The sequence below is a fragment of the Eucyclogobius newberryi genome, unplaced genomic scaffold (genome assembly GCF_026437365.1).
Source record: "Eucyclogobius newberryi isolate DKJ021-1_F unplaced genomic scaffold, fEucNew1.0.hap1 SCAF_17, whole genome shotgun sequence".
Taxonomy (NCBI): Eukaryota; Metazoa; Chordata; class Actinopteri; order Gobiiformes; family Gobiidae; genus Eucyclogobius; species Eucyclogobius newberryi.
In genome coordinates, this window is record NW_027315801.1 from 15,289,263 (window position 1) to 15,361,091 (window position 71,829).

Here is a 71,829-nt window from a genome sequence, read left to right on the forward strand (position 1 = left end):
TAAATGAACATGCAGAACATAATGACATTATGTACAGTAATGTTATTACTCTCACGGTTCAAGAACAGGATGTAAACAGACTATTTCGTAAATCCAACCCCCAAAAAGCTGCCAGACAGTGTCACTCCTGCCACCTTAAGGCACTGTGCAAGTGAACTGGCCCCCGTCTTCACTGGCCTTTTTAACACCTCCCTGGAGTCATGTCGTGTCCCAGCCTGCTTCAAATCATCCATCCTCGTGTCTGTCCCCAAGAAGCCCTGGATCACTGAACTTAATGACTGCAGACCTGTGTCACTGACGTCTGTAGTCATAAAGTCATTTGAGCACCTGGTCTTGGCCTCAAGTCCTTCACCGCCCCCCTGCTGGACCCCCTGCAGTTCACCTACAGAGCCAGGGGTTGTGGACGACGCCAACAACCTGGCACTCCACTTCATCCTGCAGCATCTGGACTCCCCGGGAACCTTCAGCTCAGTATTCAACATCCTCCCTGCTCTGCTCCAGGACAAGCTGAATGAACATGCAGAACACAACAACATGATGGACAGTAAATCCATCTTGTGGACAAAGTCTGCAATTAGATGATTGCTTACCAAAACTGCCTAGTCTTTTTAGTGTTTCAGCTTTTGTCTTTGGAAAGAAAATGGCTCTTAGAGATCAAGCAGTCATTCGATGGAAAATGTTTTTTCCAACATTCAAAGTATGAAGTTCCTGCTCCTGCAGACGTCAGTGCGCCAGTGAAGTGCATATGAAGAAGTCACAGGGTTACATGCAATCTCTGCCTCTACTGAAACAAACTCTGCAAAATCCTTAAAGGAGGGGAAAACTTTACCTTCCATGAGTGTGACTGTGACCTGACGATTCCACCAAGTTGCCAGCCATTCCTAAACCTTTTACAATAACTTTTGATTCTCCTCGCAATCGCCTTTTACATGTGCCATTGCTTAGACACAAGCCGTCAGACAATCTGAAAATGTCCTTAAACCTTCAGCATCCTTTGGGTGGCTCTTAGGCCACTTTGACAGTCTCGGAAAACCATTTGGACAAGAAAGGGCTGACCGTAGCATTGGTCAACCCTTTCTGTGCATCTGTGTATGCTTCTTCACTGCAATAAAATGTGCTTACAAGACATTACAGTGCAGGACCAGTGATGTACCTTTTCAACAAATGCAGTTTATCAGCGGGAGCAATTCCTTTGCAGTCCACCAGTGAGATGAAGGACTATGTAGGTAATGGGATCCGCTGAATATGATGGGCATTGGCACTTGGATTCTGTTTATAGCTATGGTATCTTGAATAGCTTGGGCCAACTGAGAAATGTCCATTCGAGGTGATGAAGCAACAACCTGGGGATTTGGTTGGTGCACATTGCTCAATGGGTAAGAATGCATTGGTTTCACTAGCAAGGACCACGCCACAACAATGAAATACGAAAGAATGTTTATTGATAATAGTGATGATGGGTCGATGAGGGGTCGATGAGGGATCGATGAGAGATCGATGAGAGATCGATGAGAGATTGATGAGATGAGAGAGATCTATGAGATGAGAGAGATCGATGAGATGAGAGAGATCAATGAGAGAGATCGATGAGAGATGGCTGGGTAGAGACTCAGGATGGGGGCTCTGTCTCGGGTAATCAGCCCAGCCGATTCAGAACCCCCCCTCCATGGATGGTTATGTGTTAAGGTGAAGATGATAGAGACATGGGGTGGAAGGGTGGGGTCGAGAGAGCAGAGACAACAAGAGATGCTGGGATTGGCCTGTGCATATATAGGCCTTCTGGGTAATAAGAGGCGTGGTTAAAGAGTGGAGGTGTGGTTGCTAGGGAAGTAAGAGGTTGAGGCGTGGTCCTGCTCCCGAACCCAAGTTAGCGATTACATCTCCAACTACACTTCACTAGCAAGGACCAAGCCACAACAATTAAATACGAAAGAATGTTTATTGATAATAGTGATGATGGGTCGATGAGGGGTCGATGAGGGATCGATGAGAGATCGATGAGAGATCGATGAGAGGGATCGATGAGATGAGAGGGATCGATGAGATGAGAGAGATCGATGAGATGAGAGAGATCGATGAGAGAGATCGATGAGAGATGGCTGGGTAGAGACTCAGGATGGGGGCTCTGTTTCGGGTAATCAGCCCAGCCGATTCAGAACCCCCAAAAATGATTTAAAATGAAGGAAGTTGATCTAGATCTTGACGTAAGCCTGGCTGAAAATAATGTTACGAGGCACGGGGGAAGAGGAGCTAGATAGTCAAGCACTCTTGAAGAGTAGCTGGATGGAATCGAAAGCAGTCCGTCCGTTACTGAGACGAGGGTTAATTCTGGTACATTTGAATAGTGTTTTAGCCTTTGTGGGTCGTCGTCGGAAGTAGATGGAGAATAAGGATAGGAGTGATAGGATTGGACGAGCAGTCGATAGAACTGGATTTATGGTGGAGTGGAGAGCGAAATGCTTGCATGGATTTAGGAGTTGACGAGCTGCGGGTAGCAAAGTCAACTGTCCAAAGTCAATATGAGCGATGAATGAGGGAACTTAATTGAGCTGAATGAGATTGAGAATGAGTGGAATGAAAGATATGACCTCTCCTTGAACCGACACCTTAACGTGTTGGAGGGGTTTGAGCGCCCGAATGATCCCGGGAGCTATGTTGTCGGGGGCTTCAAGCCCCTGGTAGGGTCTCCCAAGGCAAACAGGTCCTAGGTGACGGGTCAGACAAAGATCGGTTCAGAAGCCTCTTATGATGACAACAAAAACAAGGCCGTTTACGTCGCCCGGATCGGCGTCACCGGGGCCCCATCCTGGAGCCAGGCCTGGGATGGGTGCTTGATGGCGAGCGCCTGGTGGCCGGGTCTTACCCCACGGGGCCCGGCCGGGCACAGCCCGAAAGAGCGACGTGGGGCCGCCCTCCCATGGGGCCGCCCTCCCGTGGGCCCGCCCTCCCATGGGCCCACCACCCGCAGGAGGTTCCATAAGGGGCCGGTGCAGAGAGATCTGGGCGGCAGTCGACGGCAGGGGCCTCGGCGACCAGATCTCCAGACACAGAGACTAACTCTGGGGACATGGAATGTCACCTCGCTGGGGGGGAAAGAGCCTGAGCTTGTGCGGGAGGTTGAGCGATACCGACTAGATATAGTCGGCCTCACCTCCACGCACAGTTTGGGCTCTGGAACCCATCTCCTAGAGAGGGGCTGGACGCTCCACTTCTCTGGTGTTGCCCGCGGGGAGAGGCGGCGGGCTGGTGTGGGCTTGCTTATAGCCCCTCTACTCAGCCGCCACGTGTTGGAGTTCACCCCAGTGAACGAGAGGGTCGCGTCCCTCCGCCTTCGGGTGGGGGACATGTCTCTCACTGTTGATCATCACCCTTTTCGTCACAAAGGCGCCGGTCCAGCTGCCAGCCCGGTGTAAACGCTCCGCTCTTTTCTCACACTTTTTTCACACTTATTGTGCTTTATCGTTTGTATTTTGTAAAGAAAAATTCTACTTTACTTGTACAATAGGGACACGTGCTGGAATCGCTTTAATTTAACGTGTTTTTGACTTTGTTCGGCTGGATTATTGAGTGTTTTCGTCGTGATGTGCGCTAGCTCTGAGCTAGCCCCCGGCCCCCCCCGCCCTCCGGCCATCCTGACATACAGTATGCCGCCGGTACACGTTTATATAAAAGAGGAACTTCATGAATGATCGGGACACGCACTGGAATCGCTTTAATTCAACTTGTTTTGACTTTGTTCGGCTGGATTGAGTGTTTTCATGTCATCGCGATGTGCCCTGGCTCCGAGCCCCCCCGGCCCCCCTGCGCCCCCCCGGCCGGCGCCGTACCGCGTTTACACAAAGGAGGAACTCATGAAACTGCGGAGACCAGTCGTCTTACCCGGAGATCGTCACGTTATCCCGGCGGACATCCTAAGATTTTTATAAGAGATCTTCTACTGAGAGTGTTTTTCAAACTTCCTATAAGTTATTTGTTCTTTTCTTCTGTATCTATCTCTGTATTTACCTGCGTTGCATCAATGGAATTTCCCCATGTGGGACAATAAAGGATTATCTTATCTTATCTTATCAGTGCACATGGCACCAGGACACCCTAGGCTGGAGGTCAATGATTGACTTTGTTGTCGTGGCATCTGACCTCCGGCCGCGTGTCTTGGACACTCGGGTGAAGAGAGGGGCAGAGTTGTCAACCGATCACCACCTGGTGGTGAGTTGGATCCGCTGGCGGAGGAGGAAGCCGGACAGACTTGTCAGACCCAAGCGCATTGTGAGGGTCTGTTGGGAACGTCTTGTGGAGCCCTCTGTCAGTAGGGTATTCAACTTGCACCTCCGGGAGAGCTTCTCCCATGTCCCGGGGGAGGTTGGGGACATTGAGTCCGAGTGGACCATGTTCTCCGCATCCATTGTTGATGCGGCTGCTCGGAGCTGTGGTCGCAAGGTCTCCGGTGCCTGTCGTGGCGGCAACCCCCGAACCCGGTGGTGGACACCGAAAGTAAGGGATGCCATCAGACTGAAGAAGGAGAAGAAGGCATATCAGGCCACTCTGGCTTGTGGGTCTCCGGAGGTCATCGACAGGTATCGGCAGGCCAAGCGAGCCGCGGCTCGTGCTGTCGCAGAGGCAAAAACCCGGGCCTGGGAAGAGTTCGGGGAGGCCATGGAGGAGGACTATCGGTTGGCACCAAAGAAATTCTGGCAAACCGTCCGGCGCCTCAGGAGGGGGAAGCAGTGCCTCACCAACACTGTTTACGGTGCGGGTGGAGGCCTGCTGACCTCGACTGGGGATGTCGTCGGACAGTGGAAGGAATACTTTGAGGATCTCCTTAATCCCTCAGTCACATCTTCCGAAGAGGAAGTAGAGACCGGGGACTCAGAGGCTGGCTCATCCATCACCCAAGCTGAAGTCACTGAGGTTGTTCGCAAACTCCTCGGTGGCAGGGCTCCGGGGGTGGATGCGATCCGCCCTGAGTACCTAAAGTATATGGATGTTGTAGGACTGTCTTGGTTGACACGTCTCTGCAACATCGCGTGGCAGTCGGGGACCGTGCCTCTGGACTGGCAGACTGGGTGGTGGTCCCTGTTCAAGAAGGGGGACCGGAGGGTGTGTTCCAACTACAGAGGGATCACACTCCTCAGCCTCCCGGGTAAGGTCTATTCCAAGGTACTGGAGAGGAGAATCCGACCGATAGTCGAACCTCGGATTCAGGAGGAGCAGAGTGGTTTTCGTCCCGGTCGTGGAACACTGGACCAGCTCTATACCCTCCATCGGGTGCTCGAGGGTTCATGGGAGTTTGCCCAACCAGTCCACATGTGCTTTGTGGATCTGGAGAAGGCTTTCGACCGTGTCCCTCGGGGTGTCCTTTGGGGGGTGCTCCGGGAGTACGGGGTCCGGGGCCCTTTGCTCAGGGCTGTCCGGTTCCTGTATGACCGGAGCAGGAGCTGTGTTCGCATTGCCGGCAGTAAGTCAGACCTGTTCCCAGTGCATGTTGGACTCCCCCAGGGCTGCCCTTTGTCACCGGTTCTGTTCATAATTTTTATGGACAGAATTTCTAGGCGCAGTCAGGGGTCGGAGGGTGTCCGGTTTGGGGACCACAGGATTCCATCTCTGCTGTTTGCAGACGATGTTGTCCTGATGGCTCCATCAAACCCGGACCTGCAACATGCACTGGGACGGTTTGCAGCCGAGTGTGAAGCGGCTGGGATGAGAATCAGCACCTCCAAATCCGAGGCCATGGTTCTCGACCGGAAAAAGGTGGCTTGCCCTCTTCAGGTGGGTGGGGTGTCCTTGCCCCAAGTGGAGGAGTTCAAGTATCTCGGGGTCTTGTTCACGAGTGAGGGAAGGATGGAGCGTGAGATCGACAGGCGGATCGGTGCAGCGGCTGCAGTGATGCAGTCGCTGCATCGGACCGTTGTGGTAAAGAGGGAGCTGAGCCGAAAGGCAAAGCTCTCTTTTTACCGGTCGGTCTACGTTCCTACCCTCACCTATGGTCATGAGCTTTGGGTAGTGACCGAAAGAACAAGATCACGAATACAAGCGGACGAAATGAGTTTCCTCCGCCGTGTGGCTGGGCGCTCCCTTAGAGATAAGGTGAGGAGCTCGGCCACACGGGGGGAGCTCGGAGTAGAGCCGCTGCTCCTCCATGTCGAGAGGAGCCAGCTGAGGTGGCTCGGGCATCTGTTCCGGATGCCCCCAGGTGGCGCACCGTGAAGAGGCCCCGGGGAAGACCCAGGACACGCTGGAGAGACTGTCCAGAATGTCTCTCGGCTGGCCTGGGAACACCTCGGAATCCCCCTGGAGGAGTTGGAGGAAGTGTCTGTGTCATGAAATTACACATGAATCAATGCTATTACTTAACAGTCAGAGAACATAATTCAACTTAGAATATTAAACGACACAGAAACGTCAGTCTTTTGTGTGGCTTGCAAGGGAGAGGAAGGCTTGGCCGAGTCAAGATGTTGTAGGCAACCTGAACGACTTTCCAAAATCACTCTCAGCGTTCCTCCCTCTTACAAGTCATTTTATTAAAATTACACATAAAAAAGACGGGTCACATTTCTCATTGGTCAGCTTCACATCAAGGCACTTGTCTTTTACGACTCTTTGGTATTATCTTTAGAGATAAAAACCTTGGTGAATGTTCTACCCATCTGGTCCCCAGGATGGGAGGAACATTCCTCACGGCTGCTTCTACAACATCTTCACACATGTTATTAGAAATACATGCCTTTCCCTCTCCTCAGGCTAATGATGCAGATAACTTTTAACAAACAAATATAATCATATATTTACATTTTATCACAGTCTGGGGAGAAAGAAGTCTGGGAGTCCCTGCTCAGACTGCTACCCCCGCGACCCGGCCCCGGATAAAGCGGCAGAAAATGGATGGATGGAAAGATATGAGGGTAGTAGTATTGAGGAGTAGGAATTGAAGCTATCGTAGAGCGTCGGATTTGGGACGGTGAATCGAGAGTAGGAGTTGGTCCATTACGGTGACTTGAGTATAAGCAATGCAGGAGACGGATTGATAGAGGGGAATAGACTGGGTATTATGAAATGTTATGGAATTAGACATACACCGATGCTATTCCTTAACACATAGAGAACACAATTCAACTTAGAATATGAAACGACACAGAAATATCAGACATTTGTATGGCAAGCTTGGAAGAAAACGCCGGGACGAGTTCACGCAGGCTGTTGTAAGCAGCCTCCGTGAACCTCCTGCGTCTCACCCCGTTTTTTCCCATGCTGGTTGGTTTTATTAGATATTCTGGAATAGGCGGGTCACATTTCTCATTGGTCAGCTTCACATCAAGGCATTTGTCTTTTACAACTGTCGGTACTTGTTTTTACAACTGTCTTTCTTCCTTAGAGATAAGCATGGGTAATGTTTACCTAAACCCCTCTGGGCTGTTGCACCCCTTCCTAGGGCAACATTCTTTGCGACACCTTCACAAACAAATGCTGTCACACACCCATTTTTCTCTGAGACTAATGATGCAGATAAAATATCACTATTATGCAGATAAAATACATCACAGAAATATAATTATATACTCACATTTTATCACATTTCCCTCCTGTTTATCAAAGCATTAGTCTACTGTCTCATATGCCAAACATATTATTACTCTTTTCAGTTTTCAACATGTCTTTCATATAGGTGTTAAAATGACACTTTTACACACAAAAGTAATGTACAGTTCCAAACATTGAAAAAACTCCTTTACTCTCGGCTCACAACATTTCTACTGCATTATTGTCCTAAATTTTGAGTCAGATTGGTCAATCTCTGTAATTTGACAAACAGACAATTTATCTTGTCTATAATTTGTGCGGTGTGATGGGAAATATAGAACTACAAGCGGAAAGCGCTTAAACCCGCTGCTCTCTGGTCAGTCACTTTGACTCATCAGGGACCTCTCTGGACACCCCAATAGAATCAAATACGTAGTATCAGGTGCTACTGGAACCAGATTGTCCACCAACCTCTCGACCTTGACCCTGCGGTATGGTTCTGGGTGATGCTGGTCTTTGTTATGACCATGGCTGGCCACAAAAGGGATACATAGGCACAACGTCCCACAAGTGTGCCCACATCACCATACGTCCTTGCTTGGTTCCTTAAGAGACCTTCTTCCGCTGCTCGCTTCGGTCACACCTATGACACATATGAACTGGTACATTTCCCATCTCAATTCATAATTTCATTAACATTGCATGTAGTTATGTTGTAGCAGATAAAAAAAAAACTCTTTTAGTTATGTAAACAACAGTGGCAACAATATGCCATTGTGTTTCTTCAGCTACTGTCATGTCAATTATACATTATACATTACACATTTCATAACCTTTCAAGTTGATCACTTATTTTCTTCCCTCTATTTTCCCTTTACCGGTATACACAGTTGTGTATGTTGATCGATTGTCCCGATTGTCCCGATTGTCCCGATTGTCCGGTGCATAATACAGGTGTTCAGCACCCATATTACCGTCATCACTTGTGATGATGATAACTGTTGATTTCTTTTTTCTTTTTTCTTTCTTTTTCAGAGTATGGTACTCTGCGCACCCTAGCCTCTGTCTCCCGTTTATCGTAGCAGAGTATAATGCTTTTCGCATCGTAGAATCTGTCTCCCATCCATTGTAGCAGAGTATCGTACTCTACCGTAGACTCTGGACAAAACTCATACAAACGAAGTCCTGCGTCCTGTAGATTGCTTATGGATCTGCCGCTGTGTTGTCTGCTGCACCCATGATCTCGTCCTCCCCTGGTGAGAACGACACGATGTGGCTCCGTCCACTTTGCTCGTCTCTGTAAACACCACATCTCCAACACGATCTTGCTGCGGTGATAAACAAAGTATTTTCGACAGTTCAATGTATTTCAAACAGTTCTCTTGTTTACAATTTTATTTTTTTTGTAATTATTGATTCGGAATATTTGTTTACTAGTATATCCCTCCTTTTTGAGAAATGGCCTTGCTCATTTCTCAAACTTCTACATTTAAACAAAATTCAATAATCCAGATAGTTTACAATGTTCACTAATCAAGGAAGGGATGGAATTGCGTCTGTCTTCAACTCCTTAATGTCACCTCTTGACCTCTCACAGTTCAGTGCTCACATCCCTGGCTGAGCCCCCCCTTCCACGGCGCTGGGCCCCCAATCTGTGTCTGTACCTTGTAAATCTGTTTTACCACCATTTGTTTCATACTCCAAATGTTTCAAACTCTAAATGTTTCAAACTCTAAAAGTTTCGTATCCACGTGTGCGCGCGTATGTACGTATGTATGTGTGTGTGTATGTGTGTGTGTGTGTGTGTGTGTGTGTGTGCGCGATACAAATACATCAAACAATAATAATTATCTCAATAATTCCCCCGTTGAGCTGGCCATAAGGGTCAGTTCACAACTTAGAATTCTTCACATAATTAGCATAACATTTCACATCTCCTCTTGTGGTGTGGCCTGCAAAAGGTCACACATCTAATGTAATATGTGCTAATCTTCTATATGTGCTTCAGGTGAGTTTCAAACTCAATCTCTCACACCTGCTCATGTGATGCTTTACAAACATTGTGTATTAGTTTGTTCTAGCAAGTCTATATGTGTATTAAAAAATCAAAATGATTCTAAACCTTCCCCTTGTACATAAGGCACGTCTCTTTTATCAACCTGTTTTTCCTCTTGTTGCCTACTTTCTTTGTCTTTTCTTTGTCTCATCGCATCTTCCTCTCTGTCTTCGTCTCTGTCTTCCTCTCTGTCTTCCTTTTTGTCTCTCTCTCTCTGTCTTCCTGTCGTAACAGAGGAAACACCCATTTCCAAATTTCTAAACCTGCTCTTTCTTTCTCTCTTTCACTTACTCTTTACCCTCACTTGTAACCTGCTTTTACTTTCTCATTGCTGCTGATATAACTATCAGACGCTGCATCCCCTGGGATTCCAGTTAGTTATCTTTAAAATATCCCTGTCATTCTGCTTCTAAACTGATGTATTGATTCACCCATTCCCCTGTTTAGTTTGCACTATCTTCAGGTAATCTGCCGGTCTCATAAAATGTATTCTACTCCCCCCAGGCCCTTCCTGTAGTCTAACCCGTCTTGGCTCCGACCTGAGTCCTACTTCCCCTTTAACTATATCTAATGAAGATGTACTGCATCAGAACCTGTGGTATTTCCTTTAGAATGTCAAATTATTTTATTACTCATCACGTCAACCCCCCCTGAGGTGTACTCTTAATTGTCACTGTGATACGTAAAGATAACGACATCTTGCTCCATCCTGGCCTCTCCCCAAATTCTTTGCCAGTCAATAGCCCGTTATCTCTGACTATCTTTTATAACCCATATCCTCCCATGTCCCCCCACTTGGTGTCGTTTGCCTTTAGTTAATGACACACAGTCATGTCTTTCCAAGGAGGACATCCGCATGTCACTATTTAACTTATTCCCTCACTTACGTCTACATCGCAATAGAGGTTTCCTCATGATAATACAAATTAATAAGTTACTGATATAACTTTTACTATCACTTTACTTACTGCCCGTTCTACTCCTATGTCCAAAAACTTCAGTAGTCACTCATTTACTCATATTATCACTTCCAGGCCTGTGCCTGTATTTGATTCTAAATTTAAAAACACTTCTGTCTTTTCGTCCTGTACTTTCATCTAGTCATGCATTAAGTCCAAAAAGATAATTTTTGTCAAGTCCAAAAATAGAACAAAACAAAACAAACTTAACTTTGTTCTGTGCGCACACAACAAACACAATACCGTAAAAACACAACTTTTGTCTTCTATGTCGGGGACAGGAAGTGTCCTGTCTGTGATCACATTCCCCAAAATATTGGCCATTTATGAAAATCTGAATTCATCTTCATCTCTTATCACGTTTAATAAAATCTTTATAATTGATTGTTGTCAATCAAAACAAAACCCTTAAAATTTGTTCTACGGAGCTCTCAATAACAAAAATTTAAAACCAGCTGAGTTTAGTTCCTAATTCATTCATGTTCAGAGCGCCCTCTGAACTGCTTTCTCTCCATTCTCCTGCCTTGTTGACCCCCCTTATCTCCCCCTCTCTGCCACGTCATCTGAGCCCCTCTGGAAGTCTTTTCCTTTGTCTTTTTACAGTTTGGGGTGATAATTTTGGCATTATGTGGTCTCGGTCGTCTGAGAGAAATGCTACTTGCTTTCCAGACACGTCATATCTCAAGCTTCTAGTAGAATTTCTTATTGATTTTCCACCGGAGATAATGCTAGGTGTTTAAAGATTCACCCGTGACTGCAAATTTTAGATCTCTCAGAATAATGCCTTGTGACCCTTGTATGATTAATTGTGATTCACACTTGTTAGTTAATCACTATTAATCCTCATTCACACATTCACACTTCTCTCTTACTTACTTTGCTCGTGCACAGCGCTTACATTCACACTTCTTTATGTCAGTAGCAACTCGGCATAAGGCATCATTACTTTCTTTCGGTGAGAAACTTAACTCATGGTGAGCAATTTAACTCCTTTATGTGAGAAACTTATCTACACAAAGCCAACCAATATTTTTCCAGCAATATCAAACTCCCTGCTTATGCGAGAAACTTATCTCGTACATAAGCCTACAATATTTCCTCAGTAATATCAAACTGGGCAAAAAAACCTACATTATTTCCTTTAATGAGTAAATATTAAACTCCTGTATTTTTTTAATGAGTAAATATTAAACTCCTGTATTTTTTGTCTGAGAAATATTAAACTCCTGTATTTTTTTGTCTGTGAGAAATATTAAACTCCTCTTTATGCGAGTAACTAAACTCCTGCATAAAGCCTATGCATAAAACGTTTTATGGCTAACTCTTTTTCACACACAAAGTTTTGTCTGACCTTCTTCGTCGCCTGTGTTCTCCTGCTGCTTTGAAATGACGCGCTCCCTCGCGGAGAATGAGGTGCGATGGGCGGACTTCCTTTTGCTGTGCACAGACTTTCACCGATTCACCGCTCAATCTCCACGAAGGCAGCTGGTCGTCCGGCTCGATAGGACCAGAAAATGTCAAGAAATGAGACATACACCGATGCTATTCCTTAACACATATAGAACACAATTCAACTTAGAATATGAAACGACACAGAAATATCAGACATTTGTATGGCAGGCTTGGGAGAAAACGCTGGGACGGGTTCACGCAGGCTGTTGTAAGCAGCCTCCATGAACCTCCTGCGATAAAATATCACTATTATGCAGATAAAATACATCACAGAAATATAATCATATATTCACATTTTATCACAATTATGAGTTGCGGCATAGTAAGATATCCCTTATAGATCTACTAGAGAGGTGTTGAGTAAGTGCCTTCCGACTGATCAAACCCCCAAAATGTCCGGAACAATAGTGGGGTATAATTCTGGGATTATGTGAATGCCTGGTAGAGGAGACTAGAGCGGAATGAGTGATGAAGGAAGGGATGAATGAAGAGTCGAAAGAGATCGAGTGGAGAACGGACTCTGTGCGAGAAGAGGGTTGAAGGAGAGACTGTTGAGAACCAGAGGGGCGTATTCCGGTGGCTCTGTGGTAGACTTCCCTGTGCCCGGTGGCTCAGAGAGGGGCTCTTGGAAATGAATACGTGGATTGGGGCGAGCGTGTGGACGCTGCCATGGGTCGGGGCAAGCGTGTGGGCGCGGCTGCTGGTGAGATTTGTGCTTGGAGTGAACATGTTGCCGGCGGGGCTCTTAGCGAGCGTGGCTGCCGGCGAGCGTGTGGCTACAGGCGGGGCTCTGAGCGAGTGTGTGGCTGCGGGCGGAGCGAGCGTGGCTGCTTTGGGGCGAGCGTGGCTGCTCTGGGGCGAGCGTGGATGCTCTGGGTCGAGCGTGGATGCTCTGGGCAAGCGTGGATGCTCTGGGCGAGCGTGGCTGCCGGCGGGTTCTGAGTGAGCTGTAGTTGTAACTGTGAGCTGTAAGCTGTGACATGTGGGTTGGCTGAGGGCTGTAGCTCAGAGTAGTAGCTCAGAGCTGTAACTGTGAGCTGGGAGCTGTAACTGTGAGTTGGGAGCTGTAGCTGTGAGTTGAGCTGTTGAGCTGTGAGCTTTAGCTGTGAGTTGAGCTGTTGAGCTGTAGCTGTCAATTGAGCTGTAGCTGTGAGATGAGCTATTGTGCTGTGAGCTGTAGCTGTGAGTTGAGCTATTGAGCTGTGAGCTGTGAGTTGAGCTGTAGCTGAGTAACTGAGTAGTGGCTGTGAGTTGAGCTGAGAGCTGTAGCTGTGAGTTGAGAGCTGAGATGTGCGTTGAGCTGAGAGATGTGCGTTGAGCTGAGAGATGCGAGTTGCGCTGAGCTGTGCGTTGAGCTGCAAGGCAAACATAGTAAGATGAGGTAGCCTGAAAAGCAAGAGCTGGGAAAATTAGACTTAAGGTAATATGCGAATGAGAAGATGAGAACCTGCCGGAATGCTAGAAACAGAATCTTTGAAGATACCTGTGGCTAACATGTGGCGGCGAAGCCAGACAGCTGAATGTGACATGAAAGTAATTTAGTGGAAGCATAAAGTGTGAGCCTACGAGGTGTGAAGGTTGCATGAGAAAAGAAAAGGAAGCTTGAGAGTTCACGTGAGAAGAGTAGAAACGATGAACAGCATGAACAGAGGGCGAAAAGAAAGATTAGCTTAAGCCAGAATGATAATGGATAAATATGGTAAAGAGCCTGCACGTAGAAGATGGTACCTTGATGGTACATGCAGTAGAATGTAGGTACAGAGGGATAGAGGAAAGCATGTCGAGGGAAGTGATGAGAAAGAAGCTGAAAGTTCGAGCTGCGGCCCGTGGAGCAATGGTGACGTCATCGGCTGCGCGCCTCGAGACGGACGTGGAACCAGGAAGTGAGGCTAACGAAAACATGAATATTTATTGATGTAGTGTCTGAAAGAAGTGTCCACCGGCTTCGGCCCGGTGCGCCCGCTGCGGTACGGTCTCTGGTGTCGGCACACGGAGCGCGCCGGCCAGCGCGGGAGCCGTGCCCCGCTCCGGAAGCTCGGATAGCGAGGGCAGAGAGCGAGAAGGAGAGCGCGTAGGTCCAGGCCGTTGCTGTGGAGTGGAGGTCAGTGTTCTGTGTGGACGCCCGGAGGTGGGGTCCGTGAGAGACGCAGGTGCGGAGGCGCTGATGGTGTTTGGAGCTGTGGAATCGCGCTGGGTGAGTCCTCTGGAGAACTGATCGACTGAATGTTTCAGACTGAATTGCTTGGATTGGGAACAGATCAGAATCTGAGGAAATGGCTCATGGTTGGTTTGAAGAACGCACTGTACTGAGTGTCTCCCTGTCGAGAGAGCAGAGACAACAAGAGATGCTGGGATTGGCCTGTGCATATATAGGCCTTCTGGGTAATAAGAGGCGTTGTTAAAGAGTGGAGGTGTGGTTGCTGGGGAAGTAAGAGGTTGAGGCGTGGTCCTGCTCCCGAACCCAAGTTAGCGATTACATCTCCAACTACACTTATTGCACAAACGGGTGGTATGAACGTGTAGAAAGCACTGGAACTGGTTGTGAAAACCAGTGGTTAATTGGAGGAGCCATATTGTTTGGTAAACTTTAACTGACTGTCCATATCATCTTTAAGGCTGCCCCAAATAAATTGTATGTTTGCTGTGACCCGACCCAACATTTTTCAAGTGTGTCGGTCGGTCGGTAGGTAAATTCTTTCTTTTTTTTTTTACTTTGAAGGCAAAAAAGAAATTTCGCCATTTTTTGACTCGGACTGACCGCCAGGGGTCAGGCTTCAACAGTCAATGACGGAAAACGTCAATCAACGTCATCGATCAACCCGATATTAAGATATTTCAATCAACCTTTTGTACGCCGTTATCTTTTATTTGGTAGCAAAGGCGGGCAGGGGGAACATGTGCCGAACATTTTTTTTTTTTTTTTTTTTTTATTTCCTCTTGTAATTTTATACTCCTTAGCACCTTAGTAAAACAACCGTGACATTAGCTTAATGATAAATATTAATAATTACATATCAATTGTGTTTAGCACAAAATAAAATAACATGGACCTTATTACACAAACAATTACAATTGTGCTTTATGCAACATAAAACAGACCTTGTGCCTCTTCAGAGGGGCAGCTAATACAAAAACCATGTTGATTTTGCTCCATGTTAAAGGCGTAATGGACGATTTTTCGGCGATTTGAGAACTCCGGTGGAAGTGCGCATGCGCACTCCCCCGTGCGGACTGATACATCACACACGTGCGTTTGTTTATTAGCGCAACGGATCACATCGCATCTCTCGTCTCCCTTAGATTTCCGTCTCTTATGAGTCAGCTCGAACTGTCTTTCTCCGTTTTCATTTTGTCCTGTACACTGAGGGAACTACATTATGATAGATCCAAGCGCTTAGACACGCGGAAACGAGCCGCACGAGGCTGCAGGTGAGCGGTAGGTGTTATGATTGATACGTGGCAGGACTAATCGGCAGTCCACGCCACGAGGAAACGAGACTCAGATTTGGGCAAAAAAAATCATCCATTCAACCTTTAACTTTTTCTGCTCTTTTTTTTTATGTCAAGCTAATTTACGCCAAAGCGGTAAACAGAAAGTGGCTCTTCAAAATAAAAGTGTACTCTCTAAAACAGGAATTTGATTGTCGCTTCGTATAGTTGAGAATTGACAACATGTGAAATGAAATACATTTACAGGTTTTAGCAAAAGAAAATACACAATTGGTTAATACACGCATATTTATAAAAAACATCTGAAAATGTGAAAAGATTAACAATATTCTTCGAAGTCTGGCTGGCAGTGACTGCGCATGATTTATAGGGCAATGATAAGGTCCACAGTGGCAAAAGAAATGGAATAAGGAAACTAAATGGAGGCACTATTTTGGTTGTCAACCCTAAATTCGAAATACCAAACTTTTGTTGTCATCTAGCGGAATGAATCCAGTGAAAATAATACGAATGAGACTGGGCCATTGTGGGCTTGCAGCCAAAAAAATCTTAGGTAAACATCAAACTAGTTTGTGTCAGCATGGGCAGTTGGAAACTGTAATATATTGTATACATGGCTTCACGGTGACATCATCATCCGGATCACTTGACCTAGTAACGTGCGCCGTCATTTTGCGAGGGGGAAACAACACCTTAACTACGGCGTGTCATACGGTTACGCAAAGCATTTGGAGCATCAGAAAAGCATTGTTATGAGCTGAAGATATCACATGCTGGGCTAAAATGTAGTTCTTACAAGATACCCGAAGGTTTGTGGGCAAACGATCCAACAGGCTGCCAAATGTCCAATGGTCAGTCATTTATGAGTACCTGATCGAGACCCCCGGCGTCTACACCAAAGAGGGCATGAGAAATTACAAAAGATGACTACCTATTTTTCGAGGTAGGAATATAGTCCTATAAAAGTTTTCTGAAATTTGAAATGAGGTAGCATCATGAGCTTGTGTCAGCAGAGAAAATACATCTAGTTTGATAATGAACAGTAATTATGCTAACTGGGCCTACATGAACTAACCGTTTATAAAATGACGACTGCAAACGTAACTCCACTTTGATTTTGGGCTCCATGTCTTGCCATCCTCGACTCGTTTGATCGCTTGTAGCCACTGAGTTCATACTTGACCTTTCACTGCTGGTCTCCTGTAGAAGGAAGCCTCTTTGTCTTACCAAGCATGATTTGAACATGCAAAAACTGAGCAACTTTTTGGCATCTTTTAAGAATGTTTTCATCTTGCAGCAATTCGGGGATAATTGACAAAGCAGTGATTAAGTTTGTCCTATCCACCAACCTACATTCTAGAATATGAAGTAAAATGATCTATCCTAATCAGATAGGGCAGCATTGCGCTAAACCAGCGTACAGCCTGCCGGAATTTATTCGAAGAAGAAGAACTCACTTCCTGTTTCCTCCTCGAGCCACGTGAGTCTGATCCAAACACGGCATGAGCTGATCTACTGGTCTACTGCGCGTTAAACAAACCATGCCAACAGAAAACAGAAAGATCCTGCACTGACACCACCACCGTCACCATGTCCCTGTACGTGAAAGCCGCGGAGATCCTGGAGAAAGCAGAGCAGAAGCGCGGCGCCCTGAAGACTCTGGTGTACGACAGCAAGTTCAGCCACATCAAGCAGCTGTTCGCGCTGGTCTTCGAGGCGCACAAGTTCTCCGCGGTGCTGGAGGAGGTCATCCGCTCCACCAGGCTCCTGAAGCTGACCAAACTGCGGCTGCCCCTGGCCAAAGTGCTGGTGTACGACCTGCTGCTGGGGCCGGGGCTCAAGTGCGGCGGGACGTGGAAGGCTGCCCTGCTCAAGCACCGCGGCCGGCTGCAGGCGGCACTGGCCCGGATCAAAGTGCGCCAGGGAGTGAGCGACAACCAGGATCTGATCCCAGTGAGTGTCCAGCGGAGAGAAGAGGACCGTCTGCCCAGGTACGACCTGCTCTGGACGGGCAAAGCCTGACTGTATTTGTCATTTGACCGGATATAAAGACACAAATAACATCTAACTAAACAAAAGTTGACAGACTTCTAAAAACAATGTAGAGTACAGATGCCAAAGACTTCAAACAACACAGATTGAGGCCTGCCATACAGACAGGAACATGTTACAAGTATAAGGTGGAACATTTCCTATAGATTCCTAATGTTTTTATCGATTTTTTGTTGTGTCCCGTATTATGAGCAGCCACGTTTGCCTTGGCGTACAGATCATCTGTTTTGGGTCTTGCAGTGTCTTTTTAAAATGCTCATTTTTGTTTTTACACTTTTATCTTTGAGTCGATTCCATTAATTAAACCGATTTCCAGGAAAACTGTTAAATGGTATAAACAAAATGAAGGCACCTTAAATATTTTTAATCTAGGAGCCTTCAGTTACAGAATTTCAACCTTTATTTGGTTGATAATATATTTGTGTATATCTTGACTAGTTGATTACTTAAGTGCTAGCTGCAGCAGCTCTAATGTAAACACCACCTCTATATTATACCATATACCATATACCATATATATATATATATATATATACACTCACCAGCACCAGTGACCCCGTCTTATCCTGCTCTGCATCTTCTGCAGCGCTCGTCATTCCCTAACCTAATATCTTTATCAATATATATCATTCATAATTGTCTTACATTCATCATCTTCATCCGAGTCTCTCTCTAGGTTGAAGTAATGTTTTAGTACCCTCCTGTCTCCCACTGCAGGTTTGTGCGCGTGAACACTCTGAAGACTAATGTGGACGACACAGTGGACTACCTGAAGAGAGAAGGCTTCATGTACCGCGGTCAGGCCAGAACGCTGGGCGACCTGGCGCTTAAAGGCAAACACTTTGCACGGGACATGGACATACCAGAGATTCTTATATTCTCCCCCAAAACGGCCTTCCACGAACACTTCCTGTACAAAGCGGGCCACATCATCCTCCAGGACAAAGCCAGCTGTCTCCCCGCCCACGTGCTTGCCCCACCCCCGGGCAGCGTGGTCCTGGATGCCTGCGCCGCGCCGGGGAATAAGACCAGCCATCTAGCCGCGCTCATGAAGAACCGCGGCAGGCTTCTGGCGCTGGATCTGGACGTGAAGAGGTTGTCCACCATGTCCACGCTGCTGCTCAGAGCTGGAGTGACCTGCCAGCAGCTCAAACACCAGGACTTCCTGAAGGTGGACCCACAGAGCCCAGAGTACAGAGACGTGGAGTACATCCTGCTGGACCCCTCCTGCAGCGGCTCAGGTACAAACACAGGGTTTTCAATACCTTTTTAAATATGAACGCAAGCACTAGTCCGGGGCCCTCATCTTGACCCTCAGCTTAGCCTAAACCAGAAACATGGGAGTTAAAGGTAATAACTGTTACTTTTAGTTCCCACAGGGATAAGCAGAACAATCATATCTGGGCCTGGGAGGCCATTATCCGTCATATCCTAGAGAGAAAGGATCTATAGGAGCTGCTTTCTGATTGGATAATAGACCAAAACACAGAGTAAACAAACGATATAATAGTCATTCACATTCACATATTTATTCAGGGTAAGTTCAGCCAGCTTTAGAGTACAAGAGAACTTAAGCAGGTCCAAATCAGGGGCAAAACGAAGCAAAGTACATGTCCTGTGTCCTGTGTGTGGTGCAGGGATGCTGTGCCTGAGGGAGGAGTCGGACACAGACCACGCCCGGCTCACTTCACTGGCAGCGTTTCAGCTCAAGTGTCTGAAGCATGCTCTGAGCTTCCCTCGTCTGAACAGACTGGTCTACTCCACCTGCTCCATCCACCAGCAGGAGAATGAGGACGTGGTCTCTGCCTGTCTGCAGGACCACAAACACTTCAGGTACATGTGCTCGGACATTTGGCCCTTACACTGCGATAGGACTGGGGTGTTCATGGACCGCCCTCGTGCCATCTTCAGGAGTCCCCCTCCTTTCACAGCATGAAAAAGTGTTGAGGTTTTTGTGGGCTAGTTTGTTTTATGTCTAAGAAATAAATAGTAAAAAAGAAAAAAATAGTTTTTAACCTGCGCACACGGACATTTTGTCCGTTTAGCGCCATGGCGTTATGTTGTTTCATGTTTTTTGGTAATCAAGCGCATAAGTAAACAGGAAAGGGAAATGCTGTGCTGTGTCCCTTTTAAAAAAATGGCAATAATTTATAGAAATAACTAATGATAGTTTTGTTTATATGGTATGCTGGCAACATTCAGTTTATATTATTGGTTACAGGCATTACTGCACACATCTATGAAAGGAGCACAAGGGTTAAACCATGAACCGTGACCAACGCTTAACAAGCTGAACCCTTTTGCCCGGGTTATGATTCATATCTAGACTTGTAATACACAATTGTTCCAGCAGAGGGAATAGTGTTTCTGGTGGTTTCTCGCTTGCGTGTTTCCTTGGAGATGTTATTGTTTTGCCTGAAATGGATACATCTCCATGGAGACAAGCGGCTCAGGTTACAGGTCTAAGGTCTCATGTACAAAAATGTCACGTGATTTTCCACATTCTATTAAAAGACGCGAGCGAAAGGCGGCGCGGCGCTCGCACAGTGATCTTAGGGTGCTGCGGCGCTCGCTCGCGCGGTTGGGCGTGAAATGAGTGGGCGCAGTGGTGCTTTTCGCGGTACCGTTTGTCCCACCGCCATCCTTCAACCTCAGCCCAGCGAGAACACTGTAGTCAGAAGTTTAATAAATGTTTTCAAGTTATTTTTTAACAATCCCAAATAAAACTGTTAATTGAAGACCCAATGTTCTGAATTAAAAAAGATGTGTTCCTCTGGCTGTGCAGGCTGGTGTGTGTGCTCCCCCAGTGGCCAGAGAGAGGACTGCAGCCCCTCCCTCAGTGCCTCAGGGCCAGTCCCACGTCCACACGCACACACGGCTTCTTTGTGGCTCTGCTGCAGAGATGCAGCGAGACGGACCCAGCGGAACCGCCTGCTCCAGACAGGTAAATACAGGATTACACCTCCAGTGGACTGCATCAAGTATGAACCGGGCTTGAACCAAGACTGAATACTAGGGCCACAAAAACAAAGTTGTGTGTTTCCTGTAACCCGACCGACCTTCATTTCAAAATAAAGAGAACCCGACCTTAAACATTTGATTGCATATTTACTGGCCTTACGTTTCGAGAATGTCAAATTGTGAGAGCGAATCCTAAAGCTGCGGGAAAAAAATCATCTGTGGAGATTGTATGATATGAAAATCACTGCACTTTTGATCAGTTTTTGGTCAGCGTGCAGACTGGCAGTCATGGCGATTCCCACTACTGCTGGAAATGCTTATTAGCAAGTAATCCATTTGGTCAACGAGACTCCAAAGTACGGTTGGGCACTTACAAGCATTGGTGCTTTGGAAAACTTTTTGGGACAAGTGGATCTACACGCGCGCAGGGCGACAGCTCTGTTGCGGCGTGTCCGCATTTATCTCACCGGTTAGATGAACTCACCGGATGCGGGAGACAGGGCGGGACTTTTTGAACCAAAAACACTAGGCCCGCTTTACTTGTGAGCTTTAATCATATAATCGTTTTATGAGCAAACATCTTTCACAAACGTGCTGTGAGTACAGCGCCAGATCAACTCTGGTACTTACAGCTGTTCAGAGCAGCGACCAAAAATTGTGGTTTGTCGCCGTGAGCAAACCAGTAAGGACTGGTCACAGAGCGATGTTGTGTTGCCTGTGAAAGCACGTGTGACGCAGTGATTAGAAATTACAAAACCGCTCATTTCCTCATCGGAGCTACGGAGTGAATAGGAGCCAAAGCCCTGCCCCGTCTCCCTCATCCGGCGAGTTAATCTAACCAGTGAGATAAACGTGGACACACCGCAACAGAGCGGTAATTACTAGATCACTATTTAAATCAATATCTGCAAACCAAAAAGGCCACTTCAATGTGAAGCGCTCACTTCTGAGGAAAGAAAACTGTCTGTAAAACCTGTTCATGGATTTAAAAATACATTTAATAAAAAGAAAATGACAGTCCGACCTACCGACCTGGAATTTTTGTTTTGCCTAAGGCACCCTTCTAATCTATATAATACAGATTTGATAATATCGTTAAACCGTTAATATCTTTGTGTATTTCCAGTGTTGTTGCAGTGGAAACGCCGTGCCCCAAAGCTGGACGCAAACGAGCGGCTGAGTCGGAGCCTGAAGTGTCGGACACAGAGGACCAGCCGGAGTCTGCCGGCCCCCCGTCTGCCGGCCCCCCGTCTGCAGGCCCCACTGAACCGACTGAACCAGGACCTGCCCAGAGGAAAAAGAAGAAAAGAAAGAAGAAACCCAAGGCTCCCGGAGCATCAGATCCGGCCATACAGTGACACACGTTTGGACTAGACGTTGACATTTGTGAGTGTTTGCATTTATGACCACAGTGTTCACTAATAAAGCTGCTACGTTTAAACAGAACTGGGACTCTTTCTGAGCATTCATCTCCACCTGTGCGTTCTGAAGTTTGACCACCAGAGGGCAATATCTTTAGTTGTGTGCTTAAAGAAACTAGTACATGATTTGTCTTCATATGTACTTTGGTCCTTTGAGAATGTAACACCTTTTTCTGTCAGTGGTGTGATGTGTCTTTGTAGTAAAATGCAAAAATAATAAATACAAATAAATCAGATGTACATGATGTCATTTTGCAAGTTCTCCTGATATAAATACTCACCATCTTTGGAGGAAGAAGGATGAGTATCCTACTGAGGGCCTTACAGTAGAAAAGCGCTATATAAATGTGACCGTCCTTACTGTGAAGCATAGAGGTGGAAACATCATGCTTTGGGGTGCTTTTCTGCACAGGGGATACGACGACTGCTATATTAAGGAGAGAATGAATGGAGCCATTTATTATGAGATTTTGCACATAAGCCAGGAGAACCAAGCATATCAAGGAACACATTTTGTAAGATCTTTTCTTTTGAAGATGAATGATTTTGTACATGGTCCCTGACAAATATAGACTAAACTAGGATCTGGAGTGGACTTTTCAGTCTCAGACCTAAATCCAATAGAACATCTTTGGAGGAAGCTGAAACTGTGTTGCTCAGCGACAGCCCTGAAACCTGACAGATCTAGATAAGATCTGTGTGCAGGAGTGGGCCAAAATCCCTGCTGCAGTGTGTGCAAACTTGGTCCAGAACTACAGGAGACGTTTGACCTCTGCAATTGTAAACAAAGGCTTCTGTACCAAATATTAACACGGAAGTGGAAACGCATCTACAGTGAACATTTCAGACCTCTCTGCTGTGGTGTGACAGGTGATGTTAAAATATGCCTAATACAAAACTACATTTAAAAGACACCAGAGGAGGATGGTTAAATGTATGAATGAAATAAACCGGAGTGGTTTTTAAAGGACAATGTTTAAACGCTCTCGTGCTCCTGACTCGAGCTGTGCGTGACTCATTCAAATGGCTCCTACATTATTATCCAACAACGCTGTGGATTTGGAGTCAGGGTTTAGGATGGATGTGAAGGAGACTAGGTGGGAAGAGACTAGGAAGTGGGGCGCAGTAGGGACAAGAAAGGAGGGCAGGAGATGAGGAAAACAAGATGGTTAAAGGGACGAGGATACAGGAGAAACGAGGGAGGAGATGAGTAAAACCAGCAGAAAATTCACTCTTGGTTTAGTCCGGAATTTTTCAACATTCAAAACAATGTAAGCAATTGAATAAACACATCTTACACTTGTGAAGAAAACATCCCTTTTATTGTGAATGGGCCGCAGCACGGTCAGTCATGTTTCCACTGTGTTCAGTAGGATTCACAAAGTTTCATCAGTGAAAAAAACACAAATGACATGTTGACAAGGGCGTGGCTCCAGAAGCACATTCACACACTACAGCGCTTTAAAGAGGTAGGATCAGGGTTGAGTGCAGAGAAGGTGTGCACATTAAAAACAGTATTTTAAACATATGACTTCAAGTTACATTATTTGATCAATTTAAGACTATAACAATGCCATTTTGTCATCTAAAAAACATATTTTTTGTAGACATAGTTGTACAAATCATCAACTTTGCAACAGGTATGGTAGAGTGTATCTTAAATGTTCAGATTTTATGCTAATCTATGAATAAAAGCTGAAAAACTGTGCTAAATGCAAATGTTATCTATGTCGACATTAAATGCAGTACAAGGAGTTAGCGATTTACTTTTGCAACTGATTCTTGGCTAAACTAGTGTCACAATATTTGATTTCAAACTCAATTTTGATACTAGGGAAAAGGTTTCATACTCTTAATTTAACAACCACGATGGAAATAAAAAATGTAAAGTCCATTTCCTATTTAAAGTTCTTCCTACGTTATCGTGTGGTCTTTTAATACTGTATAATAACTGTACAGGAAAGGTCACATTTTGTCATGTTTATGTGATGTATTTAGTACCGATTTTTTAAATGAGTAGTTTCAATTAGGGTTGTCAAAAGTATTGATAAAAAATGTGATTTGTATTGAAATTAGATACTCATTTGAACAAGTATCAATACAAAACATTCCCATTGTCAGGTCAAACATCTATAGATAACCTCAATGTTTATTAAAGAATGTACTATTTGTGTTTAAAGTCATTGTGGTATTAAAATTGGTGTAAAGTATGTTCCTTAGTATCGAAATAGTTGGTATTGTGACAACTCTATCAAACTAGTATCTGATTTTTTATGCTACTGACAACTCTAAATGGAACAAAAACTACTACATGTATGTTCAGACCATGGTTAAAAACTTTATTTTAGAAAAATGGGAACAAAGGCTAAAGGGCCTAAATGGGACACTAAAGTTTAAAAATTAAAGAAAGGCTATTTAAACCACATCAACATCACTAGACAAAACAGAGACAAAACACTTTCCAAAGAAACCTTCCCCAGTCTGGAGCTCGACTGTGCTTCTGGTAATGGCTGGTCGCCGTGGCAGCCGTGAGGTCCCAGGTGGTTACATGGCGTTGGCGGCGTTGGTGAGCGTCTTGCGCACGGCCTGAGCGATGGCGTCCCGGTCAATGGCGTATAGGCGCAGCAGCTCCTTAGGCTTCCCACTGCGGGGCACGTGGGACACAGCCAGGCGCTGCACCGTGAAGCCCGCCTCGTTCACCACAGCAGAGCACACGGCCTCGCCCAAACCACCTGCCCCGAGGAGACAGGAAGTATAAGTACAGACCCATTGTACAGACACGCGCGTCTGATCATTAAACCTTAACTAATGCCTTTAAAGACATGCTTTATAGGGATGTCCCAGTCCACTGCTGGTCATGGACCATTAAGAGCGTTTAAGTGCATATTAAATATCCGTGTGCTCCCAGACATTTTGTGTTTTTACAGGCCTCAAACAGATAAAATGGTGAAAAACATTCAAATTAATTCTACGGCTTGTTTTGTTTGTTGTGTTGTGTTCCTGTCTGATTATAGTGGATTAAGTGTGGGAGTATTTGTTCCATTCTTCTGGACTTAATTAAGGTGTATATACAATAGTCCACAGTAATTTAATAACTTCTAACTGTCCCAGGGGCACCTTCTGATTAGAAATATAACAAGAATGAAACTGATATGTTAAGGTTTAATCTGAGTTTACATTGGTGAGTTTTTTCTTGAGGGAGCAGAAGCTTCCCCTGGTCACATCAAGGAATGAAGGCAGCGGGTAGTCTTGGTTTGAAGCCAGTCTGACCCCTGCACAACCCTAGTCTGACCCCTGCACAACCCCACTCTGACCCCTGCACAACCCCACTCTGACCCCTGCACAACCCCAGTCTGACCCCTGACCAACCCCAGTCTGACCCCTGACCAACCCCAGTCTGACCCCTGCACAATCCCAGTCTGACCCCTGACCAACCACAGTCTTAAATATAAATATTAGTACCTAAAATAAAAGTGTTGTCCACATGTCATGGCGAGTCCCAGAGTCCCATTACATCATGCTGCTCATGTAAAGATATATCCTACAGACTTTTAAAGGTGATTTATTGATTTCATTGAGTTATTTAAGCACCTTATTTTTTGTTTAGCTCTTCAGCGATGATTCTACTTATGACCTGTCCAGAAAAGATTGTATTTAATTTTTTCCTGAGATTTTGGTGAAAAATGTTTTGTAGAAGGAGTCAAGCGATATTTGTATTTGGTCTTTTTAGGCATTATCCTTTTCCACTCTGTCTGCTGGACATGCCCCAACTGCAGTCACAGACCCCCGCTAGCCCACACTGGTACAGCCCACACTGGCACAGCCCACATTGGTAAAGCCCACATTGGCAAAGCCCACAATGGCACAGCCCACACTCCCACACTGGCACAGCCCACACTGGCACAGCCCACACTGGCACAGCCCACACTCCCACACTGGCACAGCCCACACTGGCACAGCCCACACTGGCACAGCCCACACTCCCACACTTGGCACAGCCCACACTGGCACAGCCCACACTGGCACAGCCCACACTCCCACACTGGCACAGCCCACACTGGCACAGCCCACACTGGCACAGCCCACACTGGCACGAGCTTTCTGGGAGGTTGGTTTGTCACTTAAGATGACACCAAGTGTCATCTTAGGTTGTTTAGATCTTTTTCTAATTAAACACCTCTTAAAGTGTCTTGCTCCTTATTTTTTGGGAGGAGACCTCTCATGGGCGTGACCTCTCATGCGCGTGACGTCTCATGGGCGTGACATCCATTTGGACTCCACCCATCTAAGTTTCTACTGTTTCTAAAGCAGACTGACCTTCGTAGTAGTGATCCTCCACAGTGATGATGCGCCCCCTGGTGGCTCGAGCGTTGTCAATGATGGTTTTGGAGTCCAGGGGTTTGATGGTAAACGGGTCGATCACACGGATGTTAATGCGCTCTAGAAAAAAGGTCAACAACACATCAGAATCTAGTCGACTGTTTCTCATTCAAGCATTATTCTGACACTGAAGCGCTCCATTCCACACTGTAAACTTCAACTTCTATGTAATGTGTACAAGGAAATGAAGTCAAATACATTCAGATGTATTTTCTCATCTTCTGCTGCTTTCACAGAGGAGAGGTGTTCCGTGCTGTGTACTTGTACATGGAGTTGTACCTTTCTTGAGTGTTTCTGCAGCAGCAAGAGCCTCGTGGAGCGTCACTCCGGCTCCGATCACTGTCACGTGGTCATCATTGGTTTTATACACCACCTGGATGGACAACAAGCCTTAGAATCAACGTGTTTGCTGTATTAAAAGTCTTTTATATCCATCTTTCCAAACCTTGGCCTGTCCGATGTGGAAGTCCTCGTTACAGTTATAGATGATGTCGTGTTCAGGGCGACTTGTTCGGATGAAGCACAAACCCTGTAGAACACAAAAGACATGGCTGTAGAGCATTACCAGGGCTGGAAGTGAAGTTTGGGCCAAAAAGTACTCAAACGTGAAAATTAAAGCATCACATTGAAAAATGTACGTGTAAGTACATGTTGAAAAGTGTACTTTTATTCCACACAGATTTTGAGAACTATAATAGAGTCAAATGTAGTTTGTCAAATTGATATAACTTTAATTCATTTTTCTAAACATTTTTGGTATATATATTTGTCAAAACCAGGATGTCAGGATGACTGCATTTACATTAGAAATGTAGTGGAAAAGAAAGAACAGATAACTGTCCTTAGTACAGTACAAGTAAAGTACGGTATATACTTTAAAATTTACTCTTTTTTGTCTTTTATTATCTTGTCTATTTTAATTTGTTTTAATTTGGTTTGTATTTATTTATTGTACATATTTTACTTGTACTTGTTATGTACTGTGAAGCACTTTGGAGACTTAGTCTTGGTAAAATGTGCCACACTTATAAAGTTGGATTGGATTCAATATTTTAGCAAAAGGAAAACAATTTCTATGGAAACCAGCTAGGGTCTCCAGGTCAAGTACGAGTCAGGTTTGTGGAGAAGTCCACTCACTGTAAGGACAGTTGGTTTTTATACATTTTTAGTGCAACAAAAACAAGCTTTAGCTGTAATATTTCCCAGTACAACATAAATCTATCCATCTGCATGGAGAATGTTCCAAAGTAGGATTTATGCAGGTGACTTTCCACCTCCAACAAGTAACGTAATGTGCCTTTAAGTACTGTACTTTTGTACTTCATTACTTTGTATCACGCCCCACTAAAATATGAATAACATTTCTTCTCAGACAGGCTTAACTGTGATTGAGTTTTGCTTTAACTTGTTTTATGTGGCAAATACATATATTTGTGGCAAATACACCTCATTGTTGAAGTCTAAATAGAGAAGTGTATAAATTGATTAAACTCTTAAAAGCAGCTCTTATTTGCCGGTGTAAACCTGTCCAGACATTACCCGTCTGCACATGTCGCTCAGTTGGCTTCTGTACCTTTGTGTTGGCAGCGAGCTCCACGGCCTTCTCTGTGGACACTCCGTCGCTGGGATAGAACACAGTGGCTGTGGGGATGGCTCTGAACATGGCCAAGTCCTCCAGGCCCATCTGAGAAGGACCGTCCTCCCCTGGAACATGCCCACACAACACCAAATCAAAAACAGTTGCACAATTCAGGCTAAACAAGAGGACTCAAATCTGGACAGACGTGCATGTGTTCAGTAGGGCTGGGAAGATGTGCTTTTGTCACATGATATTGACAAGGAATTGAACCAGCAACCCGCTGAGATTTTATCAAATTTACAACTCAAACCGAATAAATTTAGAAAAAGATTTGTATTATAAAGTATTTAGAAGTGAGCAGTTTCTGTGTGCGGCGAGCCGTCACTGCGGCTTCTGCCTTTGACTGACACCCAGATCTCTGGCTCCAAGGGTGGGGCCCCAGTAAAGCCAATGTGGATGACCTAACTGGCCTTGGTGTTTCTCTGGACATAAGGGGCTTCTGAACTTGTGTAACCAGTCTATATATATTTGCAGTATAATCACATCTCGAAGCCACTCGATTGAATAACACAACGCAGGAACACTCCGGTCACACTTGGTCTATCCCGTCACCTAGGACACTGCTGTGGCCTCTCTGTGGCCTGGGAACGCTGCGGGATCATCCTGGAGGAGCTGGAGAAAGTGTCTGGGGTGAGGCAAGTCTTGGCCTCTAGCTCAGACTTCTGCCCCATCTCAAGATAAAGCAGGAGACAATAGATGGATGGTTATACTGTAAATGGCAGCAGGAGTTGTATGGTGTAGAAATCATGGATAGAAAACACAGAAAAGCTGGTTCAAATCCCACTGCATCTGCTTTTATTAACATGTTGAGGGAAAGCTAGCTTCTGTTTGTATCTTTAACCATGGTAATTCCCTCTGCTGCCATTAGATGATGGGCTAACACAAATCCTGATGAGGGAGTGTTTAAGTGTTTAAAAGTAATGTGTGTTTTCTGTTCAGTATCATTATTGTAAGTTCTAAAATGCCAAAGTAAAGGCACAAGAGCTTTACGCTTTCAAACTTTGGAGCTCCTCACTGTTGCCAGCAGAGGGCATCACACATATTATACTAGCGCACTCTGGTGGTAAAAGTGCAAATGGCTAATGACCCTTCTCCTGTGCCGTAGGTGAGCGTGGCCGGTTCCAAACCACAAGTCCGAAGGTTCACAAGTCCGAAGGTTCACAAGTCCGAAGGTTCACAAGTCCAAACCCTAAAACCCTAACCCCTAACCTTCTGACTTGTGAACCTTCGGACTTGTGGGCAGCCACCGCGTGGCCATGTGCTGTGACCGGAACGTGGTGTTTGCCAGCACCGTTGCCACCTTCTTCAGCCGGGCGTACGACCAGCTGCGCATGGCGGCCATCTCTGAGAGCAACAGACTGATGTTGTGTCTCTAGGGCAAGACACTTCACCCAGTCCCAGTGATGTGGCGTTAATAAGCATCATTAATCCATTGGACACAAATAATCACAATATACAACAAAAGCAGATTGTTCCCAGCCCCAGCACTCAGAGAAGAGTCGTGAGCATGCGCTGTACCTGAGGGGAGAGGGCAGGAGGACAGAGGAACCAGGGGACAGGACTGGGGCCCAAACCCAGGGACAGGTGAAGAGAGATGGGGAGGAGGAGAGGGGAGGAGGAGGAGGCAGGGTCCGGCAGGACCGGAGGGACAAGAGGGACCGGAGGGACCAGAAGGACAGGGGGACCAGAAGGACCAGGGGGACCAGGGGAGTGGTAAACAGAAAACATTAGTGTGCTCTGAAAATTAGTGACATCCTAAATGTGTTTATTCAGTCTAATATGATTGTAAAGTCTTACATTCTGCATCATTTTATTCACATTTTTTAACTTAGATAAGAATGTGTATATGTGTAATCTTTTCTTTAGATTTTTCTATGAAACAAAAACAAGGAATAGAGGTACAGGGAGGGAAACAGTAAAACAAAAACTGGTTGGTACAAATCATCGAAAAACATCCCTGCCCTGTGCTGGTGCATTTAGAATTGAAACTATTTAAATGAAACAACATTTGGGTGAAGGGGTTCGGACTTTAAAACCATAGAGGAACCCTATTGATTCAGGATTACAGTGTTAAGATTTATTAGAAAAGAACATTATAACAAACCGTCAAAACTTGAAATGTTGCTTTTTTTCCACAAGTTAAAAGTATTGCCCTCCAGATCATTAGTGTGATTCAGACTTTAGAGACTGACCGATGGAGACGCCGCAGTGGGATCCGCACAGGTTGATGTTGCTCTCGGAGATGGCCGCCATGCGCAGCTGGTCGTACGCCCGGCTGAAGAAGGTGGCGAAGGTGCTGGCAAACACCACATTCCGGTCCCGCGCCGCACAGCCCATGGCCACGCTCACCTACGGCACAGGAGAAGGGTCATTAGCCATTAGCACTTTTTCCAGCTTGCCCTCAACATGCTAATACAAGCATGCAGTTTGATTTGAGGTGGAATGGCTCACCACGAGTCGAGTGAAGACTCATGTACCTCACAAATCTGGGAATCTGGGAAATTTGACTGTTTTCCGAGGCTCAGGGGGAGAAGACTTACTAAACAGGGGTCGTCAAACTAGTGTGAGTCAGGAGTCAAGCCAAATACAACTCCAGGTATAATGTTTATGAAAGAACAATGTTAGAACATAGTTAAAAGCTCAATTTAGCATAAAAAGCGTCCCTTTGAAAAAAACAGATTTGATGGTAAAGTATACGTATAATAGTTGGTACATGCCATGGTACAAAAACCATAAAGAGCACATAATGGAACATAAAAGAGAATCTTTCTGACCATGTTCTGCTCCGCGATGTAGCACTCTACGTAGCGGTTCGGGTGCTCATTCTTGAAGAGCTCGGCGAAGGTGGAGTTCTTGGTGTCTCCGTCCAGGACCACCACACGCTCGTTGTACCGGCCCAGTTTGGCCAGAGCCATGCCGTACGCCTTTCTCGTGGCAATCTGAGGAGGAAGGAGGGTGAGGAAACTGCGGCTAATATGTGCAGAATAACACAAATGAGAGAAAATGTCATATGTGTATGTAGCATGTGTATGTAGCATGTGTATGTAGTGTGTATATAGCATGTGTATGTAGTGTGTATGTAGCATGTGTATGTAGCATGTGTATGTAGTGTGTATATAGCATGTGTATGTAGTGTGTATGTAGCATGTGCATGTAGCATGTATATAGTGTGTATGTAGCGTGTATGTAGTGTGTATGTAGCGTGTATTTAGTGTGTATGTAACGTGTATGTAGTGTGTATGTAGCTTGTATGTAGTGTGTATGTAGCGTGTATGTAGTGTGTATGTAGTGTGTATGTAGTGTGTATGTAGCATGTATGAAGCCTGTATGAAGCATGTGTATGTAGTGTGTATGTAGCGTTTGTTCAAAGTCTACCATATGTTTTATTCACTTTTCTACTTTCCACTGAATATTGATGAACACCCCAGGTCTGCTTGCCCATCCATAAAAGTCATCACACATTACTGGTTTATTGCAGCGTGTATGCGGCGTGAATGGGGCGTGTATGCGGCGTGCATAGGGCGTGCATGGGGCGTGTATGCGGCGTGTATGGGGCGTGTATGGGGCGTCTATGCGGCGTGTATGGGGCGTGTATGCGGCGTGCATAGGGCGTGCATGGGGCGTGTATGCGGCGTGTATGGGGCGTGTATGCGGCGTGTATGCGGCGTGCATAGGGCGTGCATGGGGCGTGTATGCGGCGTGTATGGGGCGTGTATGCGGCGTGTATGCGGCGTGTATGGGGCGTGTATGGGGCATGTATGCGGCGTGTATGGAGCATGTATGCAGCGTATATGGGGCGTGTATGGGGCGTGTATGCGCCGTGTATGCGTCGTGTATGGGGCGTGTATGGGGCGTGTATGCGCCGTGTATGCGGCGTGCATGGGGTGTGCATGGGGCGTGCATGGAGCGTGTATGGGGCGAATGCGGCGTGTATGGGGCGTGTATGCGGCGTGTATGCGGTGTGTATGCGGCGTGTATGCGGCGTGTATGGGGCGTGTATGCGGCGTGCATAGGGCGTGCATGGGGCGTGTATGCGGCGTGTATGCGGCGTGTATGCGGCGTGTATGGGGCGTGTATGCAGCGTGTCTAGGGCGTGTATGGGGCGTGTATGCGGCGTGTCTAGGGCGTGTATGGAGCATGTATGCAGCATATATGGGGTGTGTATGCGGCGTGTATGCGGCGTGTATGGGGCGTGTATGCGGCGTGTATGCGGCGTGTATGGGGCGTGTATGGGGCGTGTATGCGGCGTGCATGGGGCGTGTATGGGGCGTGCATGGGGCGTGTATGGGGCATGTATGCGGCGTGTATGGGGCATGTATGCGGTGTGTATGCGGCGTGTATGGAGAGTGTATGGGGCATGTATGCGGCGTGTATGGGGCATGTATGCGGTGTGTATGCGGCGTGTATGCGGTGTGTATGCGGCGTGTATGCGGCGTGTATGCGGCGTGTATGGGGCGTGCATGGGGCGTGTATGGAGAGTGTATGGGGCGTGTATGCGGCGTGTCTAGGGCGTGTATGGGGCATGTATGCGGCGTGTATGGGGCATGTATGCGGTGTGTATGCGGCGTGTATGGAGAGTGTATGGGGCATGTATGCGGCGTGTATGGGGCATGTATGCGGTGTGTATGCGGCGTGTATGCGGTGTGTATGCGGCGTGTATGCGGCGTGTATGCGGCGTGTATGGGGCGTGCATGGGGCGTGTATGGAGAGTGTATGGGGCGTGTATGCGGCGTGTCTAGGGCGTGTATGGGGCATGTATGCGGCGTGTATGCGGCGTGTATGGGGCGTGCATGGGGCGTGTATGGAGAGTGTATGGGGCGTGTATGCGGCGTGTCTAGGGCGTGTATGGGGCATGTATGCGGCGTGTATGCGGCGTGTATGGGGTGTGTATGGGGCGTGTATGCGGCGTGCATGGAGCGTGTATGGGGCATGTATGCGGCGTGTATGGGGCGTGTATGCGGTGTGTATGCGGCGTGTATGCGGTGTGTATGCGGCGTGTATGCGGCGTGTATGGGGCGTGCATGGGGCGTGTATGGGGCGTGTATGCGGCGTGTATGCGGCGTGTATGGAGCGTGTATGGGGCGTGTATGGGGCGTGTATGCGGCGTGTATGGGGCGTGTATGGGGTGTGCATGGGGTGTGCATGGGGCGTGCATGGAGCGTGTATGGGGCGTGTATGGGGCATGTATGCTGCGTGTATGCGGCGTGTATGCGGCGTGTATGTGGCGTGTATGGGGCGTGTATGTGGCGTGTATGGGGCGTGCATGGGGCGTGTATGGAGAGTGTATGGGGCGTGTATGCGGCGTGTATGCGGCGTGTATAGGGCGTGTATGGAGCGTGTATGGGGCGTGTATGCGGCGTGTATGGGGCGTGTATGCGGCGTGCATGGGGCGTGTATGCGGCGTGTATGCTGCGTGTATGGGGCGTGTATGGGGCGTGCATGGGGCGTGCATGGGGCGTGTATGCGGCGTGTATGCTGCGTGTATGGGGCGTGTATGGGGCGTGTATGCGGCGTGCATGGGGCGTGCATGGGGCGTGTATGCGGCGTGTATGCTGCGTGTATGCGGCGTGCATGCGGCGTGCATGCGGCGTGCATGCGGCGTGTATGCGGCGTGTATGCGGCGTGTATGCTGCGTGCATGCGGCGTGCATGGAGCATGCATGGAGCGTGCATGGGGCGTGTATGGGGCATGTATGCTGCGTGCATGGGGTGTGTATGGGGCGTGTATGCAGCGTGTATGGGGCGTGTATGGGGCATGTATGCTGCGTGCATGGGGCGTGTATGGGGCGTGCATGGAGCATGCATGGAGCGTGCATGGGGCGTGTATGGGGCATGTATGCTGCGTGCATGGGGTGTGTATGGGGCGTGTATGCAGCGTGTATGGGGCGTGTATGCAGCGTGTATGGGGCGTGTATGGGGCATGTATGCTGCGTGCATGGGGCGTGTATGGGGCGTGTATGCGGCGTGCATTGGGGCGTGGATGCGGCGTGTATTCGGCATGTATGCGACGTGCATGTATGCGACGTGCATGCGGCGTGTATGGGGCATGTATGGAGCGTGTATGGGGCGTGTATGCGGCGTGTATGCGGCGTGCATGGGGCGTGTATGCGGCGTTTACCTTGTCTCCCTGCTTGTAGGTGGGCGCGCTGGGCATGTGGACGTTCCTCAGACTCACGGGCAGGGCGTCTTGGCTGGGCGGGGCGGGGTACATACGCTTACTGCAGCTCACCATGCGACTCTGCAGGTCCCGGATCACGCCCTCGGCCATGTCTTTGGGCAGAGGCTTACCGTGCCAGCCCATCTTGTCCTCCACACCTGAGCAAGAGAGATAGTAATAATAGAGAGTAGTTAGTGCAAAGGAGCTTATACTCGACTCTGGTTTATCGTGCCTTCGATGCCCTCTAGTGGTGACACCCGGGGGTGAAACATGTTGTACCGACAGCTCAGCAGTGATTCCTGCCATAGACATTGAGGCAAGGCAAGTTTATTTGTAGAGCACATTTCATACACAAGGCAATTCAAAGTGCTTCACACAGCAGGAAAAATGCATTCAAATCACAAAGAAATTACAGAAACAGAAATACAATAAAATTGACTAAATTAAAAATTATCAATCCAACTGATTTTCTAAACTAATAAAATCACAAACAAAAGAGAAGAGTGCAAAGAAAAAATTGTTTCAGTCATATGCGCAGCTAAACAAAACTGTTTTTAGCTTAGATTTGAACATTGTCAGAGTAGAAGCCTGTCTCACATCTTCAGGAAGACTGTTCCAGATTTTAGCTGCATAAAACTGAAACGCAGATTCCCCATGTTTTGTCCTGACTCTGGGCACCAGCAGGAGGCCGGTCCCTGAGGTCCTCAGAGTCCGAGATGGTTCATATGGCACTAACATATCCAAGATGTACTTTGGTGCTAGGCCATGGAGAGACTTGTACACAAGCAGAGCTGCTTTAAAGTCTCTTCTCTGAGCCACAGGAGCCAGTGCAGAGACCTGAGAACAGGACTAATGTGATCATACTTCCTGGTTCTAGTCAGGACCCAAGCAGCAGCGTTCTGGATGTACTGCAGCTGTTTTACAACTCGTTTGGAGAGGCCAGTGAGCAGGCCGTTACAGTAGTCTAATCTACTGGAGACAAACGCATGGATAAGTCTCTCTAAATCTGGTTTTGACACTATATTTTTGATTTTGGCAATGTTTTTTAGATGGTAAAAAGCTGCTGATGTTATTGATTTGACGTGGCTATTAAAGTTCAAGTCTGAGTCCATTATTACCCCCAGATTTCTAATTTGATTTGTAGGTTTTAGAGCGAGACTCTGGAGGTGACCGCTAACACTTTCTCTTTGTTTCTGTGGGCCAAAAACGATTATTTCAGTCTTGTCTGAGTTCAGCTGGAGAAAGTTGTTTTGCATCCACAAACTGATCTGTTGATGCAGTGACAGAGTGAATCTACTGGTCCATAGTCACCTGCCGATAGTGAAACATAGATCTGAGTGTGAATTGAAAGATACAAAACTGTCCCTCTCTCTGCCCATTCCTCAAACTCAATCACTCGACCTATTACATATCTATGGTTGTTGTTACTTTCTAATCTTTTCCGTTTGATTATTAACCTATTTAGTTTTTTATAAATTGATCAAAGTCAAAATCCAAAGACTCCCTTAAAGTTTGGCATAATATGCTCCAGAGTCGGGACTAGCATTCATGTCCCAAAGCTCAAATCTGAACTAATCTTAAATAATCTTAAATAAATGGTTGCTAAATCTAATCCTAACCATGAGTTTACCCCGGTTGTGATAATATATATATACTTTCTAAAATACATATTTGCCCCAAACAAAATACTAAATTGTAACATTTCATGTCCTAAAGCCCTAGTCTTGACCCTAATCTTCACCAAATTAATTCCTAAATATAAATCTAATCCTAACCCAAATCCTCACCTTAGCCTTACCTTGATTGCGATAAACTGTATAAATAAAAAAATAAACATTTTCTAATTAAAAATAGTGAAAAATAATAGAATGCTTTTCCATTTTGATGACGGTTTATGAACTCTTAAATATGAGGGGCTGAAGAGGACTTTAAACTACTTTGCACATCTTATCTTTGGTGTTTTCTGTGGTATGGTTGAATAATTTATGTGTTTATAAAAACATGGCTAGCTGTGTTAATAAAGACAACAGTAAATAAAAGCTGTGAGTGCTAGTTTATGTGTTTAATTATTTTTGGAAACCCTATTAATCTTACTTTGGTCCCGATTAAAGGTTTAGCGTTATTTTAATACTTTGTCATCAAAACATACTACAAACAATAAAACAATATTTATCGGATGATGTTCAATGTAATATGTGGCTGTGCAGCTTCCCACATGAGTGTGCTGGTGCGGAGAGGGGAGGGTCTTTATGCCCTGCGCTGACACCATCTGATTGGTCTGTCTGTCCCTCGTGTCAGGACTGACTGGGGGAAGACAGCTTTCTGAGGTATCAATCTGAAGTAATAATCTGAGGTGATATTCTGAGGTAATCAGAGCAATTTGAAATACTCAGAACAAATTGGTCTTTGAAAATGAGATGAAGCCTCCCATTCATACATTTAAATAAAACCACAGAGGATCATAGAGTAGAACTTCCAAACTAAACAACTCCAGGTATTTGTTGTAGCGATACAACGTTGTAACATCTTTATGAACTCAAAGGAGTCCATTTAGCATATTATAGACCCTTTAACATTGTAAGAAGACGCTGAACACTCTAAAATCACTTCATCGCTCATCTCTTCTGCTCCACTGGGCCACATCAGTCCTTCCAGAGGTCAAAGGTTAAACCCTAAGCACGTTATATTACCACAAAGACTAGCTTCTGTCATAACTCAGCCCCTCACTCTCCCTTGTATAAACGCACTTCTTTCTTCTCCAAACAAAAGCACGCGTTCCGCTGCCTCTGCTCCTGCACCTGCGACTACAGCCCGAGGGCCCGAAGAGTCTGAGAGGGCCGAGTCTGGACCGGGGTTTTACACACACCAGGATTATGGCTCTGAAGGGGGCTAAAGTACTAACCCACTGTCAGGATTAGGATTAGAATGTACAGAGGGCCATGAACTACACACTACTTCTGCAACAGGCTATTTAAAGGCACAGGACGCCTCACAGCATCATCACCTCAGGCATTTTTAAAGCTTTCAGTCAAATTCATTTAAAGTTTACACCATATAAAGAAATGATCAAATCCAATGACACTTTTTAAATATTGGAGGAGAAACATTATGATTGTAGATGACTAAACCTGTATTATGAGACCAGTTTTATCAAATCAGATTTTTCAATTCAAATTATTCAAACTTTTTGTGTTGAAAGTTAATGATAATTAACTGTTGATAATTATTTTTGGAGTATAAAATAATTGTACAAATAAATCTGATATTGATTATTATAAACACTTGACACAGGGATATCTTTACTTCCAATTTACTGTGAAATGAAATGATGTATGAGTTTGCATCAGCGGCCAATACTGGAGCAGACAAGTGAAGAACATTTGATGAAAGTCAAATACACGCTGATATTTACATTTGAGAGCGTTTCAACTGTGCACAAAGAAAAAATCCTTGCGTCTTTCTGATTGGCCGAGGACAGAGCCAAAGACACCCACAGATGCAGTGAGGGGCCAACAAACGACTTTGGCAGTAATGCTATCAGGCTTTAATCTATACATCTATAATGGAGGGTCTACTATGGTCAGGCTAAATGTGTTTTTGTGACTTGAAGAAGACTTGAAGACAAACTGGCGGTGCGAGCGTGTCGTGACGGCCAGTACCTTGGATGCCTTTGCCCTTGATGGTTTTGGCGATGATGGCGAGCGGCTGGTGGCGAGGCTGACTGAGCACCTTACACAGCTCCTCCACACTGTGCCCGTCTATCACCACCGCCTGCCAGCTGAGGAGGAGAACACCAGGTAAAGGAGGCACCCAGAGCGGAGTCAGACCATGTGCCACGCCCAGACATCAGCTGGTGCTCAATGTTCTGAAAGGCCCTTGACTAAACACAGTATCAACTCAAACTGAATGTTTCCAGGTAAAGAAACAGAGCTGCCATGTTGAACATAACTTAAAGTAACGAGCTGCTGATTAGACCTACAGTTTGTATATGCCATTGACTATAGTAGCACAATAGAGATAAATGAATAGATGGAGTAAAATAAATTAACCTATTTATTGAATTTTACCTATGGTCATAATTCCTATCTTTCTTTAATAGCAATTTAAAACTTTAACTAGTTCTTACTGTTAATCATAGTCATTGTTAATATTCACACTTCTTACATTTGGTTCTTGATCCAGGTTTAGCAAATACTTTATTGTTAAACACAGACGTGCTGCCTTTATTACGGGTATATACCATAGGGTATGAATAAATTATCTCATTTATAAGATTAAAGATTATATTTTTTCCACATCCATTTCATTAGTATTAGTATTTCGATCATTTGAAAATGTGTCTTCACTTTGCATTTGAAAGCGTCAGTAGGTTTGTAGGATATGAAAGTACATGCACTGACCCAAAGGCCTCGCAGCGGCGCTGGTACTTCTCCACGTGGTGCTGCAGGGGCGCCGGGTCGCTCTGGCCCAGGCGGTTGATGTCCAGGATGGCCACCAGGTTATGGAGCTGGTAGAAGGAGGCGAAGGCCATGGCCTCCCACACAGAGCCCTCAGACACCTCCCCATCACCCAGCAGGCAGAACACACGGTAACTGAGGAGCAGACAGGGCTCGTCATTATACAGCATATGTCACTCACTTATTACTGATGTCACCACCTTTCATAAAAGTATCATCACTTTAAACTGCGTCTTAGTAATTGAGACATTAAAGTTGACTCTAGTCCTTGATCGTAATGTGGGTTCAGTTTGTGTCTCCATTGTTTTTGGTGCCTTTTTCCCCAACCGCCAAAATTGTGACATTTCACTCTAACAGCAGATTGTCATTTATTAAAATATGGCTGCAACATTTTCTAACACAACACGTATGAACTGCAGTATGACTTTTGAGATTTATTTAAATTTCTGTTCCAAAATGGGGTACATTTTTATGTGTCATAGAAAACAGAAAACTAACATGACCATCTTTAGGAATACTTTTCCATCTCACTGGACATGGCAGCTGACCCTCACCTCTCCTCACCCCCCACTCTGACTCCGCCCCCTCCCTCACTACGGGACGCCCTACAGAGGGTAACCACTCCTGACAGCTTTCTACTCGAATACACACAGGGGCACTTTAGAGCAGGGACATGTAGAGAGGCGGCACATTACCACACGCATGTCAGGACCCATGTCAAGAGGGGGAGGAGCAGAGGAGGAGGAGCAGAGGAGAGGGAGGAGGAGCAGAGGAGGAGAGAGCACAGGAGGAGGAGCAGAGGAGGGGGAGGAAGAGCAGAGGAGGGGGAAGAGGAGCAGAGGAGGAGCAGAGGAGGAGGAGCAGAGGAGAGGGAGGAGGAAAGGAGGAGGAGCAGAGGAGGGGGAGGGGCAGAGGAGGAGAGGAGGAGAGAGCACAGGAGGAGGAGCAGAGGAGGGGGAGGAAGAGCAGAGGAGGGGGAAGAGGAGCAGAGGAGGAGCAGAGGAGGAGCAGAGGAGGAGGAGCAGAGGAGAGGGAGGAGGAAAGGAGGAGGAGCAGAGGAGGGGGAGGGGCAGAGGAGGAGAGGAGGAGAGAGCACAGGAGGAGGAGCAGAGGAGGGGGAGGAAGAGCAGAGGAGGGGGAAGAGGAGCAGAGGAGGGGGAGGAGCAGAGGAGGGGGAGGAGCAGAGGAGGGGGAGGGGAAGAGGAGGAGAGGAGGGGGAGGAGGAGGGGCAGAGGAGGAGCAGAGGAGGGGGAGGAGGGGCAGGGGAGGAGGAGAGGAGGGGGAGGAGCAGAGGAGGAGCAGAAGAGGGGGAGGAGCAGAGGAGGTCCTGATGGTTTCACAGAGAAGACCTGGAGCTCTAATGCTGAATCTTTAGCGTGTGTGTTTTTATCTTCACATGACACAGAACATGCCACAGAGAGAGACACGTGTCATATCAGCTCAGAATGTCTGGCACAGCCGCCAAATTTATCCATTTGCAGTTCATCGTTGCTAAAAAGTATAATCCAAAAGTATCTATTTATCGTGTCCATGGCAGGAGAGTCATTTTCCTGAATTTAAGAATACTTTTTAAAGGAAAATAACTTGCAGAAAAGTTTTTCAATTGTCAAAATTATATCACAAACACCCAAAACATTCATTATATTATCCCTAATATTGATGATCGAGATCTTTATTACGTATTGATTTAAAGCAGGTGCAGGCGCCTCCCATCTGCGCTGACCAGATGAACACATCACTCATAGAGCACTTGAAAAGACCACGCCCACAAAAGACATGGGCCGCCTCATTTGTTTCAGCCAATTATTTCACATCACTGAACCGTTCTTACAGTAAAGGGAGAGCAGTTTGATTTTTTATTTATTCATGACATAAATTATTGTAGGTTTATTCATTCAGGATATTTTCTGGTCGTACACGAATTGTTTTCTACTCAACATGAAGACGTTTGAACCAAAATACTTTGGACATGTGGTTCACAAACGTTTCACACCAAGTACCACCTCAGATAAGAAGGGAAACATACCTGGAGTTATATTTAGCTTCACTCTCATTAATCCTGTTTACTAGAAATGACTCTGTTTAAATGTTAGCAATCATTTCACATCACGGGCGGAGCTCTGGAGGTCTCTCCAATCACATTCATTACAACTGTGTGCTAATGCTAATGCTAATCCTAAGTGCAGATCAGTGAATGAGACAGGCTACAAATGCCCACAATTACTATTAGATCTAGTTAAGATACTGCTAATACTGAAATATCAGCTAAGGCCGCAGTTATTTTATTACTTGGTTTACGGATTTTTAAATGAAATATATTGAACAGACTCCAGCAGGATTTTGACGCGTTCTTATATATTCTATATGTTGTTTTCCCTTTGTTTTATTTATTTCCTTTTTAAATAAGATCTGCACATTTGATTTAGCAAGGCCAAAGCTTGATTACGAGGCTATATTATTTTTTATTTTTTTTGGGGGGGGGGCCTCAGGCGTGCGGAGGTTCAAATGTGCTCTGACATGTTGTGTGCTTATTGGAGCAGAAACATTTGGGTGAATCCACAGACGTATCCAGGGCAACGCCAGACACCAGACGTACAGTAGCAGCCACAATGTACAAACCTCTCACCAAATATGAAACACACACTGAATGAAACGCTGCGGTCTTTATGAATATTTCAGCGACTGTTTCATAATGTGGCCAGAGACATTTGCCGCATTGGGCCACATGGTTGGGCCACATGGTCGGGCCACATGGTTAGGTCACATGGTTAGGTCACATGGTTAGGTCACATGGTTAGGTCACATGGTCGGGTCACATGGTTAGGTCACATGGTCTGAGCACAGCGTTGAAACAAAGAGACGGCGGCATGAGGCCCAGGCACGGTGTGGGCTAATGCTCAACAATATGGTTGAAAATTTTTACTGCTACTAATAATAATATAGCCTTAGTGGGTGTTTGGTGTTGAGTGAGTGAATGATTTTAACAGGTTACATTGTACAGTATCTGAACAGAAAATGTACTTATATTACATATTTCATCCATGAGAATTTGAGGATTTTGGACAATACAACCTGCATGATAAGTTTAGAGATAAGCCTGAAAAGTCTATCCCACACTGACAGTTCTACATTTCTGTAAACAAATAAACAAATTGGTGTTTTGTGGAGCACCGGCCTGGTGGAAGTATTTGCATATGTTCAGTACTTCTGTTAGTGCAGTACCTGGCCTGGTCGAAGTACTTGGCGGTGTAGGCCATGCCACAGGCTGCTCCCAGCCCCTGTCCCAGAGAACCAGTCGCCACATCCACAAACTGCTGCTTCTGTAACAATCAAAGCAAATGTGTCCCACTGTGAGTGTGAGAACATGGCTCAACGTGTAGTTCCTGTATGTGTGGCTCCTGTATGTGTGGCTCCTGTGTGTGTGGCTCCTGTGTGTGTGGCTCCTGTATGTGTGGCCCCTGTATGTGTGGCTCCTGTATGTGTGGCTCCTGTGTGTGTGGCTCCTGTGTGTGTGGCTCCTGTATGTGTGGCTCCTGTATGTGTGGCTCCTGTATGTGTGGCTCCTGTATGTGTGGCTCCTGTATGTGTGGCTCCTGTGTGTGTGGCTCCTGTGTGTGTGGCTGTGTGTGTGGCTCCTGTGTGTGTGGCTCCTGTGTGTGTGGCTCCTGTGTGTGTGGCTCCTGTGTGTGTGGCTCCTGTGTGTGTGGCCCCTGTATGTGTGGCTCCTGTATGTGTGGCCCCTGTATGTGTGGCTCCTGTATGTGTGGCTCCTGTATGTGTGGCTCCTGTATGTGTGGCTCCTGTGTGTGTGGCTTCTGTGTGTGTGGCTGTGTGTGTGGCTCCTGTGTGTGTGGCTCCTGTGTGTGTGGCTCCTGTGTGTGTGGCTCCTGTATGTGTGGCTCCTGTGTGTGTGGCTCCTGTGTGTGTGGCTGTGTGTGTGGCTCCTGTGTGTGTGGCTCCTGTGTGTGTGGCTCCTGTGTGTGTGGCCCCTGTATGTGTGGCTCCTGTATGTGTGGCCCCTGTATGTGTGGCTCCTGTGTGTGTGGCTCCTGTGTGTGTGGCTCCTGTGTGTGTGGCTCCTGTGTGTGTGGCCCCTGTATGTGTGGCTCCTGTATGTGTGGCCCCTGTATGTGTGGCTCCTGTGTGTGTGGCTCCTGTGTGTGTGGCTCCTGTGTGTGTGGCCCCTGTATGTGTGGCTCCTGTATGTATGGCTCCTGTATGTGTGGCTCCTGTATGTGTAGCTTAGCATCTGCTAATGTCCCTTTTTACTCAGAACAGGTGGATATGGTCCTTTATCTTTCAGTGCTGCTGGGGAAACATGTCAGGAGCGCCTGATCTAAAAATCTGGCACTAAGGCACAGAAACGTTCTAAAGTAAAATGGGGAGAGAGAGCGTAGAGACATTCGGCACATGGTCGAGGTCCAAGAAGTGACCTACTTCCTCGACCTACTCTATGACAGCAAACTTTGCAGATTGACGTAGCTTGGTACAAACATGTGATGCCTCCTCACCGGGACTGGGTGACCCTCCAGGATGGAGTCCACTTTGCGGAGGTTCAGGAGGTCGGTCTCTTTGAGGAACCCAACCTCGGCCCACACGGCGTAGAGAACCGGGGCCGCGTGACCCTGAGAGCAGAGCACGTGGAGGTCAGACATATGGAACGAGACAGGAATATCGAATGTTGAGATGGTTTTAGTGGTAAGTTCATAACAATAACAGGAACATGGAGAACATGAACCTTGGAGAGGATGAAGCGGTCATTGTTGGCGTTCCTTGGCTCTTCAGGGTCGTACTTCATGGAGTGGAAGAAGAGCACAGACATGATCTCTGCCACGCTGCAGCACGATGAGGGGTGGCTGGACAAAAGAGAAACTATTAGATATTTACTCCAAACAGTAGGGCTGCAGAACAGAGATTTGGTGTTAAATAATGTGATCACAATATTTTACAGACGATGAAAATGTCTACATCACTTCAAAACATGATTTATTATTCCCATATTTACAATAATGAGTGTCAGACACTGAACTACCACCAATATAACTAGGACTAAAGTTCATGCTTGCAAAATGGTATATTCTTGCGATAAGCATATAGAGATACAAAGTGCCACACGAGAGCATGAGCAGGTGTTCAGCTGTGCAGAAGGTTCCAAAGGTGAGCCGGTGCCTCGGCAGTAGTCAATATTACATAACCACACAGACAGGTCAGTGACAGTCTGGAAGTGGAAAGCGTGCTGACAATTTGTACTCGAGTAGATGTTCAGTTACATGGCTAAAATCCACTTAATGACAGCAACTCGAGTATTTTGTAATTAGTTGTTTTTTGATTCGAAACAAAAAATAACACAGAACATGACACAGAGAGAGGGAACGAAAGGCACAGGGAAAAACTGTAGAGCTACAGCACAAAATGTTCAACATGTAAGTCTCAAGTCTATACATTTTCTATTCTCTTTCTCTTTCCATTAGACTAATGACTCTAATTATGTGGGTCCAGTCTTTGGTTGTTGGTGAGGCTTGAGTCATCCATCTCTTTGTGAGGGCCTTCTTTCCTGGGACCAAAAGCATGAACCAAACGTATCCATCCACTGTGTCCATGGCAGGAGTTTTGAGGCCTAAATACATAGTCCTAAAATCACTCCCCTCTTCTGTTGGCTCCTGTATAAAGAACAGTAAAGTCTGTTGTAACCAAATTTAGTCTAAATGGGTTCTGTGTAGGTATATAATATTTACTTTGGTAGTATCTTTGACCTCTTAACCAATGGACCCAATATGCAGTTAACATTAAAATATGCTATTTGTATTATCTGGTCGAACACAACACTGGAACTACAACACACAAACAAGCATTTCTGTTACTTTTGTTAAATGTTTTGCTTAAATTTTACTCTATTTTTTTTGTTGAAAGGGGATCATCATGGATTTATTATAATTCAACTTGGATGCACTTTTATGTCTTGGGCTGATGAGGATGATGCCATTTTGGTCAAATTTGGCATTTCTGGATGAATAAATGTTGTTAATATATTCTTGGTTATACATGTAACCTGATCATTTTAATAAATTAGCACAAGATGTTGTTTTCTTAAATGAACTAGTTCCCTCAGCAAACAATAGATATTCCTGCTTCTGACATGAGGCCTACAGCACAACGCACCGACAGATCATCTAGACACTGACATGCTATTCATCCTCACTATACTGTATACTACTGTATCCAGATTAAATCACACAAAGAGATTCAGTTGTATCATGTTTTTAGAAAAACAGATAATACAACTGAATTTGTTCTACAATGGAACACTCCTGGACAAATGAGGGATTACACGGACAAAAGGGAGTAAATAAACGTAGCATATGGCGACCCTAAAGACACAAACACAAACAGACCTGCACAATCTGTAGAATGATTAAAGCGATGTGTATTTTGGCACTTTTACGCATGCGTTAGACCAGCCTGGAAGATCAAACTGACATTATTTCTGCATATGTCTGGATTATCACACTACTCTTTAAGTGCCTTTAAGTGGACATAATGTGCCACAGTAAAGCCTTGTTTGTGCGTTATGTAAATCCAACCGCTTGTACTGAGTGCATAGAAACCACAGCATGTACAGGCCTTTTGTCACTGCTGGACACCAACCTCAAGCGTTGTTCAGACTACACGTGGCACAGGGAAAATGTATTGGAACATTCATTTATTACAATTTGTTGGAGTAAAACTTTCATTTATTGCCTGTATTTAAAAGGCATCTACATATTTAGCCCAAAAATAGACACATAAAAACAAAAAGCTAAGTAGACTTTCCATGGAATTATGTGTGACTTTCAGGTGCTATTTCAAAATAAAATAGCATTACGATTTACTCTTTGCCTGGCCGTTTTAAAAAGCCAAATCTTTAGTCAAAATAAAACATTCAACTTTTTAAAATAAAATATATGAATGAATAAATGAATGCATTGTTCAGCGTGTTTTGTATGGGGGAGATTATATAGGGGGAGGCTACCTTCCCTTTGTCTTGTCTTTGTGTACCACGTGTCAAATACAGACTGCGACCATGTGGACATTTGGTGACAATAATAAAAATAATTAATTAGTAATAAAATAATAAGAACTGGTTTCACTGGTGGCTGTATTCATAATCGCTGCAACCAATGATGTTTTAGTAGTGGACTTGACAGCTATTAGTGGTTCCATTAGTCAGCTGGACAATAATTCATTCTGTTGTATAAGATATCAAGATTTTTAAAATACATTTTTGACAAATTAAAAGCTTTTAGATAGAAAATAATAATAATTATATATATATATATATATATATATATATATATATATATATATATATATATATATATATATATATATATATATATATATATATTTCAATATTTTGATTATTATAATTTTTTTTATTAATTTTTTCAATTTTTATTAGATTTTTTTTAACTCAATTTGTCTATGTTATTAAATTTTACGAATCATGTATTTTCTTAAATCTGAAATAGTTTATTCTATTTTGCCAATCTTAGTTTTGTTTTTTTGCAGTCTGCAGTCAAGAAGATAATGATGATGGTCAAAATACGAAGATGATAATTTTAATAATCGGCTAGTCACTATTCCGATTAATCTTTACAGCCCTGATATCCATAGAATTATCTTGCCAAGTAGAAAGTTATTTTTTTAAATAAATGTATCTAAACTTGAGCACGCGAAAAGCCTGTAAAGCGCAGTGTGCGTGTGTCCAGTCCTGACCCGCTGCCCGCTGCGGTGGTCGCCCGGATGGAGTTGATCCGGAGGCGGGCCGCGATGTTCCGCAGCGCCTGCACCGTCTGCTGGTCCGGCTTGTGGTAGTCCTCCATTTGCATCATTTAACAAGAGAAGCGCTCAAATCAAAAAGTCAGTAAGTAAAAAAGAAAACCGTCCCTAAGCGCCGGGGTGAGAGCAGAAGCGTGTCCCTGCAGAGAGTGCAGAGGAGCGGCGGTGGTCCTGAGGAGGTGCGGAGGGGTCCTGAGGAGGTGCGGAGGGGTCCTGAGGAGGTGCGGAGGGGGCGTGGAGCCGAGCTAAAGCCGCTGAATGTGGCTAATCTACGCTAAAGGGATCGCGCTCATCGCGCTGTGTTCACCCGTGCTGTCACGCGCTGCAGGTAACCAATGAGAGGCTGAGATTGTACACCGCACGCGCAGAGCTGGCACGCACACACGCGCGCGCGCACAGTGGCAGCAGGCAGACGCGCTGCATGGATCTGACTCTACCACATGATATGTGGCGTTCATTAAATTAAGGGGAGTGTCTGCAGAGCCGCGGCGCGCGGCTGAAACTGCCATGTTATTTTTGTGCCGGCCGCGCGCCGCGGCTCCTGAAACTGCGCCGCTATTTGACCGCGTTTTAGCGCCGTTTTAGACCGCGCCGGGTTAAGGTTAGGGTTAGGGAAATGCCGCGGCGCGGTCAAATTGCCGCGCAGTTTCAGGGACCGCGGCATTTCCCTTATAGCCCGTTATAGCCTCATGGCTAACCCTAACCCTAACCTTAACCCGGCGCGCGGCCAAAACTGCCATGTTATTTTGTGCCGCGGCTCTTGAAACTGCTGCGCTATTTGACCGCGCCGTTTTAGACCGCGCCGGGTTAAGATTAGGGTTAAGTTTAGGGTCAGGGTTAGGGTTAAGGTTAGGGTTAAGGTTAAGGTTAGGGTTAAGGTTAGGGTTAGGGTTAGCCATGAGGCTATATGGCAGTGCCACGGTTCCTGAAACTGCAGGGCCATTTGACCGCGCCGTGGCTCTGCAGCCACGGCCTGAATTAAAAGAGATAATGTTGTGCTTCTTTGGGGGTATTAAATGTGGTATGGACGATTTTTTTCAGCAATTTTGTTATCATATTTCCTCGTGGCGTGGATAAATCATTTGTCCTGCGACGTATCAATCATAAAACGCACCTACCGTTCACCTGCAGCCGCGTGCGGTTCGTGCCCACGTTTCCGCGTGCCTAAGCGCATGGATCTATCATAATAAAGTTCCCTCAGTGTACGGGGCAAAATGAAGACGGAGAAAGACTGTTCGAGCTGACGCAGAAGTGGACAGAAATCTTCGGGAGACGAGCGATGCGCTCCGTTGCGCTAATAAACAAACGCACGTGTGTGTTGTATCAGTCCGCACGGGGGAGTGCGCATGCGCACTTCCGCCTGCGTTCGCAAATCGCCGAAAAATCGTCCATTGCGCCTTTAAGTAATAAACTATAACATAATCAGGGGTGTCCAAACTTTTTTCACCGAAGGCCGCATTTTGAGACTTCTATGGAGCAGAGGGCCACAAACAACCCCACAATGTTGAAATTGAAAGTGAATCCTTAAAAATGTTGCATTTGGCATTGTTCAATGAGCCTCCACACCTTTAATAATACTTGGAACATTAATAATAGGTTGTTATCACATAAAAATTATTGAATTTTTCCAATTTTACAGTAAAAAGTACTACTTTTGTTATTTGGACCAACTTAACGGAGGGCCAACAAAAATTGGTCTGCGGGCCGCATTTGGCCCCCGGGCCGTAGTTTGGACATGCCTGACATAAGTAGATGATTTTTTAATATTGTCCATTGTTAACTGCAATATTGATCCGAAATGAGTAAATAGTAAAAATGGATCAATTGCTTCCTGTTAGAAACTGCAGAACTGATTGGTTTGCTGCTGACATTTTACTTGTTTTTACAGTTGAAAAATGTCTATGTTACCTTTTTGAACCCTACATGTATGACCTGGAGTTTGACATTTATTTGAATAATCAACTAAGTACAGAGCATCTCTTTTCTCCGCAGATTTCTGTCTCTTCTGAGCTTCTCTGTCGTCCCGCAGACATTTATGTACTTCGCGGCCCAAAGCGTGGACTCACTGCTAGCCAGGGAAAGGTGCTGCTATCCTGGGAACCAGGCTGCAGGTGTGCAGTAGCACGCAGGGAATGATTGACATGTGTGTGTGTCTGTCCACGCCATGAGGAAATGAGACTCCGATTGGTCGCCAAAAATCCTCTATTCAACTTTTAAACCTCGAATACTTGACAATAGACAAAATGCATGAATTAATCAATCAAAACATAGACACTCAACGTTAATGTTGTTATAACATTGTTAAAAACTTCAATTAAATTCAATTTATTTTTGTAACGCCCAAAATCAGAACAACAGTTGCCTCTGAGGGCAACAGTGAAAAATTAATCAAACAATGTCTGTGGTGGTGAGGTACGATGTTCCAGAGTCCTCTGTCCTTAGACCCTCCTTCTCGGCCAGGAAAAACTACAAAAAACCTCCTTGGGATAAAGTAGAAACCTGGAGTGAGTTCCAGAGTGAAGGAGAGATCTGACTCTCACAGAAGGAGCCACTCTTCAGGCAGAAAACTTAAGGTTAAGAAGTTAACCCCGGTTCTCTGAAACATGAGTGAGGTATCTCACAAATGGGAATAGCTTTCTACGCTGGTCCCCAGAAGCCTTATGAATGAGCCCGTAGACCAGCAGGGGGCTGAAGACAAACGCTGTTTCGTGAGAGGCTTACCCCGATGGGGTGGAGCCCATGACACAAACAGCTGCTCAGTTCCCCGAAATTGAGCAGTCCTATCCACATAAACGCGCAGTGCGCGCACCGGACAGAGCGCATGGAGCCGCTGGTGCTCCTCTGACGTAGACAGAGGAGAAAGAGTATAGACAGCTCAATAAGGAGGTATGACAAAGTCGGGTTAAAGACTTTCGGCATAAAAGCAGGTTTAGGTTTCAACAAAACCTTAAAATCCCCTCTAGTAAACTGCATGCATGACGCGTTTACAGACAGGGCATGTATGTCACTCACACGCTTGGCAGACGCCAACGCCAGCAGTAAAGCCGTTTTGAATGAGAGCCATTTCAGCTCTACTTGATGGAGCGGCTCAAACGGTGGGCGAGACAGGGCATTCAGCACTATAGTCAAATCCCACGGGGCGACCAGGCTCCTCGAGACTGGCCTAAGGCAACGTGCACCTTTCATGAATGAACAGATAAGGGGATGCTGGCCAGCCGTCTTATCCCCAAAACCAGTGTGACACGCCGAAATAGCGGCCAAGTACACTTTGATTGTGGAGAAAGCCAGACCTTTTTCCAGCAAACTCTGGAGGAACGTCAAAATGATGGGCACGGAGCTCTGAAGACAGCCCTTTTTCACGCACCACTCCTCAAACGCACGCCACTTCCCATCGTATGCACTACGAGTCGAACTGGCCCTAGCGCTTTGAATGGTGTTAATGACGTTGTCCGGGAGGCCCGCAGAGGATAAATTTAACCTCTCAGGGGCCAGACCCATAAAGCAAGACGCTCTGGGTGAGCGTGGAAGATCTCCCCGCGTGCTTGTGACACCAGGTCCCTGCACAGAGGCAGAGGCCACGGATGACCAGATAATAGCTGGACTATGTCCGCCATCCAGTGCATCGCAGGCCAGTGGGGGGCCACGAGGAGGAGTGTGTGCCTCCTCTCCCGGACCCTGGAGAGAGTAGCAGTGATAATTTCTAATGGGGGAATCGCGTACAGGAGGACGTGTGGCCACTCGTGTGCCAATGCGTCCAGGCCCAACGGTGCGCTCTGACCCGTCAGAGAGTAAAATAGGTGGCACTGTGTGTCCTCTTGTGACGCAAACAGGTCCACCTCTGCTCTGCCGAATCTCTCCCATATCTAGTTCACAATCCTGCTGTGAAGCTTCCAGTCTTTGTAACGGGGAATGCCCCGGGACAACAGATCCGCCCCCAGATTCATGATCCCCGGGACATGTGTGGTTCTTAGCGAACAGGTGAGAGTCCGCCCACAATATCAGACTGTGCGTCAACATGTGTAGCTGTTGGGAGCGCCTCCCCCCCTGCTTGTTGATATACGCCACCACGGTGGTGTTGTCCGTCCTGACCAAAACATGTTGTGCCCTTATGAAGGGTCGAAAATGGTGCAGGGCAAGCCACACGGCACGGAGTTCCAGATAGTTTATGTGACATAAGCGCATTCTATATTCCACTGACTGATCTGCCTTCGTGCGTGGCTCCCCACAGAGAAGCGTCTGTGGTAATAACTTTTCGTGCCATGACTGTTCCCATTGGAACGCCTGTGGACAGAAAGCCCCGCTCTTTCCATGGACATAAAGCGCGCGTGCACGCCGCTGTTACCAGGACAAGCCTGTGTGCATGACGCGCAGGGTCGAGATGAAGCGCTGCAACCCACTTTTGAAACGGCCTCATATGAAGACGACTCAGTGGAATCACCGTCAAAGCGGATGCCATCAGACCTAACAGTCTGTGGCATGTCCTGTATGGCAGCAGCGCGCCTCGGCGGAAAGTGGCCAGACAAGCGGTTAAAGGTCCCATAACATGCAAAATCAACTTTTCAGAGCTTTTAACCTTCTTACATTGCTATTTGTGCTTCATATATGTACCCAGAGTGTTTTTTGATTGATTCCCGCAGTTTTTAGCTATATTACAGACTATCTCCTTTCCGCGAATCTCCAAACTGACGGGGGGTGGATGCAAGACCGCGTCATAACCACAGGCACGCGTCACCATCCCCCCTCACCCTCACCCTCCCCCCTCTACACCCCCCTCCCGCCTGCCGCCTCCCGCCTCCTTCCCCCCGGCTGCGCGCTGCTCCAGGCTCCCGTGTCTCCCTACAAGCCCATTCCGGAGTTTTTCTAGTTCGATTTACGACGAAACACGGCTCAAAGAGGCCCAAAACTTCATTAATGATATCGCACTCTTTACTATTATCACAATGGTGAAGGTTTATGTGGCAGTTGATGCAGCAACCGGGAAAATAAAGAAGTTCTATCCGATACCGAAAAACCAGGAAATAAGAGCGCAATGGACATAAGACTTTTATATTTATATATATATATATATATATATATATATATATATATATATATATACATATATATATATATATATATATCTATAGATATATCTGTTCTGCGCACGGTGTAGAATTAACACCAGTTTTATTTAGTCTCAAAGTAGACTCTTTCTCACTCACTCCGCGCACCGCGGAGCTTACAGCACACAGCTGTGGGGCACACACGCTCTGAGACTACGTCACGGGTTGGGCGGGGGAGCCAGATCGCTCTTCGCAAGGGTGGGGGCGAATATCAAACCAAGCCGTCTGCATTTCCGGGTTGGGGAGGGGGTCCAAGGTATGGGTGATATTTCTTAACTATTATGTTAAAGGTGTTGCACAACCCTTATTATTATCAATTATACACTTAGGATAGACTACGAAACGTGAAAAAAGCATGTTATGGCACCTTTAAAGCTTCTATTCTGTCCGCCGACAGTTGGGCTCTGTACGTGACCGAGTTCAGGCACAGACCTATGAACTTGATGCACTGAGACGGGACCAGGACACTCTTTTCCCAGTTTTTTGTGAAACCCAAAGAAGTCAAATGCGATTGGAGCAAATCTGTATGTTCTTTGAGTTGATGAGGCGACTGCGCTGCGAGCAACCAGTCGTCTATGTACGTGGCCAAGCGCAACCCCTTCTGTCTGAGCGGTGCTATTGCAGCCTCTGTACATTTCACAAAGACCCGTGTGCTTAGGGAGAGGCCGAACGGGAGGACCACAATGTATTCGTAGGCTACTCCCTGGAAGGCAAATCTCAGATATTTCCTGCGAGGAGGGTAAATTGGGATGTGAAAGTATGCGTCTTTCAGATCTATGGACACGAACCAATCGCCTTGACGCACGAAGCGTAGCAACGTTTTGTGTGTCAGCATTCTGAATGTGTACGCTCTCATGTATTTGTTCAGAGCACGTAGATCCAGTATGGGACACATAGTGGAGCAATGGCTCCCTGTATTGGACACAGCGGGCCTTGCAACGACTGAACCTGTGTTTTCAGTGTTCTTGTATGTTTTAATGTTTTATGTTTTGCAACATGGGAATGTTCAATATTCTTGTGTTTGTGTTCACATTTCTTATGTTTTGCAACATGGGTGTCCTCAGCCTGAGGCACCTTTCAGCTCCGGTGGCTTGTCACCTTCAGCCTGAGGTTGCAGCTGGCGTTTAGGGATGCGATATGCCGGTCTGCTCATTTGCGGCTTCGAAAACGCCTGTCTCGGTGTCATGGCGGAGGAGGAGGGCTCTTTCCTGGGAAGACACGCCTGTAGAGCCTCGCTTTTTTTCTTCGCACCGTTGTTGCATCACGGCAACGGCAGACCCGAACAGGCCCTTGGGGTCCACAGGGACGTCCAGGAGCTGAGTCTTTTCTCTATGGGAGAGGCTGGAGAGGTTGAGCCACCTGGCCCTCTCCTGTGTCACCATCATCCCCATAGCTCGGCCGCTTGCCTGGACTGCGCAGCGGTGTAGGCGGAGGCAGAGGTCAGTGACCACGCACAGCTCGTCCCACACCTCTGGTTCCAGTGAGTCGGTCATCTCGTCCTGCAGCTCAGCCTGGTAGGCAAGAAGCATGGAGGACGCATTCAGGGCTCTCACTGTAGTAGCGACCGCTCTGTAGCTTTTCTCCGTGAGCATCGTTTGGAAACAATCCGCTTTGGAGGGGAGAGCCAGACCCCCCACGGTCGTCATTGACTTCCGTGGGTGCAGGTGAGATGCCACCAGGGGTTCTATGGGGGGAAGGCGGATAAAGCCCTTCTCCTCTATGCCATCTCAGTCTAGCGCAGCCCCTCCCTGGACGGGGGCTTTGGCAGTTAGAGGATTGCTCCAGGACCGGGTGGCTTCCTCGAGGCACTCTGGGAAAGGTGGCAGGAGCTGCTTCGCAGAGGTTTTGGCCGCCGGTAGCCTTCTGCCCTCGTAGCGAGATCTTGCGACTGCTACGGGTGCTTCCGGCCACATTAGACCTAGCTTTTCAGCTGCCCTCCTACAAACCTGATGCAGGTCCTGAGTGGCAGATGGGGAATGTGCCCTGTTACTGCCGGTTATATCAGGGCTTGCGGCCTGTGTTAATGTGAATTGCTCCACATCCGCCTCAGCCTCATCTGAAGAGAGGCTGATGAGCTCACCACCGGAGTCAGAGAGATCATCTTGTGGGCTGTGCAGCTCGGCCCTGAAGCCGGCCTCCAGCTCCTCCGGATCAAAAAGTGGATCCAAGTAGTCAAGCTGATCCCCCCAAGAAGGTCCCGCGGGGATGGAGTGTCCCCGGGGATACTTCTCCGGCTGCTCCTGTGATGGGGGAGTGGTTGCCCCCAGCACCGGGTCCGTCTCAGTCAAGCTTGTTTGGCGCGCGAGTCTTCGACGGCGGGTTTTCTGGGAGAGGCGAGCACAGTGTTCGCACGACGCCGGGGATGCTAACGCATCCTGGGCATGTTGCAACCCAAGGCACGAAGCACAGACAGGGTGACTGTCTGCCCCGGAAATCTTATTGCCACACGTGCACGTTCTCGTCGGTACTTTCTTCTCCATGGTGAGGAGAAGTCTGTATCGCGCTCTGGAATAAAGTAAGAGCGAGTGAGAGAAATGGTAGTTGTTTGGGGACAAGCCTACCAAGAAACCCACGACATCGAAGCGGTAATATATATTAGCGTTCGGCGGCAGAGTGATTAGCTCTCCCTATGAACAGTTTAGCTAACATTAACCACTCACCGTCTGAGGGAAGGCTTCTCGGAGCGAGATAGTGGTGAAGCATATATTTTACATAATAGTGCTCTTCCCAGAATTTTTTATGGGATTGTAAATATGCCTCATATGGGGTTGCATTTTCCTCCAAGGATGGTTTAACGTACCTTCATTATTTCCAAAGGTACATGTACCATAAACATACTTTTACATGGTGTATAAGTCTAAACATACTATTACATGGTTTATAGGCCTAAATGTACTATTACATGGTGTATAAGCCTAAACATACTATTACATGGCGTATAAGCCTAAACATACTATTACATGGTGTATAAGCCTAAACATACTATTACATGGCGTATAAGCCTAAACATACTATTACATGGCGTATAAGCCTAAACATACTATTACATGGCGTATAAGCCTAAACATACTATTACATGGTGTATTAGCCTAAACATACTATTACATGGCGTATAAGCCTAAACATACTATTACATGGCGTATAAGCCTAAACATACTATTACATGGCGTATAAGCCTAAACATACTATTACATGGCGTATAAGCCTAAACATACTATTACATGGTGTATAAGCCTTAACACACTATTACATGGTGTATAGGCCTATCCAACATCAAGACATTTGAATATTGACTAGGGTTAGGGTTAGGTAGGCTTAATGGAATCATGGAAATGATAAATAAACAAAGACACAGTCATTTAAATGTATTACCAGTGATCACTGTATCATAATACACAATTTTATTAACATTTTTTGTATGTAATGAAAATTGGTACAGTTTTAGCTCATGGATGAAGGCAGTATTATAATGCTGAAATAATTTCAACTCTATAATAATCAATAATCAACTCTTCTTGGCCTTTTCATCCATTGGACACAGGACTCATAGTCAAGATCATAGAAGATCATTATCAGATACTTTAGGGTGAGCAGAGTTTAGTGAATATATTTATTTGCTCCAAGAGCTGCATCTTGAGAATTAAAATATATACATGTATAACGGTGGTCGGCACTAGATCATACAGTCCTAACTCACGTTTCAGGGTTTGTTTTGGGCCTTTTCCGGGTAGTGCGTAGCACGTCACTAGAGTGTAATCTCTAAAAAGTTCCAACTTTTCTGGGCTTGCCGCGGGTCGGACGCTCGCCGCAGGTTTTAGGGAACGGATGGCGGGCCATATTTATTTATCATGTTAGGGAAAGCGGGGGCGCCATCCCTGAATGTACGTAGCGAGACCCCTGTATATAAAAGGTTGAATGGACGATTTTTTTGGCACAAATCTAAGTCTTATTTCCTCGTGGCGTGGACTGCCGATTAGTCCTGCCACGTATCAATCATAAAACGCACCTATCGCTCACCTGCAGCCGCGTGCGGTTCGTCCCCACGTTTCCGTGTGCCTAAGCGCATGGATCTATCATAATATAGTTCCCTCTGTGTACGGGGCAAAATGAAGACGGAGAAAGACAGTTCGAGCTGACGCAGAAGTGGACGGAAATCTACGGGAGACGAGAGATGCGATGCGCTCCGTTGCACTAATAAACAAACGCACGTGTGTGTTGTGTCAGTCCGCACGGGGGAGTGCGCATGCGCACTACCACCTGCGTTCTCAAATCGCCGAAAAATCGTCCATTACGCCTTTAAGACACCTTTTGAGACATTGCTCTTTTGATTGGAAAAGCCCAGGGAGTGTTAATCCTATAAAATAAATAGTCATCATATATTAATTAATAATAATTATTATTAAGGATTTAAAATTTCAGGACTTTATAAGAATTTGGTCAAAATACTCCTCCGTAACAACATTCACTTTAAGACCTTTTGTTTGTCCTGCACAGCCATTTAGAGAGAAAAAAGTGAGATTTACATAGAAAACATGGTCCCAAATCGAATTCATAATGATCAGACAGGATTTATTCACATACGACTAACACGAAACAATCTTTACACATTATGAACCATCTACACAAGGCTATAAAAACAAGTCTGGACGCTGGGAAAGCTTTCTGTTAGCTGACCTTATTTATTTAAAGTGCTGCACAAATGTTTTTCATATATATCATATATATATATATATATATATTATATATTATATATATATATATATATATATATATATATATGTATGTATAATATAACACGATAAAGACAGAGGGAACAAAGGAAAACTACATCCAACAGAAAAGTAACAGAACCCCATAAGATCAAAGTCTATTAAATTGTCCATGTTCAAGTCTTCATGTAAGTCTGAAAGTTAGTCTTTCCATTGGTCTAATGTCTCTAATTATGTAGGTCCAGTCTTCTGTTGTTGGTGAGGCTTGAGTCATCCATCTCTGTCAGGGCCTTCTTTCCTGGGACCAAAAGCATGAGCCAAAGGCATTCGTCCACTGTGTCCATGGCAGTAGTTTTGAGGCCTAAATATGTCATAAAACATACATAAAATCAAGTGGGATGGAAAAAACAGCCTATAGTGCCTTGTTTTGTTTATTCTTGTGGAACATCTACATTTATCATGGTAAACACATTTCATTTTTAGTTACTTTAAACAATACATATCTTCCATCTTTATCATTGTGTTCAAAACTCTTTTCAAAAGCTATTGATCAATATGTTTGCTCATGTATTTGGAATAGTTATAACAAGCTTAGAACACAACACTCTGGTCGACAACAAAACATAATAGAACAAACAATCAAATAAACTGTAAAACAGCTCAAACATGCAAAGAGCCCACAGACTGATCCAAAAAGGGATCAGAAGATGGAGGGACAACCATTTTCTAAGTTAAAAAAAAAAAGATTTACAAACTGAAGTTGGAATACACTGGCCCACATTGGATAAAAACTTGCATGTCTCCAGTAAAGTAAAGGATATTTAATGCTTGCTCAGAGAGCTGTGTAACGAAAGCAGATTTACAAGAATTACATTAACATGTTTAATACAATGGCATCGGAGAAATGAATATCATCTAATGTTAATGGCATATATATATAAATTTATTTTTGGGCAAGCTATATATATATATATATTTATATATATATATAGCTTGCCCAAAAAGAAACAAAACGAAATGATTTACAGAACAAACTAAAGCTGTTGGAAGCTAAACATGGATCGTCAAATGCTACAGGAAATGAAAAAGATAAAAGGTGAGATTAATGGCCTGGCATCCCCAAAAAATATTTTAAAAATGCTCTTCACCAAACAAAAATATAATGAAAGTGTTTCTAAAACCTTGGAAGCTTAGAAAACAACAGGCAAAGAGAACACATTTTTGAAATATGAAAATAATGTCATTTAAATCAAACAAAACCAAATACATTCAGTATTGAATCCTTCTAGAAAAAACGTTTCACCTCTGCTTTTATCAGCTTTTAACTGGGGCCTTATTAAAGCTCAGATCCCTCCTAGAGCCATCATATCCTTAAAAAGCCTATAATCGTGCAAAATCGACTTTTCAGAGCTTTTAACCTTCTTACAGTGCTATTGGTGCCTCATATATCTGCCCAAAGTGTTTTTTTAATTGATCCCTGCAGTCTTTAGCTAGAGAACAGTCTCTATCCTTCCCCCCGGGGATGAGCAGACTCACCAAGATGAGTCAGCCTGGTTTTCACAAAAAAAGATATGACACAAAATGCACGGACTAAAGTTGACAATATTTTGGCCCTTGTGTGCCTTAACCTTCTTTGTCTTTAGATGCCTTACTTTCCTAAATTCTTATTTTTAATTTTGTTTCTCTCTGTCCCTATCTTATGATTTTTAAAATGTTTTTTAGTTTTGAAAAAAAAAAAAGGTAATTTTTTTCTCTTCTCAACTCAATACTTATTTGGTGTCCTGACTATTAAGGTTGTATATTGGCACATGTTGCTATATTACATGCATCATGATCTGAAAATCATATTGTATTGTGCTGTCCCACCACATTCAGGAACTATTTTTTTTTTTTTTTTTTTTTTTGTGGCCACCCTACTTCTTTATGGTTTCCGGTAAATGATTCCATCCCGATTTGGATATTGTGTGAAGGCATTCCCCCATTCAAATTATTTATTTGAAGTGTGCTAATGCTATGCCAAATCCTTAAAATCAAAAATAAATCCTTATGTTTGAAACCCATATTACAGAACATCTTCACCTCTGGCTACAAATGTGTTTTACACCAATTTCAGGTCTAGTTCCAAGCTCTCATCTTGTCCCGCTTTACGGCCAATTTAGTTCTGGTTTAGACCTAATTTATACACCATTTAAAGTCCTGATTTAAAAATGGAGCCATCAGTGAGCTCTTTAGTGGCAGTAGCGGAACCACTCAGGCTTGGGTTCCCTCTGCAGCAGCAGCAGCTGGAAGTCGGTCTAACTGGCTTTAACATTAGCGTAGAGTAGATTTGTACATTATAACATTTACCCAGGTCAGGTCTGATGTTTTAGCTGAGCAAAAAGCAAACTCTTCCAAAAGTGTTGACTACAGGCTCTATCTGGTGGACAAAGTGTTGAATTGTAGGGAGCGTTAATTTGAATAAAACCTATAAAACCGCCACCCCACTGCCCCCTCACCAGTGAACATCCAGGGACGGGACATTGAGAGAGTGACTCATACAAGTACCTGGGTGTTCATCTGAACCACAAACTGGACTGGACTCATAACACAGACGCACTGAGCCAGAGCCAGAGTCGGCTCTACCTCCTGAGGAGACTCAGGTCTTTTGGAGTGACAGGGCCACTCCTGAAGACCTTCTACGACTCTGTGGTGGCAGCCCTCCTGTATGGTGTGGCCTGCTGGAGCAGCAGCATCAGAGAGAAGGAGAGGAAGAAGCTGGACAAAGTCATCAAGAAGTCCAGCTCCGTCCTGGGCTGTGCTCTGGACTCGGTGCAGGAGGTGGGGGACAGAAGGGTCCTGGCTAGATTCACATCTATGCTGGACCATGAGTGTCGCCCCCTGCAGGACACTCTGTCCGCTCTGGAGAGCAGCTTCAGTGAGAGACTGATCCACCCTCGCTGTGTGAAGGAGAGATTTCGCAGGTCTTTCCTTCCTGCTGCTGTCAGACTTTATAACAAACACTGTTAGTCCTGAACACTCGCAATACTGACCTAACCATGTGCAATTCCGTCATATGTGCAATTACTGTCGTGATTCATGTGCAATTACTGTGAAATTCATGTATTTATTTATTTTTATCTTTATTATTTTTTCCCTCCATCCCTTGTTGGGAAATGGGAGGTTTTGTTTGTAGGAGTTTTTGTTTATAGGAGATCTTCTACTGAAAGTGTTTTTCAAACTTCCTATAAGTGATCCGTTCTTTTCTTCTGTATCTACCTCTGTATCTACCTGCGTTGCATCAATGAAATTTCCCCATGTGGGACAATAAAGGAATATCTTATCTTATTCAGGCAATTTTATGTAAATTATAAAAATTAAAACTTGTTTTTAAACGGTCAGTTTAATGATCAGACAAATGGTAAATGTCTGTAAAACAAATCTCAAAAGTGCAGAAATACACGCATAACATTTTTTATAGTTAAACAGCTATTTTTGTGGAATTTTTATACCACAATTAAGTCAATAATAAAAATGTGCAAATCTTCATTCACAATATTGAACTAAGTTTTAACAGAATAACAGAAATGATATCACATTTGACCATTTATACATAACTTGAAAAGACAACCTTTTATTTATACATCTTTATTATCACAAAATAAGTCATAACTGACAAAATTACACATGACAAAGATATTACAAAATTAACATAATTTCTGAAAACAATATATTTTTTCAAGAAACATTTCAACTGAGGAGTAAAACAACCTTAAAATCTTAAATACCATCATGAGTAAAAGTAATATCAGAACATCTCTGATACTGTAAACATCGACAGACTGAGGCATGTCACGAGCTGAAACGTCTCATATCCATCTGATTTGTGCTTTTCTGTTGTCATTCATGATCAAACACAATTTGTTCCCAGATTTGGTCAGCTTCTGTGTGAGTGACAGCTGGATTTAAACAATGTACACTAGATGGAATTTTATAGTATAAATTTAACTTAAATTACTCTTTGCTGCTTAAGTTTCATTCAATTGTATTTTTCATCATTACGATTATATTTTAAGCCGAATAATCACGATCCATCATCTGAAGAAATTAATCTTAATTTTGATCAAATGGAAATTGTGATTTAGCTCCACATTCCACACACATTCAGAGGAGTAATTTTTAAATTGTATCTTCAACACTGCGGGTGCCAACCGATTGTTTTAAACATTTGGGGATTTCAATTCAGAGTAAAAGAAATTATAAAAATAAAACCTAGATTGTGACCAGTGGGGAATCTAAATAAACACAAAAGAGCATTTTTGGAGGGGGGAAATTGTGATTTGAGTCGTTTTGTACCATTTTCTAAAAAGAATAATTAAAAAAAAATCCAAGAATTACTGCAGTAGTTTTTAATGAGAATAAAAATAATACGTTTATTTTTTAAATTCCTATTCAACCATAAACTTGAATATGTAAATGAGATAACGTTGTCATTTTCTGTAGCTCACATTTGAATTGAATACTTTTCATTAGAAGTCGGTGATAAGACAAAATAATCATAATAAAAAACACATGCTTTTACTGGCATTAAACAGACCTGCGAGGGTTAAAACGCTCCATTCACAAACACTCGAGCCGCAGAGGAATCCACACCAGAGGAACCCGCACCACACTTTGAGAACCGCTGAACTGCACTACCTGGTGGTGGAGTGGTTAAGGCAGAAGCACATATGCTAGGCTCTGTGCAGCAGACGCAGCATTGAATCCAATGCAATTCACTGCATGTCCTCCAACTCATCCCCATTTCAAGCTAAAATGGCCCCGTCTAATAAAGCCTCAGTGCCAAAGCATCCTTTTAAAAAAGGCTGTGGCTGGAGAGCCGCGGCGCAGCGCAGTTTCAGGGACCCTTATAGCCCGTTATAGCGTCATGGCTTACCCTAACCCTAACCTTAACCCTAACCTTAACCCGGCGCGGTCGAAAACGGCGCTAAAACGCGGTCAAATAGCGGCGCAGTTTCAGGAGCCGCGGCTCTGCAGACACTCCCTTTAAAAAAAGGAAGAAAAAAAGAAAGAGAAACACTAGAGTGAGCTGAAGAGTGATCTGCTTGTTTAGGTCAAGACTAGCACCGCTTTAATACAGCATGTCTTTTCAAAAGGACTCTTATGTCATTTCAGCCAGATTTAGGTGTCCAAAAAGCTATCCTTTTCCATGATCATTTGATGTTGACACAAGTTATTGATTCATGTTTTATTGCTTTGACATATGTATTTTAAACCAGTTTCCCAATTAGACGATTTTAATTCGACTAGTTTAGACTATTTTGAGCTTTTGACCATGTTCTAACATTGTTCCCTCACCAAAAACACACCTGAAGTTCTATTTAGCTTCATTCACACTAGTTTGTTGAATCCTGTTTAGTGAGTCCTCTCCTTCTGAGCCTCAGAAAACACTCAAGTTACACATTTTACAGATTTGTGACATCATTGGTCGAGCTCTAAGAGAATCTTTGCCGGACTTGATCTGAGTATTTCTGCCTCAGATCACCATCATGACGACGGCGTGCCTGCATTAGCATGTTGAGGGAAAGCTAGGTTTGTTTATCTACCCTATGCAACTCCCTCTGCGGACAGTAGATTGAGCTCCAACACAATTATTGACCTGGGAAACACCTGACTGTCATTTGTGTTTTTTGTAGAGCAATTTAATGAGCTGCCAAAGCAGACGCACAAGAAAATGATATGAAATGCATTTTATTATATGCATGTGAAAATGTACAGAACCTGCCTGTTCTGTCTGAAGGCCGTCTCCTGGAGTTTAGAGTGAACGGAACCAAGGACATTTCTTTGTAAGCTTTGGAGTTTTGGATTATTCCATAAACACTGTTATTGTCTATTGCACGATCCTCTCCAGCAAAATCAGATACAGAACTCAGACTGTGGGCTTGAAAAAGAATTGGGGGAAAAAGGCAAAATATTTAAGGAATATGTTTTGCATGGTCCTTGTCCAAAGACAGGCCTGATGCTTATAGGCATTTAGCTACAGTTTAGGGCATGAGCTGCAGTCCAGGGCATGAGCTGCAGTTCAGGGCATGAGCTGCAGTTCAAGGCATTTAGCTACAGTTTAGGGCATGAGCTGCTGTTCAGGGCATTTAGCTGCAGTTCAGGGCATTTAGCTGCAGTTCAGGGCATTTAGCTGCAGTTCAGGGCATTTAGCTGCAGTTCAGGGCATTTAGCTGCAGTTCAGGGCATGAGCTGCAGTTCAGGGCATGAGCTGCAGTTCAGGGCATTAGCTGCAGTTCAGGGCATTAGCTGCAGTTCAGGGCATGAGCTTCAAGCAGACACAAAATTTGTCTTCTTTGATGAACAAAAGTCACATTTGTATAATCTCTTCCGCCTTTAAAAAACACAAGACAAGTAGTTTTATGCTTCAACTAAAAGGAGGTCTGCTTTGTTAGGCTGGAGGAGCATGCATTCTTTTCCAAATCATACTCAAAGTCCTCACATAGAAAACCTCCACTGCTTGGAGGTTGAGTTAATCGTGGTCAAGCATTCTACAGTTCAAGTTTTTCAAAGGATTCACACAAACACGTGTCCAAGAAAGACAAGGTGAATCAAGCAGTAGTATCCACAAGGAGGGAGAACAGAGTGGGAGATGAACCCGTTTGTAGAAAACCTGTTCGTGGTGAGCCCTGCTACAGCTTCATGTTGCTCAGGTCTTTAGAAAGGCTCTGCAGGTAGGCGTCGTGGATAGCACCCAGGAAGTCCGGGTCGTTCTGAGAGAGGAACAGGAAGTTAATACTATTGAAAATTACATGAAGAATACATAACATGTGGGTTTGATCACAAGACATATACTTCAAAATATACTTTACCAAATTATCAGGCCTGTACTTCAATAAACTACCGTCGGTAAAATGCTTGTGTTTACCGTCGTTCACATGCTCATGTCTACCGTCGCTCACATGCTCGTGTCTACCGTCGCTCACATGCTCGTGTCTACCGTCCACTCGCATTTACCGTCGCTCACATGCTCGCGTTTACCGTTCGCTTACACTGTGGCACTGAAACTAAGAGAAGAATACAGTCTCACATGCTGACTCACATCACCTTTATCAGATGCACCAGTGTGTCCTGTAGCTGTGCTCTGGAGAAGAGGCTGGGCTGGGCGTCTCCGGGTAACGAGGGTTCAGCGTGGACATTAGGGTGGACATTAGGGTGGACATTAGGGTGGACATTAGGGTGGACATTAGGGTGGACATTAGGGTGTATATGGGGGTGGACATTAGGGTGGCTATGGGGGTGGGGATGGGCATTGGGATGGATGTGGACATTGGCTGGGACGTGGATATTGGGATGGGAATTAGGGTGGACAGGGACGTGGACATTAGGGTGGACATTGGAGTGGACAGTGGGGTGGACATGCACAGGAGGGACCACGGCGGCTGGGGGAAGTTTGCCGATGGACTGCTGAAAGACGCTGGGGGACAGGAGCAGAGACGCCTCGGCTGCACTCAGAGCTGGACTCATAGACACTGCCTGAGGACAGGAGACACAGGTCAGAGCACATGAGGCCAGTACAGTGCATAGACCTGCTCTACCCACCAGGAAAACCAAAAGATTTTACACTGAAACATGTTTTACATTTTTAGTTTAATACAAACACAAAATGTTGTTGTTTTTTAATTAAAAAGAAAAGTAAAAGCATACTTTTGTTTTTGAGCTAAAGGGCACTGTGCCTTTAAATTTGCATATTGAAGTATTTTTGCTCAATAAAATAATTTCAGTATTTCACAAATCTAGATACTTTTATTTTATTATATATATATATATATATATATATATATATATATATATATATATATATATATATATATATATATATAGTAGAAAAATGTTAAATGTAAATAACCGACCAGAGAGCCAAACCAAAAATAAATGTATGATAAAATAATAATACATGAAACAAACAGCTTTAACTGTAACGTACACTACACATACATGCAGTACATCTTCAAACACACACATACTTTGTAGACGTTCATACTTCCTCGAGATCATCCATGAAACTGGTGGATCCATGAAACTAGTTTATTTAACTTAGCAGTTGTTGCCATGGAGTTATGACAACCTCAATCAAAAATAACTGAACTGAATCACCTTTGTAGAACTTTATGTAGAATAAAAACCCTTACACTCACCGTAATAGGTTTAACCAAACCGGGAGTGTCATTTTGTGGTCGTAGAGGCTTCCCCATTGGCTCCTGGAAGCTGTGAGGCGGGACTAAAGTGCTGGGCAGGAAGTTGGGTGCAAGGACGGGTTTGTGGATGTCCGCATGGTTGACCGCTGCGGCTGGTTTGAGTGAATTGAGAATCTCCTGTCCCAAAAAGGCCCCGGGAGGCTGAGGCTGCGGGGCGGGAGCAGGGGGAGGCTGACGAGGGGGCCCCAGAGGAGAGACGGGGCTCAGGGGCTGGAACACCGGGCTGGGGCTGAGGCTGAAGGCGGAGGGGAGGATGACCACGGGCTGTTGCTGGGGTCTCGGAGGTGTGGGATAGGCCTGGCAAGTGCCGGAGGGGTCGGAGGCGGCGCCAGGAGGGGGCAGAAGAGGAGGGTTGGAGGTGGGCATCATGGGCAGGGAGGGATCTTTAGGGAGGGAGGAACCAAAGAGTTCCTCCACAGTGATCTGCTTCACAATACGAGAGGGCTGAGGGGGAAATCAAAAAGAGAAAAGGAATTCAGCTTCCAACAAGAACATTTTAGAATCATCAACTTGAATAATGAGCTTCAAATCGTCAGTTTACTCAGGGTTGCATTTGAGTGATTCCTGCAGGTTTGAGTAAACTGAGGCTCCAGTGTTCCCGTTTTCACCCACCCCCAATCCCCACCCACATCCTGATTTAAATGTTTGAAAAATCTAGACATGGTCATATTGCCTCTTTTCTAAAACAAATGTAAATGACAATCTGCTGCTTGTTACAGTGAAATGTCACTATGCATTTTGGAACTTTGGAAATTTGATTATTTTTTGTTTTTAAACTATACTTATTTAGTCTTGTCTGTTAACAAAATCTTGAATTCTATTATATGAATACAAACACAGCTCTAACTACAGCTTAAGTTACATAATGTTACCCAGTCCAGTGCACAGCAGAGATTATGTCCATACACATTGGTTGTTACTTGTTTAATATCTAAGATAAAATGTCTAAGCTGTTGTATACTTTAGAATGGTTTATAAGGGTTTAGTGTCGCTATGTTACATTTTATGGACATAAGAAAAATCCAAATGATAAAAGAGAAAGATGCATTTAGCCCTGAACAAACAGATGTGAATAAGAACAGCGCCATCTGCTGGAAACTATGGGGAAGGGAAACAAAAGTAAAAGTATTCAGTAGCAGTCAGTACAACCTAGGAGTAGATTTTAAAAACATGGGAGGATAATTTCCATCACATGACTCGGAATAGCCCGTTCAAAGTCCACAATAAGATACAGGATCACTCAAACGCACATAAATGAGACAAAACGCAACTCCAGTTGTTAATTGTTTTGTTGTTGTTGTTAAAAAAAAGAAGAAAAAAAAAAAACTTTCTTTAATATAGAAAATGGCATTATTAAAGCAACATTTCAAAAAAGAAGGATCTAGTTCTAATTTTCGTAATTCATACAATTTATTCAGGAATATTTTTCAATCAAAAAGCCTCATTTCATCATATTTAAAAATGTCTTTAGTTAGAAATGTATTTAAAATGACTCAGAAAATTCTATCGTTGCATAATCGTCTACGAAATGAATCATGAGCAGCTCGAGTATGAACAAAACAATAGTAATTGTGACAATCTTGAAAGTCAAAGTCCTTTCAGTTCAATTATGCTCCAAAAAAGTAAAGTAAGTCTGTTAATGTCACATGGACTTCACGTTATCGTTCAGAAACATTTCATTCATGAACATAGAGGAATGGGTGACTGCAGATGAAAGTAATGATTTGACTGGTTATGGTGTGAGGGTGAACTCCCCCCTCCTCACCTTCTCAGGCTGAGGGGTGCTGCGGGTGCGATCAGAGGGGGGCGCGGCCTTCACGGTGGACTCTGCAGCACTGGGCACATCTGCGTCTCCAGACTGAGCCTAGAAAGCACAAAGAGCACATGAACCGGGATTTGTGTTTGTCAAAGAGTCAGAGGCTGTGACCGCTGAGCCCAAGAACAGGGATTGGTCAGAAAGAGGGTTTAAAAACAAAAAAACAAAAAATAATCCCACATTTAGCGACAATGTCAACTCGGGTCAGTGAGCTTTGTGCATTCAATATACAAAAGCATTCAAGATCTTACTTTATCCCACATAACTAAATAAAAATCTATACATTTTAAATAAAGAGTCTATGGAAAAACCTGGTTACATACTACATTCTTGTACTCAAGATTTCTTTAAACGGTGGGTTTGTGTATGATTATCACTGCACAAAGTTATAGCTGTGAATGAAGTGTCAGAAATGTCACTGTCTGCACTGGGTATAAAGCAGAGGGAGGGGCAAATAAAGCAGAGGGAGGGGCAAATAAAGCAGAGGGGCAAATAAAGCAGAGGGAGGGGCAAATAAGCAGAGGGAGGGGCAAATAAAGCAGAGGGAGGGGCAAATAAAGCAGAGGGAGGGACAAATAAAGCAGAGGGAGGGGGCAAACAAAGCAGAGGGAGGGACAAATAAAGCAGAGGGAGGGGGCAAACAAAGCAGAGGGAGGGACAAATAAAGCAGAGGGAGGGGGCAAACAAAGCAGAGGGAGGGACAAATAAAGCAGAGGGAGGGACAAATAAAGCAGAGGGAGGGGGCAAACAAAGCAGAGGGAGGGACAAATAAAGCAGAGGGAGGGACAAATAAAGCAGAGGGAGGGGGCAAATAAGCAGAGGGAGGGGGCAAATAAGCAGAGGGAGGGGCAAATAAAGCAGACGGAGGGACAAATAAAGCAGAGGGAGGGACAAATAAAGCAGAGACAGGGGGCAAATAAAGCAGAGACAGGGGGCAAATAAAGCAGAGACAGGGGGCAAATAAAGCAGAGACAGGGGGGCCAATAAAGCAGAGGGAGGGACAAATAAAGCAGAGGGAGGGGCAAATAAAGCAGAGGGAGGGACAAATAAAGCAGAGGGAGGGACAAATAAAGCAGAGGGAGGGACAAATAAAGCAGAGGGAGAGGCAGTAAAATCTCACATAGATTCAACTGTTAAGCAGAATGTTTTTAAGATAATCCTTTATTGTCCCACATGGGGAAATTTCTTTCACTGGGGAAATGAGCAGAAGACATAGTTAAAGGCTTCATTGTCCACTCACTCTCTGGTACTCCTCTTTGGCTTTGCTGAGCAGCTGCAGGATGTCTATGGAGCGTGATTCTGGGGCCCCGTTGGTCCTGGCTGTGTCCACTCGCTCAGGGGACGTTCTCTGGGCATGCTCGGTTTCCTGCCTCACTATCCTGAGATCCGGAGATGAGCAGATATGGAAGGGACCGTGCCAAACACACACAAACATGTGGAGTACGTGTGTGGACACTTACCTGACCATCAGCTGAGCGATGCGGTGACAGTCCCTCTTGTCGTAGAACCAAATACTGTAGATTCCCACTGAAAGACGAGAGCAGAATACTTTGTGTCAAACTAAACCGTTTCAATACAAGAAAATGGAGTCAACTTTGACCCAGGTCTCCATCTTTTACCCGGGTAACATAAAGGTCACAAAATAAAATATGGACTTGTTAAATGTGATAATAGGGATTTGGAATTTGCATGTTCTGTCTGTGTCCCTTTGTTTGTACCTGTGCATGACCGTTCATCAAGTAACTGCAACTAGTTTACTGGATTACTAATTAAGTAATCAAATAATTATGAACTGGTCTATACGCAGGTTCCAAAACACGCCATGAGCTGAAAAAAGAAGGTTTGCCACAAATTGAGCTGCAATTACATAAGAATCAGAAAAGGCTTTAGTGCCATTTGTCGATGAACAAAAATTCACAGACATAGGAACTTGTCCTGGTGGTTCGGTGCAACGCAAATAACAAAACATTGAACATTTTATACAAATAGGGCATGATAAGTACATCCTAAATAAAATATAAAAATGAATGAATGAAACACAGAAAATGTGTAGTTCATTTGATGGTCCACAGGATCCTGAAACGGTTTCACTCAAATTTTCGCTAATCAAATAACCGCTTTCTGAACTATGCAGTATACGTGACTTAGTATTTATCTCAAAATGTGTACTTTGAGTTTTTGATTTAAAACTATTTATTGTAAATATACTTCATGAAGAGGTTCTAAATCAGCATCTCTTTAGCTTAATTTTGGTCAAATGTTGTAGAAATCTGAACAACTCGTCGATTCATCGAAAGAATAATTGACAAATTCATTGATTTCTAAAATAATCGTTAGTTGCAGCCCTAGTTTGAACCAGGCTCTGATGTCACTCACGTGTCTGAGTGCTTTTAGTTTGACTAAACCACCTGGATGAATCATATTCTGTGGTAAACTGAGGTTAATCCCAGTTTGTCCAGTGAAATCCATGTTTCACCTCCCCTAGGATCCATTCGGGAAGTTACAATGTTTTTAGTTCACAAACTCGATGTTATACTCTCAGATGAGACAAGCGCCGGGTGTTTTCTTACTGATTACATTGGATTATGCCAAGAAATATCACAAAAGTAAATTCACTAATGTGACTGGATCCATAAACTTGCAGTTTCACTACAAAAATTTCCATTTTAACTACCGGTATATTAAATTGAGATGCTCCACATCAGTGTTCAGTATTATTGGCCAATAGAATGTTGTGAAGACATCTGAAACAAGGGCCGGGCAGCTAATGATGATTGACTTTATGATGTCGCCCAGAACAAGCCTTAGGTATCGTTTACGGGGTCTGCATCTTCCAGAATTATTTTGCAAAACTCTGCCATTTGTTAACGGGAAGATGACATTGAAGTGCTTATGACAAGTTGGACTACTCATTGAACTAAATTGGAGTGACACATTTTGCTAAAAAAATAAATAAAAAAAAGAACATTTTCGTAGGTGCATAATTTTACTTCATGTTTGTAATTGATGACATCACACTAGGAAATTAGCTTGCAACCACTGGGCCAAAACGTATCTATTGTAATAAGAAATTAATAAATTAAATTAAAGGCGTAATGGACGATTTTTCGCCGATTTGAGAACTGAAGCGGAAGTGCGCATGCGCACTCTCCCCGTGCGGACCTGCACAAGAGCCTCGCGGCTAAAAGTGAGTTTGTTTATTAGTGCAACGGATCGCATCGCATCTCCCGTAGATTTCCGTCTCTTCTGAGTCAGCTCGAACTGTTTTTCTCTGTCTTAATTTTGTCCTGTACACTGAGGGAACTATATTATGATAGATCCATGCGCTCAGACACAGGGAAACGTGCCGCTCGTGGGGACGAGCCAGAACGAGGCTGCAGGTGAGCGGTAGGTGCGTTCTATGATCGATACGTGGCAGGACTAATAGGCAGTCCATGCTACGAGACCTCTATGAGACTCAGATTTGGGCCAAAAAAAATGTCCATTACGCCTGTAAGAAATACAAATATATGAGAGCACCTTTATTTTGTTGAATTATTGTTTAGGGGTCAAAAAAGTTATTTCTTTTGTATAAATTATGCATTAAACTGGGATGGAATGAGTGTTTCTAGTGTGATGTCATTTCCTGCCATTTTATACAAATGATTCTACTTTTTCTCCACAAATACCTAATAGATTGTTGTAAAGCTATCATTTATATTTAAGATAAGATAAGATAATCCTTTAATATCCACACAAGGGGAAATTTTGTTACAACGCAGTAGAACAGGAGGAAAGGACAGATTATAGGAAGTTTCAAAACACACTCTTAATAGAACTCTTATGAACAAAAACAAAAAAACTCATTAACAAAACTTCTCTCTATCTTAATAGGGAATGGAGGGGGGGAAATAAAATAAAATAAATAAAAATCAGATAATAATAATAATAAAATAATGATAATAGAATAAAATAAAATAAAAATAAAGTAAAAATAGCTAGCACAAGACTAGGTAATACTATTAGCAGGTAAGTAAACTGTATAAAAAACAAAATAGAACACTCTTATTTACAGGTATTGCACATGGTTGATTCAGTATTGCACATGAATATGATGGTATTGCACATGGTTACATCAGTATTGTATTGTAGAGTCTGACAACAGCAGGAAGGAAAGATCTGCGAAACCTTTCCTTCACACAGCGAGGGTGGATCAGTCTATCACTGAAGCTGCTCTCCAGAGCGGACAGAGTGTCCTGCAGGGGGTGAGACTCATGGTCCAGCATAGATGTGAATTTAGCCAGGACCCTTCTGTCCCCCACCTCCTGCACCGAGTCCAGAGCACAGCCCAGGACGGCGCTGGACTTCTTGATGACTTTGTCCAGCTTCTTCCTCTCCCTCTCTGTGATGCTGCTGCTCCAGCAGGCCACACCGTACAGGAGGGCTGATGCCACCACAGAGTCATAGAAGGTCTTCAGGAGTGGCCCTGTCACTCCAAAAGACCCGAGTCTCCTCAGGAGGTAGAGCCGACTCTGGCTCTTCCTGTACAGTGCGTCTGTGTTATGAGTCCAGTCCAGTTTGTGGTTCAGATGAACAAGTTGTATAAATACACCATATAACGTCAAAATGAGAAAATCCTGAAAAGTTGTCATAGGCACTTTGAGGCGTACTCACCTTTTCCACCATAACCTATTATTACCATGATGTCTGTATTGCATATTGTATATCATTTGTGTGGTGTGAGCTTTGAGGGCCCACGAGACCGGGCCGTTACCCAGCAGCCCTGTGTTTGTCTCTGTTACTTACCAGTGTCACCCAAGGGACTCAAGAGCAGCCAGTAAACACACTGCGCTCATCATCGTTATCCAGGCGTCCAGATCGTTCAAGGTCAGTCCAGTCAATCAGTCGTTGTAATTATTGTCTGACATTTGGGTGTTTCTCCTCTAACTTTGCAACAGCGAGAAGAGATTCGGCACGATTGTATCACAACTCCGGAGGGACTGTTGCATTCTGGATGGCGCAAATGGACTGACGTCTTTGTGAATCCAATATAAAAACCCAGAGGAAACACCAGAATGTCTTCTATACCGGCGAGACTGATGGCCAAGCCCAGTCCGAAAGGAGAGCCGTCCACGCTGACCCTGTCTCTGGCAATGTTGTTTTTCCTCATCAGCAAACAAATGGGAAAACACTCCAACTCCTTGTTCGTGGCCGTGCTGAAGCTGCTCTTCAGGCTCGTGGTCAACTACCTCGGAGGCAGCGCCGTCAGCTACTTTCTCAAAATTTGATGCAATGCTTTTGGATCGTGTGAGATGACTTCAAACGCTTTGACCAGCAAATCTGTACAAACTGTTGCATTGGCCTGTTTGGAGTCATGACTGAAAAACTCATAGATCAGATTCTCCTGCTCGACACCAGAAGGCGCCCAAACGGTCTGAAGCAGAGAGGAAAAGCCTTGCTCCACCGAACGCTGGGACGGTGCCTGTATGGGCTTTTCAGAGGTAAACTATGCCAGTTACAAAAGGCAGCATATGAGAAAGAAAACTGAATATCAATTATCATGTGTCCGAGGACTGCAACTAATGATTACTTAAGTCAGTGATTAGCAGATTAGTCAAACGATCATTTATTTTGTACATTAAGACTTTTAAAATATATTATCAACCTTTATCT

At 44.9% G+C, this 71,829-nt stretch overlaps 3 protein-coding genes across 3 annotated transcripts in view; 1 reads left to right on the forward strand and 2 right to left on the reverse strand.

Annotated features, from left to right (window-relative positions):
- The first annotated feature begins 16,914 nt into the window (after positions 1 to 16,914).
- On the forward strand, positions 16,915 to 21,891 carry nsun5 (NOP2/Sun RNA methyltransferase 5). The gene is made up of 5 exons (XM_072449269.1): positions 16,915 to 17,423; positions 18,202 to 18,725; positions 19,122 to 19,317; positions 20,270 to 20,428; positions 21,572 to 21,891. The coding sequence occupies exons 1-5, from the start codon at positions 17,023 to 17,025 to the stop codon at positions 21,801 to 21,803; spliced, it is 1,512 nt and encodes a 503-aa protein (XP_072305370.1). The 5' UTR covers positions 16,915 to 17,022; the 3' UTR covers positions 21,804 to 21,891.
- A 2,334-nt stretch (positions 21,892 to 24,225) lies between these two features.
- Positions 24,226 to 46,424, reverse strand: LOC140362974 (transketolase-like). The gene is made up of 14 exons (XM_072449270.1): positions 46,254 to 46,424; positions 43,237 to 43,354; positions 43,010 to 43,123; positions 41,721 to 41,818; positions 38,442 to 38,633; positions 37,701 to 37,819; positions 34,003 to 34,199; positions 30,660 to 30,824; positions 30,078 to 30,234; positions 27,820 to 27,950; positions 26,692 to 26,775; positions 26,526 to 26,619; positions 26,184 to 26,306; positions 24,226 to 24,598 (listed from the first exon to the last, which is right to left on the reverse strand). The coding sequence occupies exons 1-14, from the start codon at positions 46,367 to 46,369 to the stop codon at positions 24,411 to 24,413; spliced, it is 1,896 nt and encodes a 631-aa protein (XP_072305371.1). The 5' UTR covers positions 46,370 to 46,424; the 3' UTR covers positions 24,226 to 24,410.
- A 13,373-nt stretch (positions 46,425 to 59,797) lies between these two features.
- dcp1a (decapping mRNA 1A) overlaps positions 59,798 to 71,829 on the reverse strand; it is a 14,320-nt gene continuing 2,288 nt past the window's right edge. The window contains exons 4-10 of the mRNA XM_072449271.1: positions 67,638 to 67,704; positions 67,418 to 67,556; positions 66,127 to 66,225; positions 64,302 to 64,805; positions 63,477 to 63,639; positions 63,211 to 63,368; positions 59,798 to 62,876 (exon numbers count right to left, since the gene is read on the reverse strand). Coding sequence (XP_072305372.1) covers positions 62,796 to 62,876; positions 63,211 to 63,368; positions 63,477 to 63,639; positions 64,302 to 64,805; positions 66,127 to 66,225; positions 67,418 to 67,556; positions 67,638 to 67,704 — 1,211 coding nt within the window. The 3' untranslated portion in view covers positions 59,798 to 62,795. The remainder of the gene's footprint in view (positions 62,877 to 63,210; positions 63,369 to 63,476; positions 63,640 to 64,301; positions 64,806 to 66,126; positions 66,226 to 67,417; positions 67,557 to 67,637; positions 67,705 to 71,829) is intronic.

Coding starts and splice junctions, on each gene's coding strand:
- nsun5 (XM_072449269.1), top strand. CDS start 17,023: ATGTCCCTGTACGTGAAAGCCGCGGAGATCCTGGAGAAAGCAGAGCAG. Junction 18,726..19,121: donor CCCCTCCTGCAGCGGCTCAG/GTACAAACACAG, acceptor TGTGTGGTGCAG/GGATGCTGTGCCTGAGGGAG. Junction 20,429..21,571: donor GAACCGCCTGCTCCAGACAG/GTAAATACAGGA, acceptor GTGTATTTCCAG/TGTTGTTGCAGTGGAAACGC.
- LOC140362974 (XM_072449270.1), bottom strand. CDS start 46,369: ATGATGCAAATGGAGGACTACCACAAGCCGGACCAGCAGACGGTGCAG. Junction 38,634..41,720: donor AAGTACTTCGACCAGGCCAG/GTACTGCACTAA, acceptor TCTGCTCCTCAG/TTACCGTGTGTTCTGCCTGC. Junction 37,820..38,441: donor CGCCGCTGCGAGGCCTTTGG/GTCAGTGCATGT, acceptor TCTCCTCCTCAG/CTGGCAGGCGGTGGTGATAG.